Source organism: Fomitopsis serialis, assembly GCF_022376445.1.
Source record: "Fomitopsis serialis strain Sig1Antser10 chromosome Unknown B0H18scaffold_65, whole genome shotgun sequence".
In the NCBI taxonomy this organism is placed as follows: Eukaryota; Fungi; Basidiomycota; class Agaricomycetes; order Polyporales; family Fomitopsidaceae; genus Fomitopsis; species Fomitopsis serialis.
In genome coordinates, this window is record NW_025955025.1 from 1 (window position 1) to 59701 (window position 59701).

The following is a 59701-nucleotide window of genomic DNA, read 5'->3' on the forward strand; positions in this document are numbered from 1 at the left end:
GTGAGCGTCTCATATAGTTCCTTGTCCCACAAATCATTCAACCAGAAATATTCCGGGACCTCGAGCGCGTTGAATTCAGTGAGGCTGGCGAGCATGACCGGGCCTCCATGGACCGGCGCGATGTCGACAGGCCGCACAACATTCGTGAGCGGGATGACCTCACCCGCACGCTGGACAACTCCTCCAGCATCCACATGAAGGCGTCGTCGCAGCCGGTACATGAGGATGTCCGCGGTCTTGCAGGGATGCCCATAGTCATCCAGGTCAGCAAAAGCGAAGTCTTGGATGTATACCAACGGTGTCTGCAGCCGTGCATGGAGGACGCAACCTTTGCGAGGGAGCGGTTCGAAGACGATGCGGACTTGAGCAACTAGCGATCCTATAATTTGGCGAGGTTTAGTATGAGCTACGTCGAGTATCTGCAATCTGTCACTCACCATGCTGTCGTAATTCTCCATTCGCGGTCAGGCTGTCAACGAGGACAGCATCGCACATCCCGGAGTCATAGTGTTCGGTGGTATTGCACGCAGAGTCTCGGGTTCCAATCGAACGGCATCGTCGTAGGTCGATAGCGTTTGGATCCGATACGTGTGCCACACATGCACATAATCGAATCCAGCGTCGTGAGAATTCAAAGACCAGCGTACAACACCTTGTCGGCTGTCCAGGTCGTAGCCTTGGATATAGTCGACTACGGCTGCACGGAAATCAGGGAGGTGGTATAGAGCTGGGATTTCGTTGATATGATGTGTCGCGGTCGGTTTCTTTGTGAGATGGAAGGCGACATCTGAGTTATCTGCCCTGACGGACCCTGTCGCAAAGAGATTGCGTGATGCTCGTCGGCCACGAATGCATCGCTCGGCACCAGTACCAGGCAGCGAGTGTGCCACCCACGTACGTGCCACACCAGCAGAGGACGCGTCGTTGAGATCGACAGTATCCATTCCAGCGACTCCAGGGAACACGTTCAACAGTCCGGCATCGTGCGCCTTGAAGAGCGAATAGATCTCGAACATTTGTAGGCGTTCTATGCGGTCAAGATGGCGTGCACATTGTGATCCGTAGCTGGTCCGTTGATGATTCGTGAACATGGTAAAAGGCTTCTTCGCTTCCGTGCGGAGTAGGTGCTCTACAGCGTCGCAGCTCCACTGGGGGAGCGCACCGTGAGACAATATGGCGGGAACGAAATTTGACAGTAATTCGAGCTTCGGGATGTGCCAGTGGTCTAGCGAGCCACGGCCGCCCGCGTCCATGATGGCTTGTTTGTTCTCGTGGAAAACACGTAGGTTGGTCTCCATGCGCGCCAAGGAGGATGGCGTATGTCGAGGACTCTGTGCTGCAAGGAGGAACTCGATGATCGCGCGCATTGCACGCATGAACGCAGGAGTAACAGCGCCTTCAATAGCGACGACGGTGGAGCGCATGACCTCCCGATACATACGCCCCGTCATTTGCTTCACTTCGGAGACCTGGCGCAGCCCAGCATAGCCGATCCGTTTGTGCCGTGCATTGAGGCGACGATCCAGTTCGGCAGGACCAACATGAATCTGACAGGCCTTGAGGAAGTGGTCCCAAAATAACTTCGCGTCGGCGTGCAAGAGGTCGGGAACACTCAAAAGAGAGGGATCAGTGAGATGGTAATCGCGCCACCAAGGTTTGTGTACGCCATTGAGGCCTACTTTAGCGCACTCGCGCGAGAAGTCGTGGACTCGCCAAGGGTCGACTTTCTTTGCGACTTGATGAATCAGGTCTAGTGTGTGCGCTTTCGTACGTGGCGCATGCGTCAAGCCGTCACCGAACTGCTTGGTAGTTGCAAGAGAGACAGGGGAGACGGAGGGACCAACAGCGGTCATCGAGAGTTGTTCGGGGAGATCACCGCAGAGAGCGACGACTGGGGGAAAGACTAGACGTACGTTGCCGTACCCATCAGCCATCTCCTTCCCGTATCTGGCCGCCCACTTCAGCTTGTGCGTTATGATGTCCATGGCCTCATGCATCACACGATTGGCCAGGACACCGTTGTAGTCGTGGTGTACATCGAACTTCGGCACAGGGAGGTAGGCAACGCACATCCAGGCGTTATTGGAGAGATTCGAGCGAATAGCACTGGGTATGGTTGCCAGCGTCATAAGAAGTGGATGCATCTCGATGTCACCAGTGTTGCTCGTCACTGACAGTTTGTCTGAACCAAACTGAATCGGGGAAACGGTGGCGCCAAGCGGAAGCTTGTTCTGTGAAGATATACGGACAACAGGTTTTGTCAGCAAGCGTCAACAAGATTGAAGATCTGAATACAGTACCTGAATGCGATATGCAAGACAAGCGGTGTTGAAGTCCGTTATGACTCGCTGACCGTATGCAGTGTGAATGGCGTTTGGCCCCGGAGAGCAATAAGGGGCGAGTATGGGGTTTCCGACCATGTATTCCAGGCATTCAAGTCCGTCACGCCAGATGAGCAATGGTTGCTGATGGCGCGGGGCTACATCATACCCCTTGATGGTGATTTCAGTTGTACGCCAGGCTGGACCGGATGGGAGCACCTCGATCCATGACCGTAGGGTGTGGCATGTACGAAACGAGGGTGGCCCATGTGTGCGAACCTACATTATCATTGCGTTAGAAGCTAATGACAGCCATGTATACACTCAAAACACATACCCAGCCAAGCTTCAAGAATTCGTCAATTTGAGTGGACGTCAATCGTTCATTCAACCACCGTGCCAATTCCACTTCTACAAGGTCAGCGAAAGGAAAAGCTGGGTTCGTACGACGTTCCTTGGCATATTTATCATGTTCAAAGGCTTCAAATATGTTTGGAAGTCTCTCGCCCCTGAATCGGTGAGCACACTGAGGATGTATGCTAGACGTCTCGCCAGGGCCAGCCTTCGACGCCTGTTCCTGCGTAAATGAATATGGATGTTTGGTGCTGATGTGCGTGATAAGCTGGTCATAGGCAGCAAAGACGAGCCCACAGTCTGCGCATTGGACAGCAAAGCCATTGTTGTAGGGGTTTTCATGGAGACTGGCGTCCATTGGAGTGGCAAGAGCATCCGCGTCAAGGGTCGTCACTGGACTTAGTGTGAATGCAGTTGAGTGTTTGACACGTGCCGCATCTCTACAGGAAGGCAGCCTCACTAAGCAAACACGGTGCGCCTCTCTTTCTTGTGCTCCTGTCATGGCTTCACCTCAAACTCAGCAGCAGCAATCCCTGGAGGCGGAACTGCCTCAGTGGACAGAGTCCTCCGCTGGCACTGACTCAGAGCCTCAGACCTCTACTCGTACTGACCATCGTGGCCGCTCCGTTGGGCGGCATCACCTGGTAGAAGACCTCCGAAGGTCTTTGTACAGCCACGACGAGGCTCATGTCCGATACAATCCGTACCCACAGACCCCCAGTAGTCACCGTTACCTCGATGCCTTTGGCTCGACAGACGTCATACAGGCACTCTCACGTAACTTCCCCTTGGCCATAGCTATCTCAGTGAGTGCATCGTCCCAGCATTCTTGTATCGCAGTCAATCTAACTGCTTTACTTGAGGCCGAGCCTATCCAGCAGTCCAAGCTCGCTACTCTCTCTGTCCGCACCATCACAGAGATGCTCAAAGCTGAGGGGGTGTCGCGCGCTGCTCGCCGCAGGGAGCTCACCACAATGAAGATCCAAATCGCAGAGAAGCAACGACAGATCGCCTTACTCAAGTCGCTCGTCCACTCTCAGGAAAGCTGTATCCAGCTAGCCGATGTCCATTTCGGTCAGCTGGAGAAGCATGCCCGCCAGCGCGACATCGATGTTGATGCTTGCATCCACGAGGATGAGGAGAGCGTCAACCGCTACTTGGAGGGTGTGGAGCCACAGTCCCCGGCTCATGACTCTGAGGAGAGCGAGGACGATGAAGAGGGCGAAAGGAGCAGTGACGGTCTTGATATGTCCAGCTCTGACACCGCTGTCATGGTGGACGGATTTGGCGGATACGAAGCTGTCAAGAAGGCCTAATGCCGGGCCTTGAGCGACTTGTCTACGGTACGTAGTATATCCTGTCATCAACGCCAGCCTGAGGCTGAGCGACTTATGTGTTCTACAGACATTCTCGTCCGAGTCACTGCATATCTTCGCATCACTTTGATCCATCCTATCACTTTCTTCCAGTCCTCACGTACCTCGGCCTCAGGCTTGTATGCTCCTTTTTCCCACTTTCCCATGACAGCTTCACTGCTTTGGCCAGTGGCTCGAGAGTTGATTACTGTTGTACTACGTTGTTGTGCCGAACTTGAATGTAATACTACCATGCGATGTGTCCGATATAGAATCGACGTCTGATATATATAGAACTGGCACATGCAGTTCCCATGTGCAAGCTGACGAAGAGCTCTTGCACGCTCCTCAGACTCAACGACAACCTCGCTCAGTACCCTGTAGTATGAGTCGTCTGGAGCGTGAGTCCAATACTTCAGTCCAACGTGGTCGGGCAAAGGGACCAGTGAAACCAACACAGCGAAAGGTAGGTATCCAATCTGCCCATCATAATATCACTGCTGCAACGCCTTACTGATCTTTCGATTGCCAGAACGTACGCGCTTTCCGTGCTGCCGACATGAATCCATCGGGAAACCCTCAGATGCCTCAAGTTGGGATCCCATCTGAGCAACCATTGGAGTCAGAAGCATACAAGAGTTACAGGACTCCTGCGGAACAGGAGGTGCGTCGCTGTTCAATTATTTTCTGACCAACTGAGCCATGATATATTTATCAAGGCATCAGTGCGGGCGCTGCATCAGTACACGGTGCAGTCTGCCGGCGAGGGCTCGACATACACAGGCCAGCACGCCATAGGTTCAGTTCAGCCTGCTGGCTCTCAGTATGCTGTGCAGCCTACCACGGGCCTAACGTACACGGGCCAGCCTGCCACGGGCCCAATGTACACGGGCCAGCCTGCCGCGGGCTCAACGTACACTACGAGTTCTGTTGAGGGCCCTGCTGGCTCTCAGTACGCCACGCAGCCTGCTGTGGCCTCAATGTACATAGACCAGCAAGCCACAGGCTCGACGTACACAGGCCAGCAACTTGACGCCATGGGCTCGACGTACGCCGCGAATTTCGTTGAGCCTGGTGGCTCTCAGTATGCCGTGCAGCCTGCCGGGGGCTCGACGTACACAGCTCAGCACACCATGGGCTTGGTTGAGCCTGCTGCCGGCTCGATGTACGCAGGGCAGTATGCCATCGGTCTGCCAGGTCAATCAACGGAGGCGGCAGCCAGCTATCCTATGGACGCCCAGGCCACCGAGAGCGGTGGCTATTTGACGGGTACGACTGGCTATGGGGACCACCCACAGCAATACAGTACCGTATCGCTCCCGATGCAGCCTGACCCGGCGAGTACGCAAATTCTACAACCACAGCCTCCGCAATACCATCCGGAATACCTTATCGCACCGCCGTCCAGCATAGGCCCGGAACGTTACCCGATCAGAGACACAAGCCGTTCCAGGGCTGCCCACCCTTACCATAGTACCGCCTCTACTGCTGGCGCCAACCCGGGCCTTGTGGGCCACCAGGCGTCGGGAATGAGAGTCCCTGAGCCAATTCCCCTTGAGGAGTACGGACTCGGAGGTGGAGGCGCACGTGTGATGAACACTAGGCAGATATCTGGGAATTTAACCCAGTCTCACAGGTCAGGATCGCGGCCTACTCAGCCGCCATCGCTCAATACGAGGCGGCCTCAGAGCAGTAAGTTGATTTGGAGGCTCAGGTATTTTGCGTGAATATCAGTTGATGATCATATGACCTGCAGGATCGCCGGAAGACAGTACAAATCAACAGCAAGTCATAGAGAGGCAACCCCAGTTCGAAAATGCCATGCGGTCTGCTGCCCAGCCAGTACTAGTAGTACTCGAGGACCTGTCCAACGAGGAGAAGAGAATCTTACGAAAGAAGTATACAGATACCGCCAGGCCGGGCATCCTTGAGTTCCTTGTGTTGACGTCTCCCTTCCCGTCCCCGGACGCATTGACTGACAAGTGTAACGAGCTCTTGAGGCTGCTACACAACGAGCGGAAGCTCGACATTGAGACTGTTGGAGAAGGCAAGAAACGCTTCAAGGCGTTCACGGACGAGAGGCTCCAGAAGATGGTGAGTCCTAGTAGGATTCCAATTATGTTTAATACCTCACGAGTCACGACATTAATTCACAGCTTAGGGAAATCCCTGGTACTCTTCGTGGGCTCTTCAAACAAGCGGCTACGTATCTGGTCCCGGTCCTCCTGTCCGGCTTCGGACCTCCCGGTATGCACTCGCTCGCCACCGACGACGTCACACGTCTTGTCGATGTTGCTCAGCTATGCGAGGAGAGGCGTATATCCGTCTGGAGGTATCTTGCTGCATCTCCGAGCTCTACAGGGCTTCTGCATGTTCTCGACGCCGAGGTGAGAACTCGGGCTTATGTCAACTGTTCTATACCTTTACTGAATAGTTCCCGAAGGGCAATGTCACGGCCCCATTTGAGAGAGATGGCATCGTCCCTTCTGTTCTGGATGCCGTCATTTTCCAGCGTCAAGGCGGTCTGTATTACACCCACACCCATCTCTTCTCTGAAGGTGTCCCGGACACGCTGGTATCTTTGGCGGCTTCAGCAGTGATCTCGAGCCTGCGTGAGTTCGAGAGCGGTAGACGCTCCAGCCGTGATTTCTCCCGCGATGCGAACAACACCGGGTGCGAAAACCTTACCAGATACGTTCAAACTGTCAAGGCCTCTGCAACACTGGGTGAGCGTTACAACTGTGTTAATCTCAATGTTGTCCAGCACGGCAGGTACGTCAGTTCTCACATTTTCTACTCAATATACTGATTCGGAGGACTGTATCTCAGAGGGTGGGGACCAGAGTAGGTGCTGAGCATTTGCGGGGCAACAATGGGTCTTTGCCGTGAGTTGCCTAAACTGACTCTCACTCAATATTCAAGACACTGACCTTCGACCCGCCACTCGCTATGTCATGTAGCCTATCGGAACGAACAGATGTATTGTACTTGTATAAATCCAGGCGCCGGTGCCACAGTTACGTCGATGAATGTAGTAAGAAATTCCATTTTTTTCTCTTAGCCAGCCGCAGACAAATGCGTTGCAAATGCGCTTGGAAAACTAAGATATGATTAACGCGCCACCTAGGGGGCCTCTGCTCCTAGCCCAATAAGAATCTATGCCGCCCGTACCCTTAAGATCGATCACGGGCGATGCGAATTGGCAATTCGACGACTTTGCAGATGCACACCCTGTGATCGGGTCGGCGCTCTGACCTGACCACGACCTGAGAAACAAGGCCTCGACAGCCTCCAGTGTAGCACCAGCAGACCTTATGCGGCGAGCTCACGACGACCTCCCCGATTCAAAAGCGTGACTTGAAGATGTGCTGCTGGCACACCGTGAGAACTCACGCCGACGCTTGCAAGTCTCTCGTGAGTCGTCGTGACCTTTCTCCCTCCTCTCATCTCCCCCCCATGCAACTTCGATGAAATCTTTGTCTCTGTCTGCGGCAGTCGACGACACAGCTGTTGATACATGCTACAGGTACCTCAGCATGTGTCCGGGAATTGCCAGCGTTGTCGCGAAGGTGAGTCCTTATGTGTTCCTGAAGGTCCCAAGCAGCGTGGTGACTCCGAGAGTAAAGCTCGGAGGCTCTCCGTTGTCTTGCAACTTGAAGTGAACATCAGATAGTGGGTCATCCTTGTTTGATGTGTTGGTACTTGCTCATGCTTACTCGCCATCACATGCATAGGGACCACGGGCTATGCCTATGGTACTGGGTCTTTTGGTGGTGTCACACAACTTCGGTGAGCCTGCATCTGTCATATCGACAGGAAGACAAGAACGAGCAACATCAAGTCACAGGTAAGTGACCAAGATCCTCCTCTCGCGCAAATCTGAGCCAACTGACCACCGTGATAGACACTGGCCCACCGCCTCACAGCCTTTCGCCTCAGCGTCCAAGCACAACGTATTGTCCGTTTCGGCTTCGCGAACTGGCCCGAAGCGAGTGTCCAACTGAGCAAGCAGTGATTGCCCTTTCGGATTGTCGCCGGTTTTCTCTTTGACCGTCGCCTGCATCGCCGACGATTCGCCATCGGTCGTCACTGATGCGCTGACCGCTCGGTCGAGAGTAACCATAGTTCGTAGACCAGTATATCGTATTCACTCCAGTATCGTAATGATACAATACATATCATCATTTTCTGCATTATTCAATCACGAGCCCGCGATTTGTTCCAACAAATTCAATGGTGCGACTGGTAGTTCTGAGGGGTCAGTAGTAGTCTGCTTCAAAATGACGGCCCTACACTGGGACAGCCCGTTAGCGGAGTTACATAAGCCACTTCATCTCCGAAACGCGTGCGCAAATCTCGACGCGCTCGACGCGTCGCCTTTGCTCGAACCCCAGCCTGACGATGGTAAGGCTCTTGTCGATGTTCATCACGGTCACGAACGTTATCGTGGCGCTGTTCGTGGGCCGGGTGCTGCTCGTGGTCCTCGTCAGTGAGTATTCGTCGTCGACGGATCTTGAGCGTGTGCTGATCAGTGCGCTGTGCAGCGATGGGTATGGCCCTGACAGGCGGCGTGGCGAACCTGTTGTTTGCGCTGATCAACCCCGTGGCGACGTACTGGGCGTTCGGCGCGGACTTTGTGTTTGCAGCGGGCACGCTCTTCGTTGCGAAAGTGTGTCTTCCGTACGACCAGAGCGTCGGCGGCCCGGTGTGCTCTTCCAGAGCATGACTCAGGTGTGTGTGATGTCTCCGTATTGTGTGCGTATGGCTAATATAATGGGTCCTGCAGCTCGGTGTGTCGTTCGGTTTGGCGATTACAAGGATCGTGTACGACTCGGAGCTCAAGAAGATGTCTGCGAAGGACGGCTTCGACGTCGACGGGACTGCCCACTCTCACCTGCTCGCCCGTTTCTACCTGCCAGGCAGCCCTCGCCCTCATGATTGCTCTCGTCGCCCGTCTCACACGCTTGCCCGCCCACTACCCACCCGCTTGCCCGCTCTCGTCCGCCCGCCTCCGTCTTCTTGATGACTCGCTCGCCTACCTGCTCTTGTCTATCCGCCCATCATGCCAACACGCCTGCCTGCAAACTCACCCTCCTGCTCGCTCGCCAGCGCTCACTGTCAGCTTGCTCCTTACCTCGCTCGCCCGCCATTTCGCTGTACCCCTCGCCCGCCTCACACTTGTCTGTGTACTGCTCACCTGTTCCGCTTGCTGACTGTCTCGCCTGCCCACCACCTGTCATCCCTCTATCCCCTCTCGCTCACTGTCTCGCTCGCTCGCTATCTCGTGCGCCTGCTGTCTGCCGACTGTCTCGCTCACCGACTGTCTTGCTCGCCGACTGTCTCACTCGCCCGCTGACTTGCTGTCTCGCCATCTCGCTGTCTCACGCAATGTCCCGGAGTAAGAACCACAACTTCAAAAGCATCCATGTGACTGTTATACCCACACCTGCACAGCCTCTCATCCACGGTTCTTCTTGCACGCGCCCTCTCGCCTGCGCTCTCATCTACTCGGCCAGCCGGCCACCCACTCACCTGCACGATCGCCCATGCGATTGTCCACACGTTCACACACCCACTGCCCTGTGGACCCGCCTACTTGCACGTAGACCCAAAAGCGTGTATGAGCGAACGAAAATACGGGCTACGAGAGTGATGATCTCGAAGCAGGTGTACGCCGGACGAGTACAAATCATTAGTTTATGTATTAGATTATATCGTGATAGATCTCAGTTCTGCCACCTGCCGATCTGCCGCTGCCACCCGCCGAGTCGCCGTGGCCACGGCATTGCTCGGCCATCACAGAATGGGTAGCAAAGGGGCTGTCCCGGTGTTGGGGGCGCGTTTTGAAGCAGACCCTTAGAAGACCGTCCTCTCCCCCACTCAAAGAGGTTTTCTTTAGGGTCTGCCTAGGGGAGACTAGGCCAAACCTGGCCCGCGTGTATGGATCGTGCCATGGATGCATGACCGTGCACGCTTCTCTCGTACGCTGCTCTACTCTGACATGCGCACACCCCGGCTCTGCGTGTATGGATCGTGCCACGGATGCATGATCCGTGCATGCTTTGCTCGTACGGACGTCGCTGCTCTACTCTGACATGTAACACCCTGTCCTGGAACACGTCGTCAACATCATCATGATCGAGCAGAATCGGCCCATCCTAGAGGTTATCTCACCAACCTCTCAAACAAGCTGCCCGTGCTCGTACATGGAGTCAGCGAAGAGGCTTCGCACAGTGTGACGAACTCTGCGTATGTCGCTGAAGCAGTGAATCCGTCTTCCGACATAGCTCTTGACGTGTCTGCAGCAAAGGTCGTTCCCGGAATCAAAAGACAACAACAGCGACTGGTCAGACATGCTGACCTTGGCACGCGTCCTCTCCATGCGTGGTCCACGGCGCAGTTGGACAATCAGGTATCGCAGGTACGAGTTCCAGGAGCTCCCTCGGCGGCAGCAGTACTAAATGTCGGTCTCTCAAGTACCTCAGCCTGTCGAAGTCGTTGTGAATGGCGTTCCGCGGGCTCCGCAGGTCAAGCCTGCTCTGCCTACTCAGTCTGCTCGGCCCGTCCACCCTGATACGGGCAATCATCCTCCGCGGCATGCGTTCAAGCACGCCTCGGACATCCCTCCGCCACTCCAGCCGAAACGACCAGGCCAGCTTGTTGCTCCGTCACCCATTGCAGGACCTTCCACTCCCGCCTCCGCCGCCACACTCCCCAATCCACCTACGCCTGCGCACGTTGCGAGTTCATCACAGACTCCAAAATCGTTCAGCCACCCTCCTCCGAAGTCGGCGTCCAAAGTCAGCACTCAGCGTTCGAAGCCTAGTTCATCGAAACGCCAGTGCCAGCGCCAGTGCCCGCTCTCGGCGACGCGTCTACATTGACCGCCACCTTACCGTCTACGCTGACCGCTGGGCCAGACGTTGTACCAGACCCTTTGCCCGCCCCGCTGGAACCGCCAAGGCCAGCTGGTAATTCGAGATCAACAGACGTGACGGCGAGGCTACGCGACAATGGACTGGAGGAGACTTAATATGTAATGTCTACGTAGGGCTTCGCCCTCTGTGACAAAAAAGGGATAACAAACAAACAGATGTGAGCTGAGATGGGAGAGCCATGTCAAGGCTGGCCGCTACGTGAGTACCCGAGACCACGTCAGCTGTCATCTGGCGAGTCTTACACAAAGATTATAGCTTTAGGGTGTACTGAATCGATTTTTCGCTCCCTCGTCGAACGAGCATCCGGTCCCTATTGACCTCCTTGTCAGCGGTTCGGTCCCTTCGGGATCGGGTCCTTCATCTAGGTGGTTACTGCTACGTTGCATTCTACATAAGGTAGAATCAAATTGACGCGTCATAATAGTGCCGCGATGGTGGTCGCCTCCACACTTTCGTTCCTCGCAACCAAACCACAAGCTCGGCAAATCGACGACAGGCCAGCTGGTCGAGATGGCGACGGAGAACGAGCGGCGTGTCGGTACGTCTGCAGCCCACTTCATCCACTGCAGTTCATTCATTCCAGCGATTGCAGGCGTCAACAGTGGTGGAATGGACCAGGCCGCCTCAGTCATCTCCATGCCTTCGTGGCATTGTACATCACGTTCTTCCCCTTCCTGCACGCGGAGCCGATCTTCCTTTCCGTGTTACATACCAATCTGTGCGCCGCGTTCGTCTGTGCCAACTCGCTGATGGTCAGCGGCAAGGCTGTCGGCGAGTCTTATGCCATCCATCCTTGAAAACGCTCAAGAGACATATCAGGCGCAAAGACTCGGTACAACCTGCGCGTGGTAGAGACGCTCGCCGGTGCTTGCATCCACGCGCGTCACCTCAACGTCCAGCTGCAGCCTATCGATCGTCCGACCCTGTGCATCGTGTTTGAGCGGTGGCTCAGCTACACCGAAGCGAAGGGCCAGCCGACTGCGCTCGACACGGCCAAGCTCGAGGCGGGCCTGTAAAAGGTAATGCAGCAGGTGGACTGCGCCTGGCAGGGAGGGGCGACGACGAGCAGCTGGGGCTGACGATGGAGGAGATGATCAAGGAGGGCGGGCTGGACGAGGCGCTCTTAAATGAGGTATACCTGAGCTGGATCGAGGGTGCGTCTGCCTCCGCTGTTCGGCCACATCCACTGGACACTGACGCCGCGCCGTTGTCGATCTTCGCAGTCGAGGCGACGCACTTCCAGATCTACAAGCGCGTGAGGCACGTGTTCGAGGAGTCCGTACGGGTGATCCAGTTCCGCGCGCGGCGTGTCTCAGTCTGCGCGCAGCGGACTCGCCAGACCTCCCAAAGAGCGTGGTCCGGGAGCTGGGCGATCTCATGGACACGTCTCATTACAGCTCGAGCAGGTGTTCAGAGAACTCATGTCCGGAGACGAGCTCATCCGCATCGCGAAGGAAGTCGGGGCGTATGCATCCAGGATCACGGGGGAGTCAACGGCGCGAGGCATGTGTCTTGCTGTGCGGAGGAAGCTGATGTGTCCGGTGGTGTTAAGTGCTGGTCGGGGCGGGTGCACAGTGTCGCTTGTGGCTGAAGATAAGGTGGACACGTTCATTGAGAAGCTCGTGGCGACGTACCTTGAGGGCGAGGCTCTGAAGCAGGTCATTTTCGCAACGAAGCCGAGTAGCGGAGCATGTGGTGAGTCCCAGACCTTCATAATGCTCGCCGACACACATGTTGATGCAAAAACAGTGTCGAAGCTTGAGTAATCGTTGGTATGACGAAGGGAAAATGTACGAGATCAGTATCTGTGTCATTTCCCGCCCAAGACCCAGTCGTATGCAAGTAAAACCTTATTGACGTCAGCTACTGGCCGAGCAAGTCCGACTGCGCGCCGTCATCACGTCAACCTTCTCCGGTGCGCCTTCTCACCCTGTCAGACCGCTCGATACCCACTCAAACCTCAGTTTTGCCTCCCGCCCAGTTCAGAGGCAGTTCGTCCTCGTTCTTGACGATGCCCCCAGGTTCGTTCTACCAAGGGTTCCCATATAGCTTTTTTGCCATAGTTGCTGATGTCCGTCATTTGACAGTATGCCACCAGCCGGTCATTTATGGCGTGCAGCCATCTACCTTGGCTCTCCTTCATGGCAAGAGGAGGTTAGTTCGGATTCTCCGCCCCGCCGACGACACGCTCACAGACTCTGTCATTACGATACTGACTTAGGCTTTCCTTTCGCGTTGTTGAAAGTGCTGAGGATCGCTCCTAAGGATGGTCGAGGCCGCTTCTTGTTTCTGCCTTTCCGTAGAGTTTCTCCCAGTTTCCATATCTCCTGTCGGACAGGATGTGTTCCGTTGATTCGGTCTGGCCGCATATTGTGCATTCTTGTCGCGCCTGGGGTTCTTCGGAATATCCTGGTCGTTGCCAGTTGGTTCCGACCATGTAGACGTCGTTAAAGGTCATCCATGGGAAGTACCTCACCTCTCGTTGTATGTCTTTGTGTCTAATTCCTTTCCAGATGTATGCTTCCGTACAGTCTCCGAAGACCTCAATGTTGTCGATCGCGCGGATCATGTTGTCCACCCGATGCCTTGGTACGCTAGTTTTGCGTCGTTATCTTCGGTTTCGCTCCGCTGACCAGTAGTCTCCCGTCGATGCTCAGGTTTATCTCATCGGGCTTCAACCGGTGCGGGAAGTTGTCGCCGAAGGAAGGGTGTCGAATACGGCGATCACTTCGTGCGCCACATCATCTCTCGCAATTTTTACCACTTCGCTTCCTTGCTCAACGATCTGAAGGGGGATGTAGGTCTTCAGCGCCGATCAAGCTGCCACACTACTCCGCAAAAGCAGCCCGAGTTCAAGATTCTGGCAGGGATTTGCCAGGACTGCGAGTTGCGTTCGCGGCGACGTGGTCGGCAGTACCCAGGAGTCGCGCGAGATGTGGACGACTTCCACCGTTAGCGCGCACGACTCAGCGCTGTCCTTCTACCTACGCTAAACATCACTTTCTACAAAATTTACAAGGTTCGTAGCAAACGCCATCGGTACTTCCGCGACGTACATATGGTGATTAAACTGCGCAGATACTTTGGCCGTTCTTGACGATTCTGATGTGCCACGATCGCGCTGATCGCCGATCACGGTGGTCAGCGGCGAGCGAGCGAGCGGCACACGCCGATGGTGAGGGCGCGCTGGGAAGATGCCCAGCATGCGAACACGGCCGACGAACGGACCACGGGTGCATGAGGGAATGAATCGGAAGGATGGGAGAATGGGCAGGCGCAGGGCGCAGTCATGATGACATGAAGCGCGACGCGCACGCCGACCGCGAGCGTGCCAGGCGAATGCCCAGCACGCAGACACGGCGGACGAACGCGTGCGCAGGCGTGCAAGCGGGCACACAAGCGGGCCACGGCACGCACAGCGAGGGCGAGGGCGTGTACAAATAAGGACGAGATGCCCGAAGAGATCCAGGCGCAACGGGCGAATGAGGTTTACCTTACAAAGCCCGAGACGTGGTCTGCATCCCGGACACATCTGTCCCCCGGACTCGAGTCTATTCACCTCTCCACTACGGCCTCGCGCTCCGCCTCGCCCGTCGCACGCCAGGATTCCGGAATGGTGGTGACAGAAGCGGACCTCGCGGCGACGGCGAACCATCTCACGCGCGGGATCGAGCCCAACGCGGGTGGTGGCGGCGCGAATAACATCCACAGCGGCACGCAATACACGCGCATGTACGCGATGACGGTGCTTTCGACCCCGCGATGTTTTTGAACCCTGCTAGTAGGTCCAGCCTCTCGATGGAACAAGCGGCGGCGGCGAATGGCCAGGGACTTCATGCAGTCGGGAACAATGATGCGCTCTCAGCGCCGATGTCCGTCGTGTTGCTCAATGAGTATGCCGGCGAGGAGGGACTCGGATGTGCGGAGGACATTGAGGAGGACATTGAGGAGGAGTTCGATGCAGAGGATGAGTCACGGACGAGGATGATGATGATGATGATGAACTCAGCATTTATTAACCGCAACAAGCAAACATTATGCTACATAAGACGCGGCGGACGCCGGCCTGCACATGCGCGGGCGTTTAAACGCGCCGCCCAGACCTGCGTCCCGTTCGAGGGTAGTGTAGTAGTGTGTACGCGTGAGGTGTATATAGTAATGGTTAGGCAATCAAGGCGGGTTGTGAGGTAGTGTCTAATGGTGTGGTCTGAGGTCGGAACGTAGCACGCATGGTAATAAATAGCGAATAAGGAAGAAAAAAAGGGGTGTCCATACTGTCCATACTTGGCTCTCCGTCGTCCTTCTCCTACATAGGGGTGCAAGCCGGGATTGCCCCCCTAGTGCACGAGGTGTCGCCGGTGTTGTTGCCGCTGGTGTTGTTGTCGCTGGATGGGGGAGGTGGGAACGGTACGTCGCCGTGCAGCTAGTGCCGTTTACTCTTCGTCGTCCTCATTCTCATTCTCCTCCTCTCCTTCGTCTTGGCCCACGGACGAGGATGAGGATGGGAGCGTCGCGGCAACGAGGCGTTGTCGAGCGGCAATGAATCGCTGAGCATGAACCGGCCTACATAGCAGCCGCGCGAGGCCTACGCAGATGAGTACCTTCATATAGGGCAATCCGCGAATATGGCCCCGAAGCCGACTCCCGGAGGCCCGGAGGGAGGTGATTTAACTTAGCAAACAACTCAAGCTGCGATTCCGTGTCTCGCAGACTCATATTTGGATTTGCGAGCGTCCGCTACCTTAGCGTAGCACGGGCTTCGGCCAGTAGCGCAACAATAATACATGGCAATGGCAGCGCCAGTAAGAGGCGTTGCGCGTCCCCATTTCCGGAGCGGCGACACTGCCATAGCACAAGACGAACGGTTCGCGCGCATCGAGGACATCACCGCGCGCGGCGGGCGGGAATTGTGCTTCCTCGGCGAGGGCAATGCGGCTGTTAACTTTTGCCATATTTTGTTTCTGATACAGGAGTAGTGAAACCTATGATACGTGGCCGCCATGAGGAACCGGAGACAAATTTAGACACGGGGCAAGTGAAACCTGCACGGGGCAGTGACGCCAAGCCATTGCAAGTGATGAGATGCGCCGGAACATGTTTTGGCTGGCTCTGACATGTTTCAGTCTCAGATGCCAAGCATTGGCATGCTGCCAACACAGCCCCCTGACTCATCCTCTGTCTGACTGCCAGATCACATGTTGGCTTATCCATCACTGACTGGCAATAGTTACTTAAGCATTTTTCCTGCTATATATAGAGGCCTCTCAGCTCCTTCATCTCCATCAGTTCCTCCTCTCCAGCACCTCAGTGAGTCCTTTACCTCTTGGCCTCAGCTCTATGCTCTGCATTCTAAGGACATGATTGCAGAATATTACCTCAGCTAGCTCTCTGTCTCCTAATGGTGTCTACAAAAGATAAGACAAGGATTGCTTCCCAAAAGGCTGTCCAAAAAAAGAAGAGGCAAAACAGGACATCTGTAAAGTTTTCCCTTGCTTGGTGACATGGCAAGATGTTCTAATCCACCCTTTGTTAGCTTTACCTCACAGAAAAAATCCCTGTCAGGTACACAAAACCTGCAGCACCTGTCATTGAAGATGTCAGTATGCTAGAAACCCAGCAAATAAAAGTGGAGGGAACCAGGTATGAGTGAGAATAGTTCTGTGGCACATACAGCTGAAAACTGCCTTTCTTGCCAGATCTGCTCAGAGCAGGGAGCAAAGAGCCAAGAACACCATGAGGGCCTTCTACCAAAAGGCCTTCAATGCCATGGATGTTTTCAGGGTCCCTACTACTCTTCAGGCTCTGGCTGCTAGGCCTGTCTCTGAGGAAGGCAAACTCCAGGCCACCATCAAGATGCATGAGCTGATGGATGCTACTGTGCCTACCCAATGGTTTTCTGCCAGATGGGAAGATTCAAATGGCAAGACATTGGCTGTCAATTGGTCTTGGCAGAAAAAGGTAGATCATTTGACCTTTTAAAATCATCTTATGTTGACCAATATTGCCAGCTGCCAGATGCTGAGACCTCAAAGGATGGGACCCCAGAGAATAACCAGCCCCAAGTTAAACAGCCCAGGGTATGTCTGTTTTAGTCTGATATATAGGAATCTGCCCTTAACATATGCTTTTAGCCCTTGGAGTGCCAGTCCATTGGCAGAACCCAGGAGCACCATAAAGAAATGAAGAATGATTTGGTATTCAGTGGCTTGAGCGTCAGTTGTTGCTTCAGTATGAGTTGATCATACCTGATTATTCTTCTAGGACCTAGATGTGGAGACATTTCTTGTAGCTTCCCAATGTCTCACTGCCCATCATTGGCCAACCTATGAACTCAGAGATGGAAGGCACAACACAGACCTTATCCCAGGTCTTGCTAATGGGAATCTTGTCCATCTAGGAAGCAATCAGGGGTTGTACACAGAGGATCCTGCTCTTGACCCAGAACAAGTGATACCTTATGATGGAGTCATGGAGAGGACAGGCGTATTGCACTTGGTGGAGTCTTGGCTTCCCCAGGGCCACCCAAACGTATGTTCTAAAGCTGTTTGTAGCTCAAACTTGCTGGCTGACCTGTCAATTATCAGGGGAGGTTGGTTCCCTCCAAGGACATAACACCTCCTGGTGGCAAGGCCTTAGAGCTTGAACACTACTATGAAGCCACCAAGCATGTGGTGGAAAAACTGGCTCTTATGTTCCAGGTATTTTTTGTTGTTGTTTGTCCCTTTCACAAAGGGATAAGATCTGTTGTTCAGGTTGCTTTCCCTGAGGAGTATCTTCTCTATGAGAAGGCTTTTCAGGCTGGTGTATGGGAGCCAGCTCATCCAGGTCCTTGGCTGGGGAGGGCTGTGGTATGGAAACTACAAGTGGGGCCGCACAGGGATGGATTGGATGCAGGCCCTGCTTGTATTTTCAATTGCGGGCACTATACTGGAGGGGAGGCTATTCTCATTGACCTGGAGGCCAAGCTCAGGTATGCTAAGTCCCTCTGGCACTCAACATTCTATCGTTGACGTCTTCCAAAGCTACAGGCCAGGAGATGTCATCATCTTCTTTGCTGGGGCTGTCTACCATGCAGTAGCACCTTGGCTTCCAGCCCCAGTCCTGGATTTGCGCCTCCAAAAAGCCCACATAACTGCTGGAAGAGTTTCCCACGTGCTATTTTCTCCTCATGCCACAGTGCAGCGTTTGCATGACAAACCATACTTGTGGTGGAAATTGACATGTGATGGCAAATATCCCTATATTCCTCCCAAGCAGACTTGACTACATACGTGCTTTGAATCTAGATGGGATTGGCTGTTATGACATCTACCCAACGTGATTTGGCAGAAGTGGCTTTAACATTCGTCTTCCTCCTGCCTTGTCCAATTCATGCAAGCCAAGACTGTCATAGTTTGCACTTTGTGTGCCTTCAACAGGCGGCGCCACTGAGAGGCTTCGCTGTCCAACGCTTTGACGTGATTGTCCCCACGCTACGATCACTTTGCTCGCTTCCTGGACCACCTACAATATCCTACGCTTCAGCGCGTATGTGCTTTGTTCCGTTGGCTTTGTTCCTTTGTCTCTCATCACCTGCTGCGCACGAAGCGGCTCTGTATCTACTTAGCATAAATAGGGCTCCCTATGAGCCCTATAATTCATCCTTTCATCTCAATCCTCTCTCGTCCGAGTGGCGAAGTCTGCCTGCTACGACAGGTTGTGAAGTTATCGCACCACGCCGGGCGCGACATTGAACGGAGCCGGATCGACAGCAGTCCTAGGACGAGGAACAATCATGATGGTTGCAGACGTAGAAGGTCAGCTGAAGACCACTACCCTCAAGGATGTTGTTCACGCACCTGCAATCCCCCACAACCTTGTCTCCCTCGGACGTCTTGAAGCAGGCGGGAACAAGATCGAAATTAGCGACGGGGAGCTAGCCGCGAAGGACAAAAAAGGGCGTACCTTTCTTCGCGGCAGCCGAATCTCCCGCCACCAACGGGGTCAGGGAAGCGTACAGCTTGAGTGCCCACTGGGGAAGCCTCTCCACCCGTCCTCCATCACGTAGTGATCTGTCTGCGTGCAGATGCTCGCATCGGATAGGCCGTATGTGGGGTCAACTGCGCCCGATCTGGGGATACATCGAGAATCTGCGACGCATTAATCAGTATAGACCCTAACCTTTACGCTACGTGCGGGTGTTCGCCGACTTGTCCGGACTCTCGTGAGGTCTTGCGCGCAGCCGCCTATCAATTTAGCCTTTCTGACACCATGCCTGAGTTGTGTTTGACGTGTAGATCCCGAAAACGAGATCGCCAAGGCCATACGATGAGTTTCGAGCGAGGTATACCGTATTGGGCGTTGCGCGAAGGCGACGGCCGCGAGACGCGAGGTGACTGCATGAGGCGTGTGGCGCGGCGGGACCTTCAGCTTCATCCGCGGACTAAATATCGGGCAACCGTAGCGCACGTTGCGGCTGGAAATGTTCGACGCACATTCTGTTCACATCGTTTGCTGTCGTTTGCTTCCGAATGTTGCACTGCTTCGTTGTCGTTGTGCTGGTTGTGCTGCCCATGCACTTACATGTGCTTGCAGCAGGTCGAACCTACCGCGCCGCAGACTCATCTTGGCTATTCTGTATATGGCAGTATGTTACATAAGCATACTCTCCCCGAACAAAAGTCAAATATTGTATACTCCAATAGACTCCAACTTCCTCTCACGAACACATCAAATGATGATTGTTATATGTATGATGTATGTGCAGACACCTTCAAAATAAGTGAAGTGCGCGAGGACGGAAATAACAACCATACTTAAGCTTCGCCCCATCGAACGTACCACGTGACCTAAGACTGGGCTGAGCGAGCGCCGCAGTGCGTCTCCGAGTCTATGTAGTTTAGTTGACCGTCTTGTGATGCCCTCCGACTTCCTGCCCACTTGACACAGCGGTCCTCTCATGTCGCGCTCAACCTCAGCTGCAGTAGTCCCTGCTTCTCAGCCTACCAACGCAAGTCAAGAAGACCGCTTCCTCTGCGGTTGCGCGAGATGCTTGCGGAAGGACGACTGTTGGCGAACGCGAGCGACTTGGTACCGGCACGAATCTCAGCGCGAAGCTGACATTCAAGCGGGGCGCATTCTACGTCCGGACGCTACACTAAGGACTCTCGCTTGATTTCCGCGCGCACAGCGCGTTCGTGACGAAGAAGGTGCCGATGAAAGGGGGAAACGCGCACGGAGTACGATTCAAGCTGAGGAGCTCGATGTGGCTGCGATGACGGACGCGCAGCAGCATCACGCAGGTGCCGTATATCAAGCTGGGGCTAATATTCGTGATGGAGAGCAGGGAGGGGGAGACACTGATCCCGGTACGCAGTGCTCACTATGAGTCGTACTGACTCCTGCGTACATGGATGCATGATAATAGCCTCGAGTATCCACACGGGAGTCGCGACATTGGACATGTAGATGAAGCCCAGGATGCTCGTGCAGAGCCACCGTCTGAGCGGCAGGAGCTCTCTCAAAGCGTCGCTGGGATGGCAGTCCAGACCGATGCGGTGGCCATCCCTACCCTCGGATCGCTCCCAACATGCACTCTGGTATTAGTAATGCGGGCGGCACCGTTCCCGTCATCGAGATGGATACCACTGGCGCCGGCGCGGCGAACATCTACACTTTGTCTTCCTCCTCCCACCTCCAGGCCCCGAGGCCCCGGTATACGTTTCACTAACGTCGCCCTCTGCATCATACACGACGTGCACGCGCTCACCGAAGTCGCACACATCGTCGATGCGGCCCCCCATCCGAGTTGTCTGGCACGCGCAGCAGTACCAGTGCTCAAGCTGGCATGGGTCAGAACAGCAATGCCGCGATGAGTGCAATCGCAGGCGAGACGGACGCTGCGGCTCACATCCGGTCAGCTGATTCATTCTCCGAGTCGAGCAGTTACTGACGTGCCTGCGGTCGGTCTCCACAGCAACGACGCACCAAATGCGGCACCTCCTAGTCACGGTGCCGCGAATGAGGCTCGAGACACCATATCTCAGGCTTGTGGCGATTCCGCCGGGTCGTCGGCAAGTCATGTTGCAACACCGGGGACAACGAGTCCCAGCCTACTATAGCTTGACTCGCAGCAGTTCCCTCGGGCTGTCAGCCGACTCGTCGAGGGACGTCACTTGCCAGCCTCCGAGTTGGGAGAGTGTTGAAGGTCACACTGGCTTGACAAATCCCGATAGCAATGGCACTACGAGTGCTACAGACGAGACAGTGGACACTCAGACCTCCTGTTCCGCGCAGGCCTCGAGTCACATCAGCCGCCCTCAGGTGACTGGTATAGACGTGCACTCTGAAAATCTCGGCGGCGATACCACAGTGAGCACCACTCGCGTGACGGCAGACGCGAAGGACCCAACATCATCCGAGTCTAGTCCCCTGCCAACTCCCGCCTCGCAGGACGCCGACGCCGCACACGTTTTGGCGCCTCTTGCAAAACGGTTGTAGGTTGGCTCAACTCGTATTTGTGTGTTCCTGCTGATCACAACTCCGAGTACTAGGCCGATTTCCCGCAGGGCTAGAAGTCCTGTTACGCCTTCGCCTGAAACGGAGGTACCTTCGGCCGCCGCGTCTGATCCTACACCGCAACTACATGATACATCGACTTCTGCAACGGGCAAGCAAGCTTCGACGTCGAACGAGTCTGTAGGAGCATCTGCCGAACTAAGACCTACAATCAATGAGAAGTTTGTTCCCTTACTATTCTCTCGTCTTGTTGTGCTGACAATGATGATCATTCGGCTCTGTAGGCAGGTTCATCTGGCGAGAAATATCCAGGCCCACGGCGGGGATGCACTCCTTTGTGATTGGCGCGAGGCATACAAGAACGACCGGAAGAACGAGACAAAGTGAGCGGGGAGACCGATGTTTCATCGAGTCATGGAATGTGTTGCCATTGCTCACCCTGGGTTTTGTAGGCTTTAAGAAAGGAGACTGAGGCAGCAAAGGCGAAGGCGCGTGTACTGCATTCGTCTCAAAAGATGTTGATCTCAACGAATTGCCTTGGCGCAGCGCACAAATGCGAAAGGGAAGGCGAAGGCTCAGCGACTCGCGCCGGTAGAACGATCTACGAAGACGCGTGTTTCACATTGAGCTACGAACTATGTAGTACGTCGACTAACGGGCATGGGTTCTTGTAGCTCAAAGCTACTAGCAGTATATGATGCCGTAGATTGTCACGCTGCTACGAATTGCCGAATATATGTATGACATTTGATAGAATTATACGCTGCTTGAGGAGCTTGACCGCGGACCAGTTCTATGACAATCTACCAGAATCGTTGGCTAGGTACTACTCAAAGCGACACCAAACGATAGCTACGTCAGTATGAGTCGGTTTTTGTCTGTCGAGAGGGAACAACTCGGAATTATGGGGCTGACGTCGACCGCAATCTATGGAAATCGACATCATCCGATCTTCGTCTCATTTTGGTTTTAACGTCGATTCTGGTCGAAGACCAGCGGTCTGACACCGGACAATCTACGCGAATCACTGAAACTTCGCCGTTAGCTAGCGCTATGTAGCTTCAAGCTTCAAGCTTCAAGGGCGCTGTTTGCAAGCGACAGAGACGAGCGCGATGGACGGAGCAGAGGAAGGGAGGGCCTCGTTATCGCGCTTCGCGCTTCAAAATCAACACAAAGTCAGCAAGGGCACGAATGCACGCGAAAGGGGGCCAGTACCCGGATATCGCAAGCGCGCAGGGCCGGCGAAGAGTCCGACAGTACTCCGCGAAACCCAGTGGCACAGGTTCGTAGCGCCATCCTACGACGGGGTCTGCCTGCCTGGAGAATAACGCGCTGCGCATACTATAGTCGGTAGCATTTATTTCATGGGACTCATATCACTGGACTGATCGTCTATGTCCGTGAGCGACGACTCAGAATTCCCGCCGCACCGAGACCATCCCTTCAGCACACCAGGCTCAAAGATGCTTCTTGTACAACTTGATCATCGCCTCAAAGGATCCTTCTTTTCCCGCCTTCACCTTCGGGTTGCTCTGTACGACGCCGATGTCAATCACGTCGACCCGTTCAGACGAAGCATGTGCTCACCATGTCATCGCGAACAGCAAAGCCATGGGTACATGCATCCCAATACTATGTCCTTTCATAGCCAGGCTCATCTGCGATCTTCTGAGACTCGGGAACGAGGCGTCTACTTCGCAACTGTGGATTAGGCTGGATTAGGAGAGGGGCCTTCGACTCCGCGCGGTATTTTTACTGCGTCGCGCAGTGAAGGGATGATTCTCGTATGGCCTTTTTCGCTGCTCACCTCGAGATCGCCAGGTACTTGAAGCCGGCTCGGGTGCGACGCGACTGTGACGTGGCTCGTGTTGCTGTACGCGAGGTAGAACGCAGGGGGAGCACCGTAGCAGTAGCCAGTCATCCCGCGGTCCAGCTTCAAGTCGCACGATACGGCCCAAGCCATACGGACCAGCGTCAGAGTCGGGCTATCATACCTGCCCTATACGATATGCAAGGCGAACCCAGACCCCATCCAACACCGGCACGCAGCGGCTCAGATCAGCAGACACCGCAAGGACGACAGGGATAGGGAAACCACCGCGTGACTTCTGGAGGCGGGCAGACGTGACAGAAGTCGGTGCTTTCGACTCGGAGTCCGCTGGCAAATTTTGGGAGGCACGCGGCGGCGCAGCCATCAAACGGAAACCTGGGGGTAGCTAGCGATGTCGACGAGCACGACATGGTAGAAGACTGCCACGACGATTTGGGCGAGTTTCAGAGCAATTCAAGTTTGAAATGCTCTCATTTTCGTTGCAGACTCTGCGCAGCCTGACGCCCTCATACGGTTGCCCGATAGTCCGAGGCCGGGCATTTTGCACGACGCGCCTCAGCCACATCGCGTCGCTCGTCCTCCGCCTGCTTCATATCTTCAACGGCTCATTCTGTACTCGCCCTGCGATCGCAGCAGTGCTCCTGCTTCACTATGAGCACCGGGAACAGAAAAACAGAGGTATCAGCAAGTTCTCATTGGCCCTCAAAGTTCGACGACTTCGGGAAATATTAAGCGCCCGACGATGCTGCGACGCGCTCGAGCTCAGACTCAAGCTCAAGTCTGGAGGATACCTACACCCTGCCTACTCTCTGGATGGTGCTCAGAAGAGTATAGGCAACATTTTATATGGCGAGGTATTCATATGCGCTAGTACTGTGTCTGCACTTCCCAGGCTACGGGTACGGCTCTTTCAGAACGGCCCACGTTCATCAGACCCGGACACTGATTGCAGGTGAAGTAACTGGTCTGTGACTGGCCACACCGAGGTGTCGAGGGTACGAGAAGCTCAATGGGGCTTTCGTATTTATTCGTGGTTGTGACAGGTGAGTGATAGTCTGCCGTCTCGGAGTCACAGTATGCTGCAGGCCTTCGTGTACATCAACAAAACCGAAATATGTATATTGCGTCTTGAACCGCACATCTACCTATGTGTACATCACCCCACCACCGCCAGACATACCATGCACACCGGACGCCTACGACGACACTGGCCTCAGAAAGTCTTACAGTATTTCGCTGGGCCCACAGAATGCTCACTGCGGTATCAGTATCAAGTGTCTTACCATCCTATGATGATCTGCATACCTGTCCAACGCCCGACATACTTGTACCAAAACAGCCATGCACCATAATTGTGTCCTCCGAGCTCGAGCGCGTCGCAGCATCGTCGGGCGCTTAATATTTCCCGAAGTCGTCGAACTTTGAGGGCCAATGAGAACTTGCTGATACCTCTGTTTTTCTGTTCCCGGCGCTCATAGTGAAGCAGGAGCACTGCTGCGATCGCAGGGCGAGTACAGAATGAGCCGTTGAAGATATGAAGCAGGCGGAGGACGAGCGACGCGATGTGGCTGAGGCGCGTCGTGCAAAATGCCCGGCCTCGGACTATCGGGCAACCGTACACTCAGTACTGGCAAGAGACCTACTTATCAGGACGTGTCAAACTGCCATCGCAATCCAAGAAACTCAAATTACGGCAGCTAGGGGCATGCGCCCTCGTACTATGTTTCTACAAGAAGCATGGAGCAAGTCAGTGCAGCTGGTCGCTGATACGGTCCCAGTTGATGCAGGCGAGCCGTTCGTCGCTGTCAACATCCCTTCCTATTCAAACATCCTTGTGGATGGCCTGCGATATGGCGCATACGATACACGTCGAGGGCGTAACTCGTGTTACGCTTATGTACATCGACGGTCGCGTTCCTGCGCGGATTACTCGCATTTTCCATGTCAGACGCTCCCGGCGCAATCGTAACCTTGCAGCCTTGGAGTGTACGCACGCGGTTGCGCAGGGATTTGTTTGCGAAGAGAACCGGATATGCCATGGACTACACGGCATGCGCGCGCTTCAAGCCCTCTTGTTGCAGAGTCCTCGGAGTGATCTGATATTTTGGACATCGAAACAGAGCGACTGACATAGGCATAGGGGCATGGCGAGCAGAGTCGCGTGCCGCACCTGAGGTTGTCGAAATGAACCGATTCTCTGGTCATTTCTCTCTCGCAGTGGCACCTCGCCGCGAGCAAGAAATCTGGGCGACAATGTCCCTATGCCACATGCGACATACTGCTACTCAGCTCCTCGATCTACGCACATGCGCAGGACGCTCAAGAACCAGACATCCTCGACGACGCCGAGGAGCCCGGCGATGCTCCGAATGGTCCCCAGCCAGTGATCGCAGGCCAACAACATGCCTACACGATCATACTCCCAAGTTTGCGAGTCCGTGTTGCGACAACCACATCCTCTCGCGTCCAACGGCGAGCCGGCTGCGAAGCTGAGTTGCGGCGGAAAGGTTCGCCAAGGGCGGCCGCGCCAACCTCCTGCAGCTGGCTGAAAGTCTTCCATGTTCGTCTAGGAAATCAGACGCGGCGTAATACCGTACAAGGTGACATGCGAGCCGCGATATTGCGAAGGTCGCGACTACAGGAAGTCAAAGCTGTCGAGGCAAGCTGCCTCGGTATCAGGCCATGCGCGCAGTATTGGCAGCCTCGCGCACGCAGGCTCCGCTACTACCAGGCTCGCAAGCTTCTCGCTCATGCGCGAGCGACCACTGGGCCAGTTCGGCGCGTCTGATGTGCTGTACGCTTTAAAAAACGAGCGTTGTTCATTGCGCTGAAGCGAGCGAGACACGGGGACGGCGCTTTCGCATGACAGCTAGAAACCCCGGCAAGAACACCCGCCCAAAGCAGAGTCCGACGACACCAAAACCAAGCACAGGGGGGCAGTCGAGCGACGAGCCGTTGGAGGTTGCTGCGCCCCAGATCACGCGCGTGGCCTCAGGCGTCCAACGAGAAAACAGCAATAATCGGAGACTACTACTTTTTGCGGAGAGTCCCCCGGCGTTTTCGGCCAAGAGGACGGTGGGCGTTGCCTTAGGCCACAGCTCCACCTGGGGAACCGCCAGCCAGCGCGTCCTTGGAACGCAGCCGACCCCCCGTGGGTTTGGCCAAGACGAGTCTGCCTAACATGGAGACGCCAAGCCTTAGTCAGCCCGCTTCGGCGGAGGTGCAAAGCCGTTCCCACACGTGACATCATCGCCCGGATCACAGATATTTAGAAGTTGCGTCGCAGATAAGTCAGAGGGTAGCCTAGATCCCGTAGGACCGCAAAAGCTCCTGGCGCAGGGTTCGAACCCCGGCCTCCATGCACCCCGTAGGGCGTTCAACCAACTGCACCACGACGCGCTTGGTATTCCGTCAGCTAAATTATTGATGTGACTAATACATGGGCAGACGCTCTGGCGGCGGCGTCCTTCCTTCGCTCTGAGACGAGGTTCTTCGCCCTTGCTGATCGACTCCAACTGGAATCTCCTGCTCGCCCACGGACAAAACGTTCCCAGACTCCGGGCTACCAGTGGCCGCTGTCGTTGGTTGGTTGGTAATCCCGTTTATTGTCGTTTGAGGGCGAAGCCCTGCGTAGACTCCGACTACATGCTCGCGCTACGCTACTTGGGTTGGACGCGAGGGCGTGTAGCTAATCATTGGCTCGTCTGTCGCGGGAGGTTTGCGTCGTAGAGGCGACAAACTCAAAGACTGGCCGACGCCGGCATTTCCGTTCCGACGGCGTAGAAAGCAAACCAGTTGAAGGTCGGATCTCGTGGCGGGAGGCGCGCCCCCACCGACGCTGCGCCGGCAGCGCCAACGCGTTGGTGTTGCCGTCCTACGCCAGCGACGTGAAAATACTTCGGGTTTCGGCCTGCTACGTCCAGTTTTATACGTCCTGGGCACGCTCTCCGAAATTTTAAGGCTAAACGGAGGACGGGACAAATGGGGACGTCGGGGACAAACGCATGCGTTCGCCTGCGAACGAGCGACTGCTTTCGCCCGCCCAAACTGGCGCCGCAGAATAGGGGCTCAAAAGGCGCCAGAAGGAGCAGAGAGCAGGTGGCTCTTAGATCTACTGAGCGTCTGAGAGCATAGCAAGGCGGCGTGTAGCGGTACCGCGCAGATTTTTCTGCGCAGCGATCCTACTTGCAACAAGAAACTCGGACGTTTGCATTCCTGTGCCAAATTGCCTGGCCGATTCAGCCTGGGCGAGGTCGAAATAGGGCGAGATTCAAGCGGGGGCCCGGCGAAGACCCTCTCTGATTGAGGCCTGGCGCCACGAAGTATGAAGACCCTGGCCGGACAGAACTTACTTCGGTTTGAGGACAACAAATCCCGTCTTTGAGCGTCGTTCAACTTCGTTTGGCGGTTTCAACTTCGCCCAACGGTGGCGCGCGGTTCCCCGGGTCCTGGCCGAGCTCGGCCCGACATGTTCTAACGCCCGGCTTAACGCGCCTTTCCCAGCTCAGCTTGGACGAATAAGGGATGTGACTCGGTAGATACACTCTGGAGATAGATTGATGGCAGAGCGGGAAAGAATAAATTGTGGGGAAGCAGTATTGCAGCCGGGAGTTGAGTAGTTATCTGCGATGGTCACGCCACCGTGCCGGCGCTTGTTCTGCGACCGGACGCGGCCTCGTACTGTATCGCGACCTACATCCGGTTACACCTAGTAGGACAGACGGGGCCTCTTCTGTGTAACTGGTGAGTAGAGCGATGGTACTCCTGGTTTCCTTTTGACTGACTGTGTCTCTACAAATGTGAAGTACCAAATTAAATACCAGACTGCTCATCTGTAGTCGGGGGACAAGTATCATTCAACGCAGCAAGTACTTGATCTCCGCTTCTTGAGGCTGCGATGAACCATTCAGTATTCAACCCTTGTATGCAGCGATCCGATATAGCCATTACATCGGCGAGTCCATCTGGCTGACCACGAGAAGTTAGTATGCTCGGAAGTCTATTCAGGCGCGAACCCGGCGTTTTCGAGGCGGTCGCTTGCAAGGGTGCGCCCATCAAGAGTACCCCCGTGCTTGGCCGTATCATCAGTCATCGGCGAGCCCATTGGTGAGCGAGGTCTCATTAATGGCGTCAAGTTGTCTCCCATTCGCGCTGACTTCCGCCGTTCGTGGATCAGTATGCGGTGGGTGGCGCGCACCGCAATATGGTCCGTAGTGCTATGCAATATAGTCAAAATATATAGTCAAAAGACGGCGCATCAAACTTTCTCAGCGCCCTCGATGCGTTTGCATGAAAGGACTCGGGGCGAACAGGAGCTGAGAAGGCGAAGGGACCTGCAGGGTTCGAGAGTTCGCGAATCACTGGCGAGCGTTCTCGACTCGGACCCTCTTGCTCAACACATTTTTACACAGAACAATATGCGCCCGGGCCCCACATCATTGCGCGAGAATGCAGGCGCCGCAGTGCGCATGTGCCACTAGGCCATGTGGGGGCATAACAGCGACTCGGATATATTGGCGCACCTGTATGCCTGTCAGTTATAATGGCAAGCCGTCATTAAGGATCGCGTGCGGGGCAGAAGAAGGAGCGCATGGAAGGTCGACGAGGATTGGTTGCGAATGTTGAGGCGAGAGCGCAGCGGAGAGAGAAGCGGCGAACACGTCGAGTGATCAATTCGGCGCAGGCGTCAGACTCCGAGGCGAGCGAGAAGCGAATATTAACAACACCGGGATTGCGACATTTGTCTGCCACTCGCCTCTGGTACCAGTCACCGGGTAAGTTGCATACACAAATAGCTCCCACCTTGCAGCTGTCACGCAGGCTCGCGCTGAGTCTACGATCATTCTTCTGTCATATTAACTCAGCAGCCTCAGGCTACTAGCATGTCGTCACGTTCTCATGTACTTTAAGCTCAAGCTCAAGGGTACAGGCCTCTGTCGGCATCAAACGTATATCCTTTTCGCTCTCTTCTTCTCTCTGCCAGTGGATGATCTTTCCAGACTCAAAATTCAGCGCGTATGCAGCAACAACCAGAGGGTACCACTGGTCACACTCTACATGGAGACTCAACGACGAATGAATTCTTTCGGAGTCGAAGTACTATTGGTACTAGTACAGGCTGTACTATAACTAACTAGAAGTACACCTCTCGAACGCCCCCGAGCTCCCTACACATGTAAGCCTGACAGCGAGGAGTGGCCGCTCGCAAACCCATATATGGGGCGGTTATGTAAGCATTCGGCGGTCTCGGGCATGTGGCCTGCCGAAGTTGAAACCGTTAAGCGAAGTTGAAACCGTTAAGCGAAGTTGAAACCTCGTTCATTGTACGAAACTCTGATATTTTTGTCCGGCGGCTCCCTTCGTAGGACCTCAGCCATCGAAGAAGCACCACGAGAAGATGCGCCGCGAGGAGCGCGAACGCCTCCGCGCTGAGGGCTGTTGCTTCACTGCAACTGTAAAGAGATAGGTCATTTGGGACGAAACTGTCCTGTACATGAGGAAGTGAACACACCGCCCGCGCAAGCCAGCTCGGCACAGTTTTTGACGCTGATAACCTCGCATCTGACTTCGATTTTGGAGATGTCTACGGTTACCCACTAGTCACTAGTCGGGGGTTGGCGCGTTGACGCTTGTCGAGCCACATGCTCGCACCACCCTGCACGACGCGTCTTTCGTTCCATCGTGCCCTGGCTAGCTCATGAAATACTCATTTTCTGTGCTCGACAACCACATTTTCTGGCTCTACGCGTCAAATCTACCCGGTAGAGGTGTCAGCTAGGCGATAGCGACACTGTAAATGGGCAAAGGAGCTCGTCGTGGCAGGGACCAGGTAAGCGCCCGTTTGCACGTAGTAGCAGCGACTCGATAATGGCATCGGGAGAACGCAACTTTCACTGTTTGATGGGCCTAGGAGAGGGTTGCCGATAAGCATAGAACGTCTCACGGCCGTAGATGGACCCGGCGCATGACTCGGCGTATCCTTCGTTTATCATCATGGTCGGAGGCGCCCACGAGCGTCGACGGTCCATCAGTATCTAAATGCCCATAAATGCGAGATGACCGCTCGCGCAGGCAACCGCAACGGGCTGAATGAGCGCCGAGACCAAGTCCATCATGACGATGAATCGCATCGAGAAACAGCAGAAGCCACACATCTGCTCCAAGAGAACAAGCTCCCCAAGATTGTGTGCCGCCGAGTTGATCCAAAGCCAACGCTGCGACAGCAGAATCTTCCAGTCGTCTGGCGCGACTGTGGAACACGCGCGCGTCCCGGATGAAGAGCGTCTTGTACACCGGGAAGTGTTTCGTAACCAGCGTCGTGAGGAATCGATCTTCTCCGAGGTGCAGCAGGTTCTTCATGCGCAGCGTGTCGACTTTGGGGGCAGTTGTCGATGATCTGGTTGGAGATGAACAGTGGCTTGTGTGCGTCGGGGGTACGCGGACGGTGATGCCTGAAACAACCGGGCAAACGAGAGACGGACCCGAAGAGGGGCTCGAATGCCTTCGCCATGTGATGCCAGATGAAGTACTCGTAGACCTGCGCAAAGTCTGAGCGATCGCGCGAAACAACTTCAAATGCTATCACACACCTCCGTCATAATAGTCGCGATGGACTGTTTGGCAATTCGACAGCTCAGTCTCTCCGCAAACACCAATCACCTTCTTGTCATGCGCCCATACTATGGAAAGATCAACGAACAGTTCGTGGCGGTCACTCAGGTAGACTGGACTTACGCGGAGATCAGCCTGTTGAGCAACAACAGGTCACCCGCAGTATCGGCATTGGTCATGAAGACGCTTTCGTAGAACGATGGGTTTATACCGATGACATTCTTGATTTGGTGATACATCTCGAACTCCAGTGGGTTCGTCGGAGCGTTGAAATGGACCTGTACGAGAAAGCATCAGCCTCGTTCAATGAGAAGCGCATGAGCAACATCTGTGCCACGCTTACCACGGTCACCAGGCCTCGCCTTCTAACCGGGCGTGCTGCACTTGACCACGACCAAGTAGGGAACGGCGTGGCCGGCTGCCTCAGAGTCCGGACTCGGAGTACGCCTTACCCATATTGTGGTGTTTCGCGCCCTCACCAAGACACAAGAAGCTGAGCAGTTCGGCGTCGATGTTCGGAGGCGCACCGAGGACGCCCAAGACGATGCGAGGGGTTGGCTGGTCGTTATCGGAACCAGCGACCTGACCATCGCAAACGATCAGGAGGAGCTTGCGCTTGTCGTCGTACTTCAGCGTTGCGAGGGAGGTGATTGTCCGCTGGAGTGACTCGAAGCCTTCCGCGCAGGGACCTGGCAGATGACGAATTTGTCATGGTCTTCAGGTGCGCGCTCCGAGCCGAAGTTGATCGAAGCGATGAATCCAATGGCAAACGCAAGCAGGATGAACAAAGCGAATTGGCACTTCAGCGAATTCCGCGCTTCGACCCTGCCGATCGCGAATAGGTTGCGAAGGCGCGTCTTTTGCCGCGTCAGGACCTGAGAGTCCAGACCGAGGCTGCTGATCCTCCTCGTCGCGTCTTGCCCGGAGTTATACTGAGAACGCTAACGATGTCTGGTCTCATGAATTGCGCGTTGACATTGGTACCAAACGGGAGCACCCCGTTGTTGAGCGGAGCGATTGACGGTGGGGGAGGCGATGTAGTTGATGAGACCGTATGTGATACCGTCGTAAACGCCAGCAGCGCTCCCCTTGTTCGCCATGTTGTGGAGATCAGGCATCGTATAGCCCATCCAACCGAGCGGTTGTTCCAGCGCATCTGCTCGAAGTACCAGTCAGGTCGAGAATCATCAGTCCATGCGCGAGAGTCATGGTATTGCGAGTTGATGCCCGTATTGTTGACGGAACTGAGTTGGATGCAGGGGCTCGCGGAACCACTGACACCATTGCAAAGCGCGCTAGCCTATACCGACCGCGTGAGTGAGACTGTTATATAGCAGTACTGTCGTCTTAAACTCACTAGGAGTGGGAAGAGATCATCCGAGGGCGCACTCGGGCACGACGACAGTCAGATGCGCCGCAGCAGCTTCTGTGAGATCGAAGACCTCGCCGCGAATCGAGATCTATATGTTGTTCGGGCTGTTCTTGTAGGAATGCGCATGCAACTCGCTCGTTGAGAACACATGCGCCGTTGGACAAATGAGACCACCGAAGATGGCGATGGCGAAGACGACGCAGCCGCAGACGAACCAGATGGGCATATTGAGCGCCAGCTTCTCTCGCCACGCTTGCTGGATGTGAGGACGCTTCAGCGGAGCAGGTACCCAGAACGTGAGGATCCAGCATATCAGCACCCACCGCCGGCGCAATGTCCTCTCCTTGAGAACCTCCGCCACCTTGCCTTCCTGGATTTCTCCAGCGAGAGGCTCCTTACCGGAGAGGAGGCCCTTCAAGTTGTCTGCGCCCTGGAACATGTTCTTGACTGAGTGGCCCTCGAGCTGGTTTGGGAGCTGGGAGTCCTTGGGATTGGCGCAGAAAACGCGAACCGGAACTCGCGCGCCACATGCGGTGGCCCGCTGGCTTGTACCGCCGCCCCTAGCGGCCCCCCACCATCGCAATACTTCTCGTCGAATCCGCCGCCTTCCCCAGCGCTTGGCGGTACCCTTCCTGTGGACGGACGGTGCGCGCATGGGCTTTGCAGGCTGTTGCGCAGACATGATGGTGTCCTCATCGCGGGGGTGCGCCTGCGTCGCGATCGCCTTGCCGGCGTGCTGGCTGTGTAAGGAGGGGGTTCGGCGATCCGGAACCGCCCGCTGGGGGGACCTTCTCCCGCGCTCGCGCCTCGGGTCCACGACGACGCGAGAGTGCGCGCTGGAGATGCCGGCGGGGAGGGGGAGGAGCGAGACGAAGTCAGTGTTCAGTGGCTCAAGATTGCGCTCCAGGAAGTTCTCCGACGAATAGGTGGCGGGGCCAGTGAAGCCGTTGACCGTGAGCGCTGGGCAGCCCATACAGTCGATGGAGGCGGCCTTGAACGAAGAGCGTAGGTCGAGTAGACCAATGAAGGCGTGGAAGTCGTCGCGGCAGAGGCGCTGGTTGATGCGCTCGTTTAGCCGCTCGAAGAGTAAGGCGTGCAGCGACTCGCTGCCTTGAGCGCCTCAGCCCCATTGCCTACCGCGGCGCAGAAGGTCTCCACGCCGTTCGCCTCGATCGTGACGCCAGGATCCGCAAACGCGGCACAAAGGTTAATGTCGGGGAGCACCTCGTTGTCGCCAAACCTCAGCCTCCAGTAGAAGTCCTTGATACGCGCGTTGCGGCCCTCGACAACCTCGTGGATGGGGGCGAAGCCCATGCTCGGCTTGTAGAGGAACTTAAAGTGAAGAGGCGCGGGGGCGCCGCGACGGTCCTCGAGTAGCATGACGCCGATCGTTTGAGACGCCGGATGATACTTGACCTCGGCGGCCTTGAGGCCTGACTTGTGCTGGCCATATGAGCGGGCCGCACCGTAGAGAGCAGCAGAGACAGGCGCCTCGCCACCCAAAGTCAGGATGTCCTTCTAGCTCGGACGAGGAGCGACGAGGAGCGAAGAGACGGCGCATCGCATTGTCGATGCACGACGCACCCTGCACGATGGTCGCCGACGCAAGGAGGGCCCTGAGCCAATGTTGACGAGGGCCTGCGAGCATCTCGATCCAAGTCGATGCCTCGGGCAAGGTGCTCCTAGCAGAGTAGGTGATCTTGTCAGCCTCGATAGAGCGCTCGACACCGAGTGAGCCAGTGATGCTCTCCGGGAGAGGAGAAGCTCTTATACTAAGATAGTCGGCAGTCGGAATGCGACTGAAGTCGCCGCCGTAGAGGCGCTGCGCCAACTTGTTGATGAGGACCGCGGTGATGTTGTCGAGCATCTCCTTGATCGGCTCGTCTTTCTTCGTAGCATGCTTCGCCGCGACAGGGCCCTGGAGGATGCACGCGCGCTGGGGGGTCCTGGTCGAAGACGGCCTCAATGTCCTCGGCTGCCCACAGAGTCCTGCCCAAATGTGAGTCCTAGTTCCCTGTTGGGCAATTATAACGTACCTTCTTGAACCACACCTCAAAGTTTGCGCCAATGACGGGGATGAACGGCGCCGTCTTCTGGCTTGGGCGCTGCAAAATGGCGAGGAAGAATGCCTTGTCCTCCGACGCCAGGAGCTGCTCGGTCGCAGCCGGGTGCGTCGCGAACAAGAGCTTCACAAAGTCAATGGACTTGTCCAAAGAAGAGTAGGATTATAGGATTGGCGCCTTCGAGCCTCGGTCGATGCCCGCGAAGCGCTCTTCAACGCGGCGGAGCCAGTCACCCGCCAGGTTCCTGAGCGACAAGTCCACCCAACGCTCCTCGTGCTCGGCGTACATGAGACGGACCATGCGGAGGACGACCTCCTCGTAGGTCAAGCCGGTGATGCCCTCGACGACGCTGCTGTCCTTCCACCTGAACCGCGGCTTCGCGAAGTCCTCGTTCAGCTTCGCGATGATCTCCGCGCGTCTCCCGTTGATCCACGCAGTGCGCTTCTCCTTGGGTAGCTTGAACACGGTCTCGTCGGACTCCTTCCTCAGCTCGGCGGCACGTGTGACGACCTTGCGGATGGCTCGCCGAGTTCGGACTTGGCGGCCACAATACCGCCGGTCTCTTTAGCATAGGTGCCTTCCCAATGAGCATCATCGACACCCTTCGCGGCGGCGATAAGATCCTTCACCGAAGAGCTCGTATGCGCCTCCCCGGTGACCATGACACGAGACGTGAGCAGGAAGCCGCCGAGCGGCTTCGGCTGTATCCGAACATCTCGGCGGACCAGTCGCCAGTAAGGTACAGCCAGGCATCGTCCGCACCACCGAAACCAGAGCCGGCGACGAGCGAGATGTTGCCGTGCTGGCGGATCGAATGGTGCGTAGGCAGAATTGGCTGGTGGAAGTCCTCGTACGGCCGCCCACCGGCTGCAGGATGGTGGGGAAGTCTGGATTCGCCGCGGCGATGCTGACGACCTGGCGGATGCAAGCCGGCGGATCCGGGCTTGAATGACACGCGACGAATGCCCGCCGCCTTGAGATCACCGATGGTGCCCACTGCCTTCTCCGCGCTGGGGATACCAGCGGCGGCACAGAAGCCTTCGATGGGCATGCCCTCGCGGCGCATCTCTTGCCATAGAGGGAACTGGAAGCCGAACTGGCGCGGGTTGATGCCGAGCAAGTTGAGGGTGATACCGGCACCAGCAGAGATCTTGCTCTGTATTTCGGCGACCTTCGCGCCGCGGCAGCATTGTAGTGACCGCCGCCAGCAAGCTCGACGCGGTATCCGGCCGCCAGGACGACGTTGGCGAAACCAGCCTTGACGGCCGTGGGTGCCGCACCAGCCACCATGCTAGGCGGCTCGCCCAGAAGGCGGGAAAACGGCGTGTCGAGGTGGATTTTGCCCTCGCTATAGAAAGTTTAGCAATGCGCAATTAGCGAATGCTGCAGCAAACGTACCTCGTCTTGACGAGACTGGGCATGAACTTCTTGCTCCACCATTCCTCCCTCTTCACCGCCTGCGCATCGTACAACTCGGCCAGCAGAGACACCGCGGTACTGGACGCGCGCCAGCAGCTCGGTGAGGATGGCAAGTTCCAGCACGAGCGGCATAGCGAGCAGGGTCCTGCGGCGAGTCAGCAATGCATCTGGCTTTTACAGTCCATGCAACACACCTCGTACTCGTGAAGATGTTGATGGTTGAGCGGCCACTGCAGAAAACCTCCGAGTAGTACTCATCGACGGCACACTTCGAGTCGCCGACAACAGGGTAATACTTACTTGATGACGACGATACTTATGGAGTGCTTGCTCTCGGCAGCCTTCGTGCCCTTGACCGTGCCTACCTCGGGGCGCTTGGAGAGCAGGTGGTTCGCGCCGACCAAGTCGTCGACGACGCTGCTCTTGCTGATCTTGAACTGAGGCTCTGCGGAGATGTGATGGCCGTCGTTGTCGCTGAGGTGGCTGTAGGGCGCGATCGAGAGATACTTGATGCCCGCGTTGACGAGGAACTCGGCAAAGACGGACTTGAGCTTCGTCTGGCCCAACTTGAGGTCACCGCCGCCGAGGGACGCCTTGTGGCGCTCCGCGAGCTCGATGACTCCGCCTGGGACGGTCGGGTTCTAGGGCTCGCCCTCGAGGACGGACGCCGCGGCGAAGAGCATCGACAGGGCCGCGAGGAGCGCGTCAGCGGCGTCGTTCGCGCCGGGGATGATGCCGCTGTAGCGCTCCGTGTTGGCGGTCCAGAAGACAACGGTGCGATCGAGCCCGTGCTCAGCCTTGAGGTTTGAAGCGGCAGATGCCCGCGCGGAGCTGCTCGAGGTGGGCCTGCTTGTCCGCGGCGGGGACGATGTTGTCATGGGCCTCCTGGTTCGCGGTGATGAAGCCGGGGTAGCAGATCGAGGGGCGCGGCTTGCCGAGTGCGGCCATGCGTGATATGACCTGGCACTGACCAGTCAAGCATCTAGCAGGGTGCACAACTTGAATGAATGCCTCGTTTGTTGACACGCCTGTTGTCGCAGGCACTGGCAATGCCTGAGGCGGCGAGAAGGACTGTTCAACGGTGAGGGCGTACCTATGTCCTACGAGCTCTCTCGCTCGTTCTTCTTCATGTTCCTGCACCGTTCCTCCCCTTTCTCCTTCTCCTTTGTGTTCTCTTTGCCATCCTCCTCGCGTTGCCGCATTCGTCTCGATCTGGGCGGTCTTGACGCAGGGCAGCAGGAGGAGGGGGATGAACGCAACCCAGCACCGCACAAGCATCTTCCGACTCCTTTTCGAGCGTATGTTCGACGACATCCGTGGCGGCACGTTCCAGCTCTTGCGAGTCGAGTCCAGGGGAGGCTCTCCGCGCTTTTCGTCGACCATGGCTGAGGAAGCGAGGAGATGAATGGCGCCCGTTCTGGTCGAAATGGCTGGAGAGCAGAATACGCGCATCGGGGGACCAAACACGCCACACGACTTGAGTCATTTCCGCTGACGTCGCACGAGAGATCGAAGAACTTGGTAGTGTTCTCGTCCATCCGATTAGCGTCGATGTCCTCTTGCTTCTTGACCAGCTCCTCGCTCGCGGCCCGGGCACTGTTCCACTCCGTCTCAGGCTTCTATGGCGGCGCCTCGCCGACTAGCTGTTCGGTACTAGCGGACGCCTCATGGCTTTGAACCTGTCACGGCTGATGTCGCTGCAGCGGTGCTGGCGTTGGCGGTTTCTGCGGGGCGGGCGAAGACTCTGGTACGACGACTGGCTGAGCAGCCAGCGTAGACGGCGAAGTAGCGGTCAATGTAGACGACTCGCCGAGAGCAGGCACTGGCGCTGGCGCCCGTGTTTCGATGTACTAGGCTTCGAACACTTAGTGCTGGCTTTGGACGCCTTCTTTGGAGGAGGGTGGCTGGACGACTTTGGAGTCTGGTGAATTCGCAACGTGCGCAGGCGTAGGTGGATTGGTGAGTGTTGCGGCGGAGGCGGGAGTGGAAGGCCCTGCAACGGGTGACGGAGCAAAAGGCTGGCCTGGTCGTTTCGGCTGGAGTGGCAGAGGGATGGTCCGAGGCGTGCTTCAACGCGTGTCGTGGAGTGTCGTGGAGGATGATTGCCTGAATCAGGGTGGACGGGCCGAACAGACTGAGCGCGTGGAGCGCGCTTCCTGGAGATCGCGCGGAACGCCATTCACAACGACTTTGACAGGTTGATGTACTTGGGAGATCGACATCCGGTACTGCTGCCGCCGTGGGAGCTCCTGAAACTCGTACCTATGATACTTGGTCGCCCAGCTGCGCTATGGACCACGCATGGAAAGGACGCGTGCCAAGGTCAGCGCGGCTGACCAGTCGTTGATGTAATGTTTCGTTTCCGGGAGCGACCTTTGCTGTAGACGCGTCAAGAGCTATGTCGGGAGACGGGTCAGCTAGGGATTCACTGCTTCAACGACATACGCACAGAGTTCGTCATGATCTGCAAAGCCTCTTTGCTGACTCCATGTATGCGCACGGGCAGCTGGTACGGCGAACCGACACAAATATATTGACTTCCGTACGAGCAAAGCATGCACGGATCATGCATCCATGGCACGATCCATACACGCAGAGCCAAGAGGGGTGTGTTGGAGTAGAGCAGCGATATTCGTACGAGAGAAGCGTGCACGGATCATGCATCCATGGCACGATCCATACACGCGGGCCAGGTCAGAGACTCAGAGAGTGAGAACAAGCCTATTAGTCTACTTCTTGACGCGCTCGTCGAGAGGTCGGTTTATTCAATCGCAGTCTGAACGTATGCCGTGGATTGCAGGCGGAGCCACTTGGGGTTAATATCCCAGCGGGTTTGCAGGGCATTTCAAACCCCGCTGTGGCGGCTGTGGCGCGATCGTCCCGAACGTCTCTAAGTCGCGTCGCGCCCCGTTACAACGCGAATAGTAGATTGCGTTTATACGGATACTTATGTACATTACAACTGTTTTGTACCGACTCATTACTATGCAATATACTGATTACTAGAGTCACGCCACAGTTAAGGACTCCGAGTAGTAAGGACGAGTAAGTAGGAAGATAAGCATAACATACTAACAAACAAGCTAGTACGACTTTCAATTCAGCGCCGTGCGATATACTTGTAACCTATAACGTTTGAAGGAGCCGCCTGCCCCCGTTCGCGGGTATTCGTGATGGGCATGGTTCGTCTGCGCTCATGCTTCTCGATGTCTCGGGCCCAACGCACGGCTGGGCGGGTCGCGCGAAGGGCGTTTTGGACGAAGCGGCCCTCTGCACCGGCGTCGCGTTGTTCTTCAATGATATCAGCGGCGCGGTGTAACAGGCGGAGATGTTCGTCCACGTCCACGTCGTCTTCGTCATCAAGCTGACACGGACGTTGTCGATCGTGTTAGTGTTGGCGCACCATTGCAATTGGGTGGCATTGCTTACTGTAAAGCCCGCACTTCCACCCACCCGCGCGCGCAACAACCCGTCACGTCCGGTAGGCGGTGGTTTGTTAGGTGACGAATCTATCTGTAGGTGTGCCCGGCAATGAATACGAGTCATGTAATCCCGAAGTGCACATTGATACTCACCGGTGATGACCTACTAGTGACTGCCAAGGCGGGCAGCACTGAATCTTCCTCTCCCGATTCCTCTGAAGTATCCGCCACCGGCACCTGCGCCTGAGATGCGCGGGACATATTCACCGAACCGGGAGGCGCCGCCGCACGCTTGCCATGACCACTGCCAGTGACAATCGCCGAGTCCGAGTCATCCGAGTCCGACGTACTGGTATCCACCCTGGGCATTCGACTGAGCCATGCGTGCTTCGTCGTCAGTTCTGGGGGTGGCGCGATCTTGCCGTCGATGGGGACTGTGTAGAAGGGTGGAATATGAAACCGCTGTACCTGCACCCACCATAAGGCAGGTGGGTTTCCCGCGGCCCGAACAAGGTGCTTGCAGAGAAGGTAGGCATGGTACTTCTGAGCGCCGCAGTCGCATGTCCAGCGGTGGACATCCGTCGTGTACGTGCCTTTGATCGGGACCTTCATGAGTCGCTCCCACGAGTGCTTGAAGTGCTCTTGCATGGTCGTGAGTGCCTGTGCGCGGCCTTCGCGGTCGCTTCGCAGGAGACGTCGGAGAGTGAGACGGTAGGGTGGAAGCGCCTTCGTGATGATCGCGTGAACAGCGAGGTCAACGGGCGGGCGGTTGTACATGTGAAGTACGAGCCGTTTCAAGTTTCGCCAGAGAGCCTCGACCATCATGGTCGTACGCTTGCAAGGAATGCTCGCGGAGTACGCACCGCGTGCCCACAGTGGCCATCGCTTCCGTGAATACCACGAATTCCACAGGTAAGCCCACACCTCGCAGAGATGATTGACTTCGCAATGCCGGTACATCTCCTCGACGGCATCACGGCGGATATCATCCTTTGTTCGCTTCTCGCCATGCCGCTCGGGAAGGAGTGAGTGCTGCGATGCATGCTTCGCAAAGAGCCGCAGGATTGAACTTGGGGTTAATATCCTAACGGGGCGCGACGCGACTTAGAGACGTTCGGGGCGATCGCGCCACAGCCGCCACAGCGGGGCTTGAAATGCCCTGCAAACCCGCTGGGATATTAACCCCAAGTGGCGGAGCCTAAAGAACTCGAAATGCCGCCACAGGTGGCGGCGAATCCCTTGCTCGCGCGTTTGCGTTCAGCGATGTCGATGTCGGGCAGCGCGTGTGTCCAGGACACTGGACCGAAGAGACAAAAAGAAGAGCAGCTGTTGAATCGCAGGTGAAGAATGTACATGGTATATAAGATACAGGGCATGGGAGTCGTAGAACTTGAAAGCTGGCAGGTTGTTGTACAACGCAGAAAAGAGAGTGTACGCCTGAAAGCGTGAGCCTGAGGATGGTCAACACATCGCCCTTACTATTTCCTTCCTTTGCTACCATCGAGCGGGACGTCAGCAGCGCACTTCCGACGACGGCGAACGTTTGAACCTGCGGCATGAACGTTGAGAGTGGGCTCCTTAACGACTTTGATCATCCAGATACCACTCGTCCTTCTTCATTGAATCCCTTGCTCGCTAGAGCAAGGCTCTCTCGTCTGTAATTGTGGAGCTGTCGCCGGACGGCTGAACACTTGTTTGTCGCTGCTGTTAATGTCACGTGTACATGAGCAGCGGCACATCGACGCCGCGCACACGCCACAAGCTCAGTCACGTGGAGGACGTGTACTTGAGGCTCCGCCACCAATTCACGCCTTATGTACATTCGGACTGCGATCAAAAACGAGCGTCGCCAACCCGTGGCTTCGCCACGGGTTGACGGGGCAGTTCTTTCATTCACTGCTTCATGTCACCCATAAGATCACAATGTTAATGCATGCCAGACCTGGGCTTCGCCACAGGTCTGGCGGCGGTTCTTTCATTCTGTGCTCCATGTTACTCCTACAATTACATGCTTGAGCCTGCCAGACCTGGGCTTCGCCACAGGTCTGGCAGCAATCTTTCATTCACTGCTTCATGTTACTCTTAAGATTACATGCTTGGGCAATGCCAGCCCATATCTGATTCATTCAATGCTGTGTGTTGCTCTTGTGGTTACATTTTTATTCAATATTTCCCAGCCTGCAGTACACTTTGTTCCACATTTTTGTATTCTTGATGTCCATAATCTGCTGCAGGGCAATTGTTTGATATTACCACTGTTTTCCCATTATTTCCCAGTATTGATGTGTCCTGTTTTCCCAGCACTGAGATTTCCTATTTTCCCGGGATTGATATCTCATTTCCCTGGACCAATTTCTACTGTTTTCCCAACACTGAGGTGTGTTTTCCTGGTACTTACTCCCATTATTGCCAGTGAAATGTGCCTTCCCATTATTTCCCGTTACTGAGGTGTCCTGTTTTCCCAATATTGATCTTTTCTCATATTTAATTTCTACTTCCCAGGAGGAACCTATATACTGTTCTCTCTGTGCTAATCCACACTATTTTCCCTGGGACTGAGATGCCCTGTTCAAGTTTTCCCAGTACTGAGTCCTGACATTGCTCAATTTTCCCGTTACTCATGCTTGCCATTAACATTGATTTTAGGCACACATTTCCCTACTCAATCTTTCCCATTGCATTTCCTTTGTGGTCTTTCAGTGCTAATTTCCCGGCACTGAGATGGCCTATTTCCCAGCACTGAGTTGTGATTTTTCTTCCCATCACTCAGGCTTCCCATTTATAATATATGTGTACACTGTATGTATTTTTTCTACTCATTTTTCCCGTCACGGAAATTCCACCTCGGGGACACCTCGGGCTGGCTCGCGCAGGCGCCCGCTGGCGGAAGACGCCGGGAGCTTATGGGAGGAGGGTGCGCCACATGAGGCCACGCGGCGAACGTGGACGCCATGTGCGCTCCACGCGAGCATACGCGAAAACCACGCGAGTTACGCGCGCCACATCGACACCGCCGTCCCACTCCTTTTAGATACCGACCTCTCGACAAGGGAAGCATCAAGATTCAGAAGTAGACTACAAGCTGCTTGCTACGGCAGACATGGAGACGAAGTACAAGCCCAAGGTTTGTGAAATCTGTTTGCTTACAGAGCGAGGTTGGCTGACGCACTCCGGTTTGTAGGTACTAGTCTCACAGATCTGAAATGCAATCATCATCTCGATTCTCCATGTACCGCGAGCACTTGCTATCTATCGATCATGTGCAAAAGAGGCTGCTCTACCACCAGGTCGACACCGGCAATGGCGGTCATCGCGGTCTCCAGGCCCTGCCTTTCTTCATCTGACAGAGTCACAGTGACAAGAGCCTGGAGGGTGACTCGGAGATCTTCACTCCCGGCAGCGAAGCAGAGCGTCGCATTTCATTCTTCGCGCAGTCGCTGACGGCCGCGGTCCCGGAGCCTATTCCTGTCGATGCGATGCCGACGTTCACAGTCTTGACACCTCATTACCAGAAGGTCAGTGTGCATTTTATAGCGGTATGAAACGTGCCAAATGGTTCTCTAGATCCTTCTCTCGTTGCGTGAGATTATCAGGGAAGAGGACCAAAACACTCGTGTCACGCTACTCGAGTGTTTCAAGCAGCTGCACCCAGTCGAGTGGGACAACTTCGTGAAGGGTACCAAGATTCTCGCCGAGGAGTCGGCAATTCACAACGGCACGAGCCCCTTCGGCAACGACGAGAAGGGTCAGTCCAAGGCTGTCGATCTGCCATTCTACTGCATCGGGTTCAAGAGCGCGGCTCCGGAGTTCACTCTGCGGACGCGTATTTTGGCCTCACTGCGTGCACAGACGCTCTACCGTACCGTCTCCAGCATGACGAACTACGCGAAGGCCATCGAGCTCCTCTACCGTGCTGAGAATCCGGAAGTCGTTCAGCTCTTCGGCGGAAACACGGACAAGCTCGAACGCGAATTGGAGCGTATGGCGCGTCGCAAGTTCAAGTTTGCCGTTTCGATGCAGCAGTACTGAAGTTCAACCAGGAGGAGCAGGAGAACGCCGAGTTCCTCCTTCGTGCATGCCCCGGCCTGCAGATCGTTTATCTCAAGGAAGAGGTGTCGCGCAAGGAGAGCGGCAAGATCCGCCTGTTCTCCGCGCTCTTCGATGGGCACTCCGAGACCATCCCTGAGACTGGCTGTCGTCGTCGGAAGTTCCGCCCTGAGTTCCCCGGTAACCCCATTCTTGGTGACGGAAAGTCCGACAACCAGAACCACGCGATCATCTTCCACCGTGGCGAGTACATCCAGCTCATCGATGCGAAGGACAATCAGTTCGAGGAATGTCTCATGATTCGTAACGTCTTTGGTGATTTCGAGGAGTACTCTGCATCGAGCCGGAGCCTGTACGCGCAATTGAGGCCAGAAGGACTTCGTCCGCAACCCCCTCGCGATTGTCGGTGCGCGAGAGTATATCTTCTCGGAGAACATTGGTATTCTCGGCGGCTTGGCCGATTGAAAATGAACAGACTTGCGGTACTCTCACGGCGTGTTCCCTCGCCTACATTGGCGGCAAATTGCACTATGGTCAGCCTGATTTCCTCAACGCGCTCTACATGACCACGCGCGGTGGTGTCTTGAAGGCTCAGAAGGGTCTGCACCTGAACAAGGATATCTACGCCGGCATAAACACGTTCGGTCGGGAGGGGGAGGGGGTCGCATCAAGGACACCGAGCACTACCAGTGTGGTAAAGGACTTGACCTCGGTTTCAGCACCATTTTCAACTTCGAGACGAAAACCGTTACGGGTATGGGCGAGCAGAAGCTCAGTCGAGAGTGCTACCTCGGAACGCAGCTGCCCATCGACCGTTTCCTGACGTTCTACTACGGCCACCCCGGTTTTCACATCCATGACATGCTGGTCATCTCGTCCGTGCAGATCTTCACGACGAGTAAGCAGACTACCTTCGCCGTGGCGCAAAGCTGACTTTCTTAACAGTGCTTTACCTCGGAATGCCCAAGGGTCAACTGAAGCTTTGCGAATACACACCATCTGGCGCGTTCATCGGCGTGGCAGGCTGCTACAATCTCAGCCCAGTGTTCCAGTGGATCAACAGGCGTATCATCAGTATCTTCTTGGTGTTCCTGATCGCGTACTTGCGTCTGTTCTTGCAAGGTATGATTTTTTCAACACATTGTTGTGTTGTCGATGCTGAGTGCCGCTGGCAGAATTCGTTGAACGTGGTACCTGGAAGGCCGTTATCCGTTTGAGGAAGCACTTTGCATCCCTGTCACCCGCATTTAAAGTCTTCTCAGTCCGGATCTACTCACATTCCATTGCGAGCAACTTGACATTTGGTGGAGCTCGTTATATCGCGACAGGACGTGGGTTCACGACGACAAGAATCTCATTCAGCATCCGATACTCGTGTTTCGCTGGCCCTAGTATCTACCTTGGTATGAGGCAATTGGCGAGGCTGCTCTGCGTCACAATCACGCTGTGGACTGGATGGGTTGTCTATTCTGGGCCACCGTCCTTGCACTTCGCATCTCGCCATTTCTTTTCAACCTGCGCCAGTTCTCCGCGGCGGACTTCATCGTTGACTGCACGTGAGTACTTTCATGCTGCCTTATGTTGCGTCCTGTGCTTACATACCTCCACGGAGTTCTTGCTTTGGATGAACCGGGGCAACTCTCAGGTCCCTCAGAACTCATGGGTCGGCTACTGCCGTCTCTCACGGACGATAATCACTGGTTACAAGAAGAAACACGGCCATCCGTCTGAGAAGCTGTCCGGCGATGTTCCTCGGGCGTGTTGGCAAACTTCCAGATGAAGCTCGGCCTTGGTATAGGGGAACAACAGGCTCGGCCGCGAGTACTACTATCTCGGTACGCAGCTGCGCCTCGACCAGTTCTTGGCATTCTACTACGAACATCCTGGTTTCCACATCAACAATATTCTCTCTATTCTCTCTATTCAGGTGTTCATGGTCACTCGTAAGTGCCAATTATAATGCTGTCCGACGTTCTGCTGACCAGCTGTATAATGTTGTACCTGGGAACCTTGAACAAGGAGCTCGCAATTTGTACCACGGATGTGTCTGGGAAACGATGCCAATGGTTAGGATGGCTGCTACAATATCAGCCTGACTTTGACTGGGTCAAGCGTTGCATCACGCCCATATTCTTGGTGTTCTTTGTAGCATTCCTGCCATTGTTCTTGCAAGGCGTGTTCTCTGTTCTCGTCCGCTATGCTGCTGCGCTCAATGCTCTCCCTAGAACAGCTCGAGCGAGGCACTGGCAAGGCGTTGGTCTGGCCAGCTCCTTTCGTTCTCTCCTATCTTCGAGGTCTTCTCGAAGCGGATCAATTCACAGTCGATCGTAAGCAACTTGATATTTGGCGGCGCTCGCTATAACGCGACTGGACGAGGTTTTGCAACAACCCGTATCTCATTCGCCGTTCTACACTCCCGCTTCGCCGGCCCGAACATTTACATGGGTATGCGCGACGACCTCTTGCTCACGTATGCGACCATGGCCCTTTGGACTCCCTATCTCATCTACTTCTGGTTCTCGGTCATGCCTCTCTGCATTGCGTTCTTCGTCTTCAATCCTCATCAGTTCAACTTCCCGGACTTCAAGCTTCATCATTGACTCTGGCGATCTCCTTCGTTGGATGTCTCGCGATGACTCGCATACGAAGGCGCGCAGCTGGTACTATTACGGCGTACTATGATCACTGGCTACAAGAAGAAACTTGGTCACCTCTCGGAGAAGCTGTCTGGCGATGTTCCCCATGCACGATGGCGGGCAGTACTGCTCTCGGAGATCGTCTGGCCCATCTGCATGGCGGCCCTCTTCATCGTGGCCTACATGTTCGTCAAGTCGTTCCCGACGAAGTGTAAGCAGAATCTACACGCTCTCATTCGTATGGCCGGTGGGCGGGCAGTCCTGTCCAGTGGATGGGTGGGTGGTGGATGGCAAGGGTGGGCTGACCGAGGTGCGAATGCTCGCACGTCTCTCACCCCAGACAACTGCGCACGGGAAGCCCATGTGGCCAAGTTGCGCCGACTCGGAAGTGCGCCACCATTGCCACTTGCACTGGCGAAGTCTGCGACGACCTCTTGTCGACTCGCGGACCCATGACAGATTGCCATCCGGCAAGCCTGTGGTTGCAATGGTCGCCAACGCACGCGGTCGGTCAGCGGAGAAGTCCGTGCACGCGCAGATGAGCCGGCCACGACATGTGTGAGGGCTGTCGTCCAGCGGGGCAGTGCCCTATCGGCAAAGACACAACAGTTTGCTGCCCAGCGAGCGAGACGAGATGGCCAATCGTGGCGTCAGTGGCGAGAGGCACGTGCACCAGGAGTGAAGCTACTTTGTAGTCGGGCAAGTGCCCATCATCATTGAAAAAGTGAAATGTTGCTTACCCTCCTTTGTCACGTTCTCCGTCCAGGTTTGAATGAGCCATTCAAAAGAGAAGCAGGCGCTGGCGACTGGAGTGCGTTGCTCTCCATACATGTCTATTCGGCGGTCGTCCAGATGGGGTACTTCTTCCGGCCGATACGCAAATCTGACTGGCCAGCACGCCCGGTCATTCTCCTCGCGGCGCGCCGAGGTATACCGACAACCGAGCTTCGACAGCTGCCATGTCCTCGCCGCAGCTACATCAATGCTCTCCGTGCGCGTGCACACGCGCTCGGTGGGGGCTGCATGGGGGCGGCTGTCGTCTGGTGTCGTGGCGCTTTGTCCAGCGGAGAGACTACGGACCGCCGTCCAATGAGGAAACGGGCTTGAGGGACGGGTTCAGACGTGCTGCGGCAAAGAGAGGCTGGGCCGGAGCAATCTTGCTTCTTTGACTCGGATGTAATACCGATTCGATACAAAAGAATACAAATACTCGAAACTATGTAACCCCAAGTAGCGTTCACTAGGCCGCTGGCAGCCACGATATATAGCTAGGGGAAACTAGGGCCCGAGCGCCGTCCGCCTCCTTGCGTCGCTTCAGCGTAAGTTACCTTGCGACTGCAAGGAGGAGGCCCGGTCATAATTCGGGCGTGAGAATTTCCGGTTTTGTTGACCTTGTCTGTCCCACTTCCAAAAACGACAAAAACGAGAGTATCTCTTTTTGGTCAGCTACGGAGACTACAAAAACGACAGTGCGCCCGAAGTCATGTACAGCGACCTTCTCCAGTACTTACTGCTGTGGCCTGCCCTTTCTCCATGGCAGCTTTCGCGTCCACAGGACTGAACGTTCCCCGTCATCCTCGTGACCACCCACAAGCCCCTATGTGGCACGAGACGGCCATTGATTCGTACCAACGAACTGACACGACCCCGGCGGCACAACAGCTATTCGCCGTTCCGCTCGGACAACATCGCGGAGCTCGTCCGCGAGACGACTGCTGCGCAGGTAGAGTTGCATGAACGGTACTGCAGCAAGGTGAGGGTTGTGACGGCTTCACAGGGACGCTCAGTACGCCTGCTTATATGTCGCTAGACTCCATTAGAGCGCTGCTAAAGCGCTAAACCCTGACCCCCACAAGCGCAGCCTCTCCGGTTTCTGCAGGTTCTTAACCCCTCGTGCACGGTGGAACACCGCAATCAACGGGACGATCGCCCTCAGCACGCCCGAAGAGCCGGAGCAGCACGCTGTTCGACAGCGATGACAAGGATGTCGCTGAGAGTCCCGGGAAGAGCAGTGGGCAGCACCTCAAGTTCCAGAAGAGAACGAGCATGTGTGGTCACCCCGCAATCTAACGGAGACAAGCCGGCGGCGGTCATGGATGCGATGGCGTATGTAGGTGCACCGAGCCCGCCGCCCGCGCGGTCGACGCCCGAGAACCCAAAGGAGCGGAAGGTCAAAAGCTGCGCGGAGGCGCCGCATGCGGGGCACATGCTCCGGCACGAGCAGGACGAAGGCGCGCGCGAGTCTCTCGAGGCGCAGGTCCCGCAAGAGGTTCACGAGTACGCCGTATCATACATATCAGGCTCACGACGAACCTCGATCGTGACCGCTCACGCTCGCACCACTCGTTCTGTAGGTGTCATTTGCATGTGTGCAGTCGGCAGTGGACTAAGTACCCCGCAAACCGGGGGATCAGGATGTCGGTGAGTGCAACCCTACTTAGTTGACTGTGTGATCTGTATGACGTGCGGTCGTAGCTGGCACAGCGGGCTCCTCGAAGTACACGTAACACCGACCATGTGCTTCCAACCAGAAAGATATTTCTCAACGACGAGGGTCGCGATTACAACTTGCGTCTCGGACGCGACTTCGACTAAAACATGTCCGCAATGAGCGACTGTCCATTGCATCGGTGCACGCCCCACTGGCATGGCAATGATCGCATCCTCAACCTGCAAAGAGCACGTTCATGCCTATCAATATATTCTGCTTCCTAGTGACATTCTGAGGCCCGGAAAACACTGCCCCGCGCGCAGCATTGCAATTGGCAACTACGAGCCTTGTATTCACTTAAGCACCCGGGCTCGTCTGAGAACTCGAAGACAATATGGCTCGACACAATCTTGCGGAGGACCATATAACCGCAATGCTAAGTTTCAAGTCGCAAGGTCCCCAGCCGGCGCACCCGCCGGCGCCAATTGATTGACTGTAGCTTTGTTGAACTTGTCGGTTGGTGGCTGGCGTCTATCGGCACTGAGCTGCGTCCGAAATCGAACCGTGGCCTCCCCGGGCCGGCATATCATAGACCTGGTGTATGCATACGGATCGTGCCATGGATGCATGACCGTGCACGCTTCTCTCGCACGCTGCTCTACTCTTGACACACCCATCCTGGCTCTGCGTGTATGGATCGTGCCACGCCGGATGCATGATCCGTGCATGCTTTGCTCGTACGGAAGTCAATATCTAAGTGTTGGTTCTTCGTACCAGCCGTAAACACTTCCGCTGCCTGCAGAAACAGCCTTCACAACCCATGCCGAACTCGGAGAAATTGGGGACCACCGAGGACGTCAAATGGGCTGCCTAAAGCTACGAGGAAAAGGAGCAGGAGGAACGCGACCCCGCCTTGATAGCGCGCGGCCGCGGCGGCGGAGGGATGCCGTCCATGGAGCCAGGCAATGGCATGGGCTGGGCGCAGTTGTACCGACGCAGGTCAAGGAGCAGGAGGTCCCCGCCCGCGGAAACCGAACGCCTGCACCAGCAGCACCAACAGCAGGAGCTCCGCGAACAGCAACAGCGCGAGCAGCAGACTCAGTCACTGCGCAAGCAGCCGTCTCGCGAGCAAATGCAGGGTAAGTGGAAGTCTTACTGAATTCGCCCAGCAGCTGATGGATCCTGTCACGGAGACGCGCAAAATCAGTGTGACCCCGCCTGGCCCTGCCATGGGTTCGCCGAGTCGGGACGAGCACAGGCGTGCAGGAGAGGACAAAGAAGAGGTCGCGCGCAAGAGGGCAAATGCCCCAACCACAGACAAGCGTAAGTCGTAAGCGTATGCTGTCTTGAAAGGTTCCGTTATTGGTGATCCGCATACCCTCTTCACAGCATCGCAGAACGCCGTTCGAGCAGACCAGTGCTCAACAACCTGGTCGTTCGCCCTGGCCACCGATGGCGCAGATCAGCATCCCCTAAATCCGACTTCAGATGCTCCCCAGTCCGTTGAATCAACTGCCTCGTACCGGCCCCGCGCCCTTCCAGATGCCTCCGGGCTCGCAGAACGCTCGCAAGCATCGGCCATATTGATTAGAACGGGCGTCATCCATCTCCTCACTTCCTCGGCCGCGGTTAGTGAAAAGCGCGGAGAGCCTCCCCCGAAGTCGTCTCGCAAGAGCTGGAACGTGTCGCCGTGAATCTCTTCAAACATGTGCTCGAAGAGGAGTTGGAAGACGCTTGTTAGGTGCTGGGCCGCGTTTGTCGTCCTGTTGCTCCCCCATGCATCGTTGACAACACTCCGAAACACGGGCGCGTTGCTCAATTCACGGCCAGTGAAAATGATATCCGAAGTAGAAGACCTAGCATCAAGGCAAGCGGATGATTGCGAAGGAAGGAGATGTTGAACGCTCCCCCAATTGGTCTGAAGCGCGTCATCAAAGGGATGTTGCAGATGCGCGGATCGCCGGCAGGAGGGTGGGGCATATCCAGTGCTAGCAGTTGCCGACATTTATATCCTGGGGAGAGGGTCAAGTGCTACTTGCCGTTGCAATTACGTTTGGTGTCTCTGAGCGTCCATGAGGCGCAAGGACACATTAGTCAGAGCATTTGGAGGGGCGCGCGCCTTAAATATTAGCTACCCTCCTCCTCCTCCTCCTAGTCCAAGTAAGGGGCGGAAGGAAAGGTCCCAACCGACAACCTGGCAAGATTACGAAGCAAAGAGCCTTTTGCTTTAGCCTGATGCGTCTCTTCTACTGTTGCTGACCCAGCAATGCAAACGTGTTTGCCTTACTGTCCTACGCCGGCAACTTGAAACTACTTTGATTTTGAGCCTGATAAACTCAGTGTTATATGTTATGAGCCCACCCTTGAATATTTCAAGGTCAGCCAGAGGACGGGATCATGCTGTTTGCACACCGGAAAACGAGCGACTGGTTTCGCCCGCCAAAACTGGCCTGGCGGAATAGGCGCCGAAATTGCACCTGGCGATTTTTTTCCACAGCTGCAGAAAGCAGGCAGCTCCTATCGTGTCCGTGAGAATAGTAAGGTGATGTGTAGCAACATCACACGATTTCTCCTGCGCGAAGTGATCCTACGTGCAACAAGCAAAATGGTCGTTTGCCTTGCTGCGCCAAATTGCATGACCGTGTCAGCCACAGCACGCCATCCTCGGCCTCTCACATTCCAACCCCGGACAGCGAGCCATCCTCTCCTTCTCCAGTTACCATAATTAGCAAAGGGATGAATTGATGACGTGGAGGGGCTGGGAGAAGCAAGCAAAGGATACAATGGATGAGCAGAAGCGAGCCTTCGTTTGGCCTGGGTTGCGATGCGCCGAGTCAAGACCATGTTGAGACCACGCAACAGGATCAGAAGGGTGTCCGCCAGAAAGGAATGCAGCCCCAATCATTAATGATTTAGTTGACCATATGGGAAGTGCGTCGTGGCACAGTTGGTTGAACGCCCTACGGGGTGCATGGAGGCTGGGGTTCGAACCCTGTGCCAGGAGCTTTTGCGGTCCTACGGGATCTATGCTACCCGCTCACTGTTTCGCGACGCACAAACCCCTCTGTAATTGCGGTCATCTACGGTCGCCGTCGTCAGGCAATAATCCCTCGTGGACTTGGCTGTTCGGCATAGACCTCCTTTTCATTTCCCTTGTTTTGTTCTGTTTTGGTGGGTCTAGTAGCCAATTCCAGCTATTTGCGTAATGTTAGATGCCCCTGGTCAGTTGCGCAGATGGTCAGGGCTCCAATCACTCCAGGTCCGCAATGTTGCGCGCCCAATGACCACGACGAAGGCTGGCGCTTGCTCTCAAGTGAAGCTTCGTTTTGGGAGTCCATCTGTACGTACAATGCCCCGGGGATGTCTATCGTCGCGCAAATAACTGTCAGGGAGGGAAGCCGGCATTTGATACAGCGCTATACTTTTTCTAACTTGCGGTTTGCATCTGTCAGCATTTATTCCCTGCAATGCCTCGTCTCATCCCAGCTCATCCCCGGGCCACCGCACGCCCTTGGATGGCAAACAAACAACAAATTGTGCCTGGCGCAAACCGCTGGTAAGCTTGTTGTCTAATAATTATCCAGTTATACTGTACGGCGTGCTATGGTGCTGTTGTATTTGGACGTGCTAGAAAAGGCCGCGAGATCGACAGAGCCACATAAACAAGTGAACGCCATTGCTGTATCTGGCGCGAGACTCCTCCACCCGACACCACTCGGTGAACGCGGAAAGATCCATTTTGTTGCGAATATCCAAAGCATGTGTTGCAGCATCCCAGGTGCCGTTGTCCTTGAATGCTAGCCATGTTGCAATGGCAACAAAATCATTCCAAGGACAGCCCTTGCCTGGCTGGTGGGGCCGATGCGCATCAGGCATGTACCGGCCAATAGGTGCACCACAGCCAAAGCAATAACCAGCGCTGCCTGAGCCTGGCTGCGACGCACGCTTGAAGTCAACCCAACCCATGCCATGAGGCACAAATGTGACTCCAAGCGTGGAGCAACAGTCCGCAAAAAGGGTCTTATGCTTTGGCACAAGTCGACCTCCCACCATCCAGCAAACGGGGCATTTGCCTTTCAGTCTTGTCAGATAGCTTGACAAGGTAGCTGATAGGGTCTGCCGTGCTTTTTCGTCCATTCTCGCGTCTGCGGCTTCAAACTCAACCACCGCTCTGGAAGTTGAATGATGGTGCTCTTGGCGTGCCTGAATTACTCAACATCAGCCACTTCTGCCCAGGCAAATGTGTGGTATATACTGGCTGACCTGCGGATTATAGCTGGGTACATCTGCTTGTAAGAAGACAGAGTCATCCATGCCATCATACATGTACGCGTCGTCGTCCGCTGCTGGGGATGTACTGGCATGCGCTTCCGAGTTGATGGGTTGTGACCCGAAAGACAGCTTCTGCAGGCACCTCTCAGAAGGCACAGATGAGCGAGACGAACAGTCCCTGATGAGCTGGAGCATCTCTGTGTCCGGCTGGCAAACATCACATAGCTCGTCGCCGTTTGCCTCGTTGCAACTCTGCAACTCCCCATCCATGGCAGCCGTGAGGATTGACCGGCGACATTCCTTCGAGTTCCTTGCTAACTGGTTCATGATTCTGGAAAGGCCAAAATCAGGTTCCTCAACCTTGCGCGTATCTCCGTCATGTGCCAGCACAACCATACATGGACGACCTCGACGACCTCCTCTTGCTGCAGCCTGGACGAAGTCGACGGCCCCATGAGGGCTATGGAGGAAGATGATGAGATCAACATAAGGGGCGTCAATGCCGTGAACAAATGCACTTGTGGCCGCGATACATCGTTCAGCTGGCCTCGAGCTCGTCATCCAAGTATGCTGGGCATCATCCCGGTCCTTTGTGGACATTTTCGCGTGGTACTTCAAGCAACCAAGCTTGGAGGAGATATCGTCGCAGTCAGCCACCGTAGAACAAAAGACGACAACATTGGAGTCTTGCTTGACGAGCCCTCTCCGATGACACTCGTGTGCTAGGTTCCACACCAGCGACCGGACATCCTGCGCTGACCGGCAATGGATGTTATGATACCGAAGCTCCTTTCGACCTGTGCGTTCGCGGATCATCGTCAACCTATCTGGTTGCATTCCAATCTTCTGGAAGAAAGCATCCTCGTGATCTGGGCTGATTGTGGCGGAGAGGTATATCTTGGGAAAAGCCACCTGACGCAAGCGGTCGATCTCTTTCAGTTGAGGGCGGAAGAGAGAGGAAGTGAGGATTTGATGTGCCTCATCCACAACAATACGGCGAAGACGATTTTTCTGGGCTTGAATGAAGCTTCCGTGGAAAATCAACAGAGCACAGATGAGGCAAAACTGAGGTCAACGCACGTGAAAAGTGACGCAAAACGGCAATGTTCCCAAGACGCGAACAACAGCTGAAGGTCGTCTGGAGGAGGACTAGAAGAGTTGAATCTGGCTGCCTTGATCCCATTTGCAGCCGCCCGCCGGAGTTGATCGTTGATGATGGCAACAAACGGGACGAACACAATTGAGAGACCTTTGTCGTCTGTGACTGCAGGCACTTCGTAGCACATGCTCTTCCCACCGCCAGTTGGCAGTATGGCGACGACGTTCTGGTCAAGGGAGAGGGATGACGAGATGAGACGGTACTGAGAGTCTGATGTAAACGTGGCCTCCGGGTTCCGCAGCGTGATCTGCAGACATTTCAGCACTTCGGCTTTTGGGATCACGGCCACAGAGGGCTTTGCTGAGACAACTCCATGTGATGGTTCCGGGTGGCGTGCAGGGAAATCATGATACCTAGGAGTTGGGCTAGGAGTTTGGCCACTGAGGGTTGACTCGAGGTCAGCAGTTGATGGGAGACTTGGAGTTGCGTTCATGGTAGGCCCAGAACCCAACTCGTCAACGTCCATGAGTTGCGAGGCTTGCTCTTCGTGTGCCTGATCCCCAGGGGAAGGGATGGAAGAGTCAGATGAATGGCCCAATGGCTGCTGATGCTGTTGGTTTGGCTGTGGGGGGTAGCTGAAAGGCGGTGTGAGCAGGTTTGGGATGGGGTGAGCGGAGTGGCCAGAGGTTGAGCGCATGGCAGCAAGACCGTCCATAACAGACGTGCGTACAAGATCTTCCAGCTCAACTTTGAGCGATTCAATCCCTCGAGTCACTGCGCCAGCCACAAGCCCAGAAAGCTGAGCAAGATCAAAAGTGGGCTGGGCAGGGAGCGATTGATTGGACTGGGCAGTTTGACCACTGCCAGTGTTTGCCTGATATCCGAACAGACGCAGAGCAACAGGGCACGGTGACTCGCCAAGACCCATCACATTGTGCCACGCTGCGCCAAACTGGCGACTCTGGAGCATGGCGTCTGTGGTGAGGTATGGAAGATGTCCCACCTCCCGAGCGTAGACACGACGTGCCATGTCCGTGTTGTGGTTCATGGATTTGTCGCCAAAGTTGTCGACAATGCCAGAAGGGGGGATGAACTCGCGCATGATTGATACCGCTATGTGTCGCCAGTAATGGAGTGATAGGTCGCAGCCCATGTAATCATGGGTGACGCGTTCCAGGATGTGGGAAAACTGCCCTGAGTCAAGTTGCTCGCCGTTGGACATCCACATATACTCGCGGTGGTTTGCCCTGGCCGCATCATCATCCAGCACATGGGAAATGATGTTTTCAACTGGACGAACTAGCACGAGGTACCAGTCAACAAGGGCTGCAACAGGTTCAGGGCATAGAGTGGGAACCCATGACAGGGACTCCGTGAGGGCAGAAGTCTTCGTGCGCTGGTGAATGAACCACGTCCCATAATTCTTGTACATGTTTCGTGGGATCTGGGCATTGCTGAGACGGGTGTCCACAAACTCCGTTCCTCGGGGTGGTGGGGCAGGAGTCATGAAGCAGAGGACAGCCAGCTCAGAAACGAGTTCGGAAAGGTCTCGGCGGAGTGCCTGGAGCCCAGGGTGATTCCATTGGAACTCGCCGTTATTGTCAACGTGAGCAAGGGAATATTTGGGGTGTTCAAGGAGAATCTTGAGAAGAGGGAGATCGGTGGGAGTAAATTGGCCCAATGTGAGCCAAGAATAACCAACTCGATCATCTGTCAGATCTTCCGTCAAGTCAGCAGGGACGCTGAGTGGTATAACGTGGCCGTCAGACAGCTGCTGCATCCGTTGTTGGACGCTCTTGACAAGTTTCTGCAAACCATCGTGGAGGCGGGAGATTTGTAGGGTTCGCCCTTGGCAGGTAACAGAGGTCATGTCAGGCGACCAGGTGATTTTTGGTGCGGCAGGCTGTTGTAAGGCCAAAGACGATGCAAAGCGCTGGTGATCACGGAGGGTATTCCATGGACAGGCGTGGTCGTCTGTCAGCCATTGTTGACACAGTGTCCTAATAGCACTGGATATCCATTTTCAATTTAAGAAGTGCCAGCACCAATTATGCAAAGCAAAAACTCACCCCTGCAAGTGATCAGGATAATTATCTTTCTCTATCATCCCTTGACACATGTATACGTTGCGCAAGAGGTATTCCCATTTTGCCAGAACAGGCGTGTAGTCCTTTGCCGTAAGGAATCGTCCGTCTTCTCGCAGGCTCGAGACTGCAAGCCAACACGTGAGGGGACATTGCCATTGATCTGAGTCAATCCCTTCAACGGAAGTAGCAACTGAGCTCCAAAGGGTCTGGTGAATCAACCTCTGGAACTCTTCCTCTGAGTGGCTGTCCTCTTGGCCCAAACAGTCGTAGAGGAGGACAGCAAGAGCTTTGCAGTTATCGCTGAGAGGGAACGCGTACTTTGAAGGATGATGATGCAATGACCTCATAACAGCAGCCAGGAAAGTAGTAGCAGGAGTGGCGTAGGCTGCCAGCGTATCAGCCCTTTTGTGTGGCTTCCAGCATCCTACGTTGTCGGGGTCCCTGAAAGGGGAGGAAATATCTAAGTGATCGCCCAAAAAGATAATGTCAAGGTACAAACAAGGGAAACCTGTGGAGCATGCGCCGAATGACCAGGGCAGTTCGGTCAGCCAGAGTACCTGTTTCTTCTAGGTATGCGATAACGTGCTTGCGGAGGACAACAAAGCGGGGCTCCTTCTTGTCAGGTGTTTTGGCCAGCAAAACCAGGTTGTTGATGTCTTCCTGTGTCCGCGTGAATGGCTGGAGATGTTCATTCCACTTGGCCATTTGGACAAGGGGATCAAAGTCCTGCTTGTCTTTTGACATGAGTAAAAAGGGGGGTGGGAGCGTGGGATAGATCTTGGCAAGGAAAGTGTAGTAGGGGTGATTGGGATCAGTTCCAGAGAGGGACTGGAGGACAGCAAAATACCGCTTTGGCTGGGGGAAGAAGAAGGTTTGGACGTCTGCCGCCTTGGAGCGGTTTGCCCTGATTTGCCATTCGCCAATAATATCCTGATGCTTGCTGTACCAGTGATCATCAATGGATCTGGGCTGGATGCAGGCATAAGCGCAGCCTGGGGCAACACAAGCAAGCCCTTTATGAACCAGAAGCTTCTCCACAGGAGGCCCGTTTGGTCCAGGGAGAATGACGTCATCAGCATGGGTGCATAGGTCAAACTCTTGGATGGTCGCCTTTAGCTCCTGTTCGGTAGTCTTGATGTTTGCGTTGTGCGAGCTGTTGGCATGGCCAACAGCGTCTCTCGGAAGCCAGGCCACCCCACAAGTCAGACAATGGAGTGTCTTGAATTGTTTGTGACACGCAAAGCCAATCTTTTCAAGAAAGGGGTTGGACTGTAGCTCTGATTCAGAAACTGGACGATCGGAGGCTTCGTGCCAGTAAGCGCAATATTCGTGATCTTACAGGAGTCAACTCACATTGTAGTACAGCAGGTGGAACCTGGGTAATAACCTCAGAATTTCCCATGGAGTTTGAATCAACCAAAGCTGAGATAATATCAGGTAATGTTGGTTGTTTTCATGAGATGAAAACTTACAATGATCTGGCTTGGTCTTGGGATAAGGCTCCGCTGCTTGACGGGGATCCTTAGCATGGGATCCTTTGTTGTGGGCCTCTGTTGAAAAAATTGGTCAATATAGGTTGTGTGAAAGACAACAATAAGCTTGCTTTTGGCATGCATCATCTCCTTGTGTTGTTCCAGACTATGTTGGGAATTGAATTTCTTTTTGGGACAAAACTCGCAGAGAAATCTGTAGGGAAGGTCAGTCAAAAGAGAAACATGAACTGCCAACAACTAACATCGCAGACTGAGCAGAACTCATTGCCGCAGTAGGTTGTTATGAGAGGATGCCAGCGGTGGTTAGGTGTCAAGATATGAGGACATAAACAAGGCCATACGGGTCATCTTTGCATTTGTTTGGACCAAGACCCTTTGCCCGGGCCATCACCCTCCCAAATACAAGCTACAAGCTTCTCTGAGGGTTGCCAGGATGGTTCTTGGCTCACTGCTTCATGTTGTCCATAGTATTACAATGCTAATGCATGCCAGGCCTGGGCTTTGCCACAGGTCTAGCAGCGGTCCTTTTGTTCTGTGTGGGGAGGGGCAACACCTGCAGAGCCACTTTTTATTTGTCTTTATTTGGCCACCGGGTTGGCGCCCAGTTGAGTGGCACAAAAAGTGAAGTTGCTTTCACAACATCTCCCCGCCACGTAATAAACGAAGGTGAAATATGTTTATATGAAACGAGCGTCGCCAACCCGTGGCTTCGCCACGGGTTGACGGGGCAGTTCTTTCATTCACTGCTTCATGTCACCCATAAGATTACAATGTTAATGCATGCCAGACCTGGGCTTCGCCACAGGTCTGGCGGCGGTCCTTTCGTTCTGTGCTCCATGTTACTTCTAAGGTTACATACTAATGCAATGCCAGCCTGCGGCTTCGCCACGGGCTGGCGGCGTTTGGTTCATTCAATGCTGCGTGTGCATCTTGTGATTATTGATGCGTGTTTTCCTGGTGCTTATGCAGTCTTCCCGTTGATGCCATGTATTTCCCCAGTACTGACAAGTACTGACTACATATTTTGTGATTTCCCGTTATTGACATATCCTGGTCTCCCAGTACTGACTTGTCTCGTATTTCCCGTTACTCATGCTTCCCATTTGTTGCCCATAGCTATGTATGCTCCCACTGTGTGATGCCCATTTTGTGCGGAAATCCCACCTCAGGGACACCTCAGGGAAGTATTAATATTATGCAGGTGCAGGCGAGCAGATGGTGCCCGAGCTGTTGCTACCTGGTTTTCCCATTACACAGGTGCTGTTTCCCGTGACTGCTCTCTTCCTGGCATTTCCATTGTGGCTGACCTTCATGTCGCCCATAATCTTACAATGCTAATGCATGCCCGGTGGTCCTTTCATTCTGTGCTCCATGTTACTTTTGAGGTTCAATGCTAATGCAATGCCAGCCTGTGGCAAAGCCATGGGCTGGCGGCGTTTGATTCACTCAGTGCTGCCTGTTACTCCTGTGATTATGTATATCTTCCCAGTGCTTACTTCCCGTTACATTACTACTGAATAAATATTCCCTGGAGTTGCTTTCCCGTTATTGACATGTCTTAGTCTCCCAGTTGTTTACTTGTCTTGTATTTTCCGTTACTCATGCTTCCCATTCATTGCCTTATGCTCTGCCCCCGCCGTGTGATGCCCATAATCACCCACTGATGAGCACGGAAATCCCACTTCGGGGACACCTCGGGCGGGATTGCATGGGTGCCAGTGGGCAGAAGGCACCCGAGCCATTGCTGCCCATTTTCCCAAGAGGCAGTCCAAGTTTTCCTGTCACAGGGATATTTTTCCCGTTACTTTTCCACTCTCGCAATGTTTGTTGCCCGTTTCGCATGAGCAGCCACTACCTCGGGGAAGCGTCGGGCGGGGATCGCGCAGGCGCCCAAGGGCGGAAGACGCCAGAGCTTGTGGGAGGAGGGTGCGCCACATGGAGGCCACAAGGCCAACATGGGTGCCATGTGTGTGGAACGTGAGATTCTCATGTGCGATCTGCGCCAGATGTAACATTGTCCCATTCCTTTTAGATTTGAGCAGAAATCTAAAAGGAGTGGGACGGCGGTGTCGATGTGGCGCGCGTAACTCGCGTGGTTTTCGCGTATGCTCGCGTGGAGCGCACATGGCGTCCACGTTCGCCACGTGGCCTCATGTGGCGCACCCTCCTCCCATAAGCTCCCGGTGTCTTCCACCCGCGGGCGCCTGCGTGAGCCAGCCCGAGGTGTCCCCGAGGCAGAATTTCCGCGTGAAATGGGGGAAGTGACGGAAAAATGAGTAGAAAAAATACACATAGGTTATAAATGGGAAGCTTGAGTGACGGGAAGAAAAATATAACTCAGTGCTGGGAAATAGGACAGCTCAGCACTGGGAAATGAGATATCAATACCGGGAAAATAAGGAAGATTGGTACCAGAAAACAGGACACATCAATAAGTACCAGGAAATAATGGG

At 55.1% G+C, this 59701-nt stretch overlaps 17 protein-coding genes across 17 annotated transcripts; 9 read left to right on the forward strand and 8 right to left on the reverse strand.

Moving 5' to 3' along the window:
• Nucleotides 1-2: 2 nt before the first annotated feature.
• On the reverse strand, nucleotides 3-3033 carry B0H18DRAFT_880772 (uncharacterized protein; the record flags this gene model as incomplete). The annotated part of the gene is made up of 4 exons (XM_048040798.1): nucleotides 3-426; nucleotides 478-2231; nucleotides 2346-2600; nucleotides 2659-3033. Coding segments are annotated over 4 exons (2808 nt in total), but the record flags the coding sequence as incomplete, so codon positions are not given.
• Nucleotides 3034-3175: 142 nt separating this feature from the next.
• Nucleotides 3176-3991, forward strand: B0H18DRAFT_1121701 (uncharacterized protein; the record flags this gene model as incomplete). The annotated part of the gene is made up of 2 exons (XM_048034375.1): nucleotides 3176-3481; nucleotides 3539-3991. 2 exons carry the CDS (start codon nucleotides 3176-3178, stop codon nucleotides 3989-3991), a joined length of 759 nt encoding a protein of 252 aa, XP_047890410.1.
• A 598-nt stretch (nucleotides 3992-4589) lies between these two features.
• B0H18DRAFT_1121702 (uncharacterized protein) lies at nucleotides 4590-6878 on the forward strand (the record flags this gene model as incomplete). The annotated part of the gene is made up of 6 exons (XM_048034376.1): nucleotides 4590-4694; nucleotides 4750-5722; nucleotides 5787-6124; nucleotides 6187-6417; nucleotides 6474-6802; nucleotides 6860-6878. The coding sequence occupies 6 exons, from the start codon at nucleotides 4590-4592 to the stop codon at nucleotides 6876-6878; spliced, it is 1995 nt and encodes a 664-aa protein (XP_047890411.1).
• A 1553-nt stretch (nucleotides 6879-8431) lies between these two features.
• Nucleotides 8432-9053, forward strand: B0H18DRAFT_1121703 (uncharacterized protein; the record flags this gene model as incomplete). Its single annotated transcript, XM_048034377.1, has 3 exons — nucleotides 8432-8519; nucleotides 8575-8735; nucleotides 8817-9053. 3 exons carry the CDS (start codon nucleotides 8432-8434, stop codon nucleotides 9051-9053), a joined length of 486 nt encoding a protein of 161 aa, XP_047890412.1.
• A 2996-nt stretch (nucleotides 9054-12049) lies between these two features.
• On the forward strand, nucleotides 12050-12734 carry B0H18DRAFT_1121705 (uncharacterized protein; the record flags this gene model as incomplete). Its single annotated transcript, XM_048034378.1, has 4 exons — nucleotides 12050-12122; nucleotides 12192-12283; nucleotides 12366-12663; nucleotides 12718-12734. 4 exons carry the CDS (start codon nucleotides 12050-12052, stop codon nucleotides 12732-12734), a joined length of 480 nt encoding a protein of 159 aa, XP_047890413.1.
• Nucleotides 12735-17657: 4923 nt separating this feature from the next.
• Nucleotides 17658-18231, forward strand: B0H18DRAFT_880753 (uncharacterized protein; the record flags this gene model as incomplete). The annotated part of the gene is made up of 2 exons (XM_048040795.1): nucleotides 17658-17947; nucleotides 17997-18231. The coding sequence occupies 2 exons, from the start codon at nucleotides 17658-17660 to the stop codon at nucleotides 18229-18231; spliced, it is 525 nt and encodes a 174-aa protein (XP_047890414.1).
• Nucleotides 18232-22922: 4691 nt separating this feature from the next.
• On the reverse strand, nucleotides 22923-23428 carry B0H18DRAFT_1121707 (uncharacterized protein; the record flags this gene model as incomplete). The annotated part of the gene is made up of 2 exons (XM_048034379.1): nucleotides 22923-22997; nucleotides 23273-23428. 2 exons carry the CDS (start codon nucleotides 23426-23428, stop codon nucleotides 22923-22925), a joined length of 231 nt encoding a protein of 76 aa, XP_047890415.1.
• Nucleotides 23429-24365: 937 nt separating this feature from the next.
• Nucleotides 24366-25856, reverse strand: B0H18DRAFT_956883 (uncharacterized protein; the record flags this gene model as incomplete). The annotated part of the gene is made up of 6 exons (XM_048042504.1): nucleotides 24366-24375; nucleotides 24477-24552; nucleotides 24602-24898; nucleotides 25158-25338; nucleotides 25467-25539; nucleotides 25603-25856. 6 exons carry the CDS (start codon nucleotides 25854-25856, stop codon nucleotides 24366-24368), a joined length of 891 nt encoding a protein of 296 aa, XP_047890416.1.
• Nucleotides 25857-26158: 302 nt separating this feature from the next.
• On the forward strand, nucleotides 26159-27602 carry B0H18DRAFT_956884 (uncharacterized protein; the record flags this gene model as incomplete). The annotated part of the gene is made up of 6 exons (XM_048042505.1): nucleotides 26159-26447; nucleotides 26583-26699; nucleotides 26744-26884; nucleotides 26931-27012; nucleotides 27098-27394; nucleotides 27446-27602. The coding sequence occupies 6 exons, from the start codon at nucleotides 26159-26161 to the stop codon at nucleotides 27600-27602; spliced, it is 1083 nt and encodes a 360-aa protein (XP_047890417.1).
• Nucleotides 27603-30330: 2728 nt separating this feature from the next.
• On the reverse strand, nucleotides 30331-32025 carry B0H18DRAFT_1121708 (chitin synthase-domain-containing protein; the record flags this gene model as incomplete). The annotated part of the gene is made up of 9 exons (XM_048034380.1): nucleotides 30331-30545; nucleotides 30608-30833; nucleotides 30886-30909; nucleotides 30956-31020; nucleotides 31065-31185; nucleotides 31251-31290; nucleotides 31344-31534; nucleotides 31597-31839; nucleotides 31897-32025. 9 exons carry the CDS (start codon nucleotides 32023-32025, stop codon nucleotides 30331-30333), a joined length of 1254 nt encoding a protein of 417 aa, XP_047890418.1.
• A 342-nt stretch (nucleotides 32026-32367) lies between these two features.
• Nucleotides 32368-32724, reverse strand: B0H18DRAFT_844691 (uncharacterized protein; the record flags this gene model as incomplete). The annotated part of the gene is made up of 1 exon (XM_048039544.1): nucleotides 32368-32724. A coding segment is annotated over one exon (357 nt), but the record flags the coding sequence as incomplete, so codon positions are not given.
• A 2977-nt stretch (nucleotides 32725-35701) lies between these two features.
• Nucleotides 35702-36384, reverse strand: B0H18DRAFT_1190992 (Myo-inositol-1-phosphate synthase-domain-containing protein; the record flags this gene model as incomplete). Its single annotated transcript, XM_048036040.1, is given in 3 exon segments — nucleotides 35702-35906; nucleotides 35956-36056; nucleotides 36070-36384. Coding segments are annotated over 3 exon segments (621 nt in total), but the record flags the coding sequence as incomplete, so codon positions are not given.
• Nucleotides 36385-38683: 2299 nt separating this feature from the next.
• Nucleotides 38684-40248, reverse strand: B0H18DRAFT_1023085 (uncharacterized protein; the record flags this gene model as incomplete). The annotated part of the gene is made up of 3 exons (XM_048029617.1): nucleotides 38684-39125; nucleotides 39191-39274; nucleotides 39337-40248. Coding segments are annotated over 3 exons (1260 nt in total), but the record flags the coding sequence as incomplete, so codon positions are not given.
• A 3672-nt stretch (nucleotides 40249-43920) lies between these two features.
• Nucleotides 43921-44557, forward strand: B0H18DRAFT_838876 (glucan synthase; the record flags this gene model as incomplete). Its single annotated transcript, XM_048039471.1, has 3 exons — nucleotides 43921-44128; nucleotides 44176-44352; nucleotides 44406-44557. Coding segments are annotated over 3 exons (537 nt in total), but the record flags the coding sequence as incomplete, so codon positions are not given.
• Nucleotides 44558-47399: 2842 nt separating this feature from the next.
• B0H18DRAFT_1121712 (uncharacterized protein) lies at nucleotides 47400-47845 on the forward strand (the record flags this gene model as incomplete). Its single annotated transcript, XM_048034381.1, has 3 exons — nucleotides 47400-47467; nucleotides 47529-47619; nucleotides 47687-47845. The coding sequence occupies 3 exons, from the start codon at nucleotides 47400-47402 to the stop codon at nucleotides 47843-47845; spliced, it is 318 nt and encodes a 105-aa protein (XP_047890423.1).
• Nucleotides 47846-48924: 1079 nt separating this feature from the next.
• B0H18DRAFT_1191006 (uncharacterized protein) lies at nucleotides 48925-49991 on the forward strand (the record flags this gene model as incomplete). The annotated part of the gene is made up of 4 exons (XM_048036041.1): nucleotides 48925-49042; nucleotides 49100-49436; nucleotides 49505-49620; nucleotides 49687-49991. The coding sequence occupies 4 exons, from the start codon at nucleotides 48925-48927 to the stop codon at nucleotides 49989-49991; spliced, it is 876 nt and encodes a 291-aa protein (XP_047890424.1).
• Nucleotides 49992-53675: 3684 nt separating this feature from the next.
• B0H18DRAFT_843886 (uncharacterized protein) lies at nucleotides 53676-56159 on the reverse strand (the record flags this gene model as incomplete). Its single annotated transcript, XM_048039528.1, has 2 exons — nucleotides 53676-55677; nucleotides 55738-56159. Coding segments are annotated over 2 exons (2424 nt in total), but the record flags the coding sequence as incomplete, so codon positions are not given.
• Between the last annotated feature and the right edge of the window lie 3542 nt (nucleotides 56160-59701).